We start from the raw sequence: 71,511 nt of genomic DNA, 5'->3' as shown, positions 1-71,511 counted from the left end.
CCGAAGGTTCTGGGATGGAAATGGTACTGCATTACATTGAATTGTTTTATTGTTTTACAAAACACATACATGGCTTTTCCACTTAGATAATGGGACTGAATCTCTCTAGTTATATTAAGGAAACATTAACATATCACTTACTGCTGCTGAGTGTCACATTTCTTGTTTGCACACCAAAAAAGTTGAGTTAGAGACCTTTTACCATCATTTCTAGCTCTTTAGGGATAACAGTTTTAAGATTAACATCCTCCAGGAAGTTGGTAGTGCCTAAAAGCAGCTTCCATCTGAGATATTTTTAAGATTTATTTATTTACTTGAAAGTCAGAGTTACACAGAGAGAGGAGAGGCAGAGAGAGAGAGAGGTCTTCAATCTGTTGGTTCACTTCCCCAGTTGACCACAATGGCTGGTGCTATACCCATCCAAAGTCAGGAGCCAGGAGTTTCTTCCGGGACTCCCACATGGATTCAGGAGCCCAAGGACTTGGGCCATCTTCCACTGCTTTCCCTGGATCGGAAGTGGAGCAGCTAGGACTCGAACCGGTGCCCATATGGGATGCCGGCACTGCAGGCAGTGGCTTTACCCACTACGCCACAGCACCGGCCCCCACCACTGAGATATTTAAGTTGGCCACGACACCCGCTGAGTGTCTGGCAGTGCCTGTGCTGCTGGTGGCCAAGCCAATGGAGATGTCATCCCTCCCATCCCTATCACTTGATGTGGCCAGAAGGGGGAGAGAGTGCCTCACTCCCAGTAGGTGAATCAGATGCCACAGATCTACTTTAAGAGTAAATGGGAATATTCATACACTTGTGAGCTGAACCAAAAACTGGGATTTAGGCCAATAGCTGAAGGAAGCCAGGAGACTGTTTGATCAGGATGTGTGGAGCTTTCTGAATCCCCCATCCATCCAATGGCTTTGTTTACAGGAACTCTCTTCCTGTGAAAGCCACTGTTGATGGCAGCTGGGCTCACTTTCTTCTGAAAACACTTCTGGACTGAAATATTTACATTTTACCGAAGGCAAGGAGCTTAAATAGATTGTCATTTCCTCTTTTGGCAGAAGGACTTAATGTGCTGGAGGTTGTTGTTAACATCCAGTTGAGGCAAACAGATGCCATGGAGTCTGCTCCGGAAGGGCTGTGCCTGGCCATGCTGCAGTGCCCCATGTCTATCATTATGCTTTGAAGGGCCCCAGGAAGAGGGAGTCAGTGCACCCAGGAGGGCCTGGCTGGTGATTCAGAAAAGACTTCACTTACCGCTGCTGCCTTTGTGAGTAAAGCCACTGGGGTCCTCAGACAGCTTTGAAATGAAGTCAGAAACTGAACGTTTCTAAAAGCATGATATTTTAATATAAGCAGACTTTAAAAAGTTAATGGAGGGGCAGGCCATTTGACCTGGAGGTTGAAATGCTGGTTCAATGACCCCCTCCAGCTCATTACAACAGCTTCCTGCTAGTTCAGATACTGGGAGGCAGAATGAGGGACCGACTGACTGGGTTCCTACAACTCATGGAGAAAACCTGGATTGAGTTCCCTTATTTAGTCCTAGCGCAGAACTGACTGTTGCAGTCATTTGTGGAGTGAACTGTCAAACAGGAGTCTCTGGGACCCGCGCTGTGGTGCAAGGTGTTAAAGCCCTGGCCTGCAGTGCCGGCATCCCATATGGGCACTGGTTCTAGTCCCAGCTGCTCCTCTTCCAATCCAGCTCTCTGCTATGGCCTGGGAAGCAGGAGAAGATGGCCCAAGTCCTTGGGCCCCTGCACCTAATGTGGGAGACCAGGAAGAAGCTCCTGGCTCCTAGCTTCCAATCGGCACAGCTCCAGCCGTTGCAGCCATCTGGGGAGTGAACTAGCAGGTGGAAGACCTTTCTCTCTGTCTCTACCTCTCTCTGTGATACTGTCTTTCAAATAAATAAAATAAATCTTTTAAAAATTAGGAGTTCTCTCTCTTTCTCTTTCTCTGAAATAAAAAGTTAGCAGAAAAATGGAATTAAAAGATATGCTTATTCTGGCACTAAAATCTTTGTGCCAAAAAAGTTCATGCAAAGTGCATACTTTGAAAAAATATGCAAGGGTTTTATTTTCTCACAAAAATAAACAACTTTTAATTCCATTTTTATGTAAACATTTTGAAGTAGCCTTTTAGATGTGCACAATGTGTAATGATCAGATCAGGGTAATTGGCATGTCCATCACCCAAACATTTATCATCTGTACTGGGAACCTTCAAATTCTTCTCTGCTAGTTCTCTGAACATACAATTAAACGTCGTCGACCACAGTTGACCCCACTGTGCCATCTATACAACATTAGAAGTTATTCCCCCTATTTGCTGCACCACTGTGTCTTTTTTCAAACTCAGGGTCGTTGGTGTTAGAGATGTTCAGGCTCCCAGGGGTAGGCTCATTCTAACCAAACCCAAGAGTTACTGAATTCCAGAGTGCCCATCTGTTAATTATGGTAGAGACGACTCTTCCCAGTGACTTATGGACAAAACGTCTGGGCAGAATTAGGAGTCTGAAAGCATCTTGGGGAGCATGAAATCAATGCCTGGGGGAATGCAGAGGCCTGGTGGAAGTTTACAGACAGAACAGTGTGGCCTGAGAGCACGATTTCTCAGGGCAAGCATCTGGCTCAGCAGGCAGGAGGCTCCATGTGACACCCACGTCCCGTATCAAAGTGCCTTGTTCAAATCCCACCTCCACCCCTGAGCCAGCTTCCTGCTAATGTACTTCTTAGGAAGCAGCAGGTATCTGAGTCCCTGCCGTCCACATGGGAGACCCAGTTCATGTCTGTGCTCCTGACTGTCCTGGCCCAGCCCTGAATGCTGTAGGCATTTGAAGAGTGAACCAGTGGGTGGAAGATCGGTATCTGTATCTGTATCTGTGTCTGTATCTGTATCTGTATCTGTATCTGTATGTATCTCTCCCACCGTCTCTTTCTCAATCTGTCTTTAAAATAAAGCAGAAATTTAAAAATTAGAAATGTTTAATAAACAAAAGCATAATTCCTGAACCCAGGGTGCCTTGAACTGAGTCCCAACCCCTGTTACGCTGGTTGGCAACGTTAGAGAAAAGTTCTTACTCTTTCTCTGTTTAGGTGTCCTTATCTATGAAATTAAAATAATTTCATTGGATAATTTCAGGGTCTGGTGTGAGGGTTAAATGAGATAAAAAGACACTTCAAAAAGTCTGTGGAAATAAATTTATTTGGGTACAAAACATTTTGAAACCCATGCATATGAGTTCATGAAAAATGCATATTATGGGAAAAAATTGCAGGGATTTCAAGATATTTTTAAACCAAAATAAATGTATCCTTGAATTCTATTTTTAATGAACTTCTGAAGTAACCTTAAATTGCACACTAAGCATCGAGAACAATGCTGCACTCGGAGCTGCCCTTTCCCTCATCTAGCACGGGGCTCTGGGCATTGCTGGCCACCGACAACCTATCACAACCACTCATTGTGGCCATTAAAGCAGCCGTAGGCAATATGTCAACAGATGTGCAGGACTGTGTACCCATAAAGCTTTATTCATAAGAACAGGAGGTGTGCATAACCGTGTCCTACAGTGGAGGTGAGCTGACCTCCCATCTATAGAATCTGTGAGACACTGGAACACTGCCCGGAACTACTCAGGAAGAGCGAGGGGCTAAACAAGCAATGTTTAGTCTTCTTCCCTAACCTTACAACTGCCTCAGCCTTCTACGGAATGGAGGGCAAACAGGGAGACTGAGGCACCTATTCTGCTATGCGAAGTCCCACCGTTCCTGACACTTAGATTTCAATACCTAGTCCCTAATGCAGGGCAGCCCACTACTGATGTGAGTAGAAAGGATCCAGTGTGATCATTGAGGAGGAGTTAGGGACATAAATTCCCAACCAAGGACTAGCCATCAGTGAGGGAGTGAGGGGTATTAAAGAATCCTAAAGGATGAACTGTCCCTAAAAGGAGGTCGTAGCGGTCAGCGGTCAGATGCTTCTGCTCCTCGACGGCATCCCATCCAGGGTAACCGTCATGGACTCACAGCCAGCTTTGACCAAGAGCATCCTTCAGGGAAATGTGATGGCTGAATCAGCACTTCCCTCAGAACCACACCTGACAGAGATAAACAAACCCAGAGAATTCTTTTATATTTTATTTGTAGTCTGAAAAATTGAGCCAAAGATAATTATGGGCAAAGGTTGCATGAGCCAAACTGGGGTTCACAATCAGCTCCTTCTATGGACTGGGAAATCTTTTATTCCAGGGCCATATGATTTTCTTAGTGCATCTCCCAAACACAGGACCCCTTGATGCGGTACTGATAGCAATTTGGCTTTAGTCAAAGATATTCTTCTGGAGATACATTGTGTATGTGTATATGTACCTAGATATAGACATAGATATATAGATATAATAGATATAGATATAGATATAGATGTAGATGATATAGATATAGATGGTTTTTTGTTTTCAAAAATTGTCTAATTATGAGCAGAAGTGGGGTAATAAATGTATAAGGGTAAAAAGAAATAAAGTATTAAAAGTTCCCCAAAAAAACTCAAGGAAGAAGAACTCTGTCATGTGTATCCCAAGGTCTTCACCCTTCTAATCTCTTCAAGCCACCTGAACATCATTTTCCAAAAGGAAGAGGAAAACACCACAGAGTTATGTTTGGTTCACAGATAGGAAACTGAGGCAGGAAATTTAAAGCAGCAAATTCTCAGCATTATAAAACCAGTAGCTGAGCTGAAACTTGCACCCAGGTGTTTGGCTTGTTGTTCATTATCTGGGGTAGTTAAATATTCCTTGACCTCATAATCTCTTTTTTTTTCTTTCTCTCTCTCTCTCTTACTTAAAATTTTACACTCTGGAGTGTCAATAACCAACCATCTGCTTATGCATAAATCATTTATTTGCATCTTTCAACTATTCAGAATGGAATTAAGGGTTTGGAATTACCCTCTAAACAGCTATCATACAGAGTACATCAAAAAGTTCATGAAAAATGAAATTAAAAGATAAATTCATTCTGGAGTGATCAATTTGGAAATCCATGTACAGTTTTTACATAATACACACTGCTGATAAATTTTTGGAAGATTCCTCATGAATGTTGTGTTAATGATTTATTGCTGTTTAGCAAATTTCCCTAAGATTTAGTTGCTTGGACAATGGCAATCACTGAAGAGCTCTCAGTTTTTGAAGATCAGAAATTCTGGAGGTGGATTGGCCAGGTGGTTCTGGCTCAGGTCTCTAATCAAGCTGCAGTCAAGACGTCAGTCAAGGCTGCCATCATCCAAAGGCTTGACCGGGGTGGGTGATTGGCTTCCAAGATATTTCAGAGCTGGCAAGTTGGTGCTGGCTGTCAAAGGGGACCTTGGTTTCTCCCCATTTCACTGTCCCCAGGGCAGCTTGAGTGCCTTTGTGAGGGAGCAGTTGGCTTTCTTTAGAATGTGTGCTCCCTTAAGCCATGGTGGAAACTTCAATGCTTGTGTGACCCAGCCTTGTGAGTCGTCTACTATCATTCCTGCAGTTCAGTCCTGATGGAATAGCTTAATACACAGGGCATGAACACTAGAAAGTAAAAACGCTGGGATGGGGGCCCATTGGAGCCTGGCCACTGCAAATGTCAGAACACCCCTGTGTAAGATGTGCTGTTTGCAGACAAAATGGGCCATTCTCAAGCCCCATTTCTGAGGCTGCTGTTTCTGTGGCCTGCCCTCTATGTCCCTGAGTATGCAGCTATTATCAGCTATATCTCCACACTAATACTTGAGGAAGACCTTGACTCAGGACTTCATAATAACCATAAAGAGATTGTTCGAAAGTCAGATCCAGATGGTTCCAAGTTCACACAATGATGCACACACTGTGTTCTTCAGGCACTAACTACTGATATCTTCTCCCTGGACAATCGGTGGCATCTGCTGCTCTGGAGAGCTAAAGCAAGCAGTCTGTCCTACCCCTGCTTCTTTTCCTTGGCTGACTCTCGATGGGCTCCTGTGACCCATTCTGTTTCATCTTTTTTTTTTTTTTAATTCAGCTGACACAGTAGTGAAAAAGATCCTGCCCCTCTTCCTCAAAAGTTGTCTTCGAGGAACTGAATCTTATCTACAGAGTCCCACAAGCTCCATTAGCTGTACTTAGCAATTTTCTAGATTCTTATGTTCTCATTTGTTCACCCACACACGCTTGCATTCACTCAACCATGACTGTGTGCATACTCTGTTGCCAGGACTGTGTCGAGCTCTTTGTTCTCCGATTGGCTATTGCATAATGTGCCAAATATGGAGAAACTTCAGAAAGTTTGTGGGGAAAAAATGTAATGAAAAGAAACGCTTATTTTGTTACAAAAACCTAAATCTATGCATAGGTTTTTCATAATAAGTACTGCCATGAATGTTTTAAAGATCCCCTTGTACTGTAGGGTTACAGCCAGGTCCTCCTCCAATGCTTATGCAAAGTGTCTTTCTACAGAATGCAAGCAAAAGTTTCTTGTTCTCTTGAGATTTGAAAGGCAGCTGTTGGTGCAGGTGGAGAATGGGCTTTCTTGGCTGAACATCTCGAAGGACCCCTGGATGGATTTTTCTTACTGTTATACAGCTCTCTCCTCTGTTGTTTTCCAATATCCAATGTCTTCTCAGTTGCAACTGTTCAAAAGGTTTTGGTTGTTGCACATTGCTTGCGCCTTTCCTGATTATTCTGGTCTTTCACAGAAGACAGCCCAGTAGTCTTCAACCAAGAGTTTCGGTATGCTCTAACACTTGTGTATCTTGCTTCCCAGTGCACAGAAGATTAATAAGTCAGCTCTTTCGAAAGAGTGAGTGGCTGCTGGGAGCAGGTACAGTGAAAGTAATTTGAAAAGGAGCACACAAAGAAGAAGTAAATACTCAGGCAGGGTGACCCTCAGGGGGAGCCCTCAGAGGCAGGATGGGCTGTCCTGCATAGCTCAGTTAGAGAAGCAATAGATCCTGCCCGGTCCTGGAAGGTTCACCACCCTTTATTTGAGGCTAGTCACAGAACTTCTGTGTCCACCATGGCCCATGGGCCACTAGAGAATGAACCCACACTTGTAAAGCCCCACGCAGGGTCTGAAGATAGAGACCATGTGCTTATACAAGAATGGGTGTTCTCCAGTGGGAAGTGACTTTGATACAGAGGGAGCAGTCACCTGAATTTGGGGGTGACAGCTGCTTGTTCTAACAAACAAACTCAGTCTGTCAGAAAAGCTACCAAAGAATGGGGGCAAGTATGAGTCTCCAGGAACATCTAGATTTGTCTTTCAACAGTGCTATCTTCCATGGGTTCTTTGTTTTCCCAGTAGGTCTGCTCTGATGTAAGCTCCGGGGAGTCACATTGGATAGAGAAGAAGCTGTGCAGTCTCCTTCCTTGAGGGGGTGACTTACTGAGAGAGTGGGAAGGGAGCCATTATCTGCAGGTCACTAGGTTCCTCCCAACTATGAACCTGATGAAGGTGTGAGGACAACACCTGAGCACTCACCTGGCTTCTCCTCCCCTCCCCAGTGGAGGGAGACTTTTCTGGACTTGCCATCAGGCCTCTGAGGGCTTTAGGCTGAGCCCTAGAGCCATTTTTCAAAAGTTCCAATGACCAAGGATTGCACCTGAAAATGGAAAACAAATGAATTATCAGAATCACACATCTAATTCCATATTTATGATAGGCCACAGGGTTTCCCTGTTACCTGGGGGCTCCAATGCATAGGATTGCTAACAACCACAAACCACCTTGCAACACCTTTTCTTTTCAGCCTTTCAGGTCATGGGACCTGCTTGATCCTCATAGGCTCTCATGTGCACTTTACAATGGACACAAAAAAATCTAGCATTTAGGGGGTACCTACTGTGGTGACACAGACACCTAATGCAGTCGCTGCTCAGGGCAGTGAGGCTTTCGAGCCTCCCCACAAGCTTCATGTCAATATTCTTATTTTAATAAGAGGAGTAGCCAGTCCAATGCAGAGCTCTGAGAATCCTCTGCTATGTGTTAGAGAGCTGGGTGAGGAAAGATGTCTGAACCCTATAGGAATGGGTCTCACATAGGCCCCAAACCTTCAGGTTGGCTTCTCCCCTCTTCATCAAATACTAGAAACAAGTCCCCATGACCCCTTCAGAATGAAGACCCCTTAGTTCTTCCTCCTGGGTGCTGGACAAGGACAGCCACGGTGCCTGGACTTTTCCTTCTGTTCCACGAGAAGGGGAAGATGGAGTCTTGTTTGCCAGTTGGGTCCTCCAATCCTAACCCTTCTAATTTTACACCTAGATATTCCATGTGATCTTTGGTTGTCCTTCTTATTCATCCCCAATTTATTATACAGCTTGTCCCTTGCACAAGTTCAGCTGGTGAGCAGAAAGCTTGGAGTGATTTGTGCCGGGTTGGTTGGCTGAGGCTTAGCAGCCAAAGGCTAGCGTTTCTACCTCTTCCTCGGGTGCTTTGAGGAGAGTCACACCGAGCAAAGGGTGCCGCCTCTTCAATATAAGTCATAAAGGGGCATGAGCAAAACTGGGAAGGCGAGCTGGAACTGGGGGAGAGCTGAGAAGGGGTACAGGAAGGGGGAGCATTGAACCGCCATTTTAAGAGCCTTGGTCCGGTTTGTTTCTCCATCCTTTCTGGCATAGGTGGGCACCAGGCTGAAGGAAGGTAGAATAGTTCAAGAAGTAATGTGGTCTGGCAGGTGAGCTAGACCAGGGTTTGAGTCTAACCTTAGTCACTAGATAGTGCACACAACACAACACTTCCACTCTCTGTGCCTCAGTTCTTCTCCTTGTATATAAGATGAGGGTATCCTTAAGGGATGCACACACTCCTTACAAAGTCAACGTTCCATGACATATAGTGATTGGGCAACAGGATCTCAGTGGAGGAGGAGGATATGGCTTCTATTCTCATAGTACAGAGATGAAAGTGGCAATGATTTGGGAACTAATACATTTTTTGTATGGATTTTCTTCACAAATTCCTAATAAGATCCATAGTAAATGGGGCTGAGAACACACCACTAGGAGCTGTAATTCCAGTTCCTTCACTGAACAGCTTTGTGGTCTCAGGAACAGAGCTATTACACTCACCTTCCTGGCTTTCTCTAGCAAGATATTTACCTCGCAAGACTATAGTTAGGACTGTGCCTTCAACAATGGCTGGCACGCATTGCCATTCAGTAACAAGTAATCCGTGCTTACAATCACTCCTAACATGCTCCACGGTGAGTTGAGGACAGGACAAGAATCCTGGCCAACAGTAACAAGCAGATCAGAACTCAGAACTATGGCTCCTGAACTCTTAATAAATAAAACATCTTGAGAGCACAGAGCTGTAGTTAGATTTTCCGGAAAACATTTACCTCAGTTTCTTGCAAGGCTTTTAATAGCTTTTCTAAGTCACAGTCATAAAATATTTCTCTTCTTCAAGGGCAGAGTGGGATCAGATGAGCATGTTCTTCTTTGGGAGTATTTCTTTTGGATAGCATTCAAGGTGGCAGAATCCTATTACACTGCCAAATGTGGAAAACCCTTATTTTGACTAACTTGAAGTGAGGATTAATGTCAAATTTAGACCCAATGAGCAGGCAACTTCTAATATTTCAAAACTTCTAATTTACAGGGTTTTCACTTAGGTCACTTTATCTTCTTACTTTCCTGAATTGTGGTCAAAATACACAGAGGAATAAACATCTTAAACTTTCATGTATAATAATTCCACTCCTTATAACTAAGTGACTAATAAATGTTTGCAGATGACAAGTTATCATACAGAAGAGAGAGAATATATCTATTGGTTCATGAATCAAGAAAGTTAAGATGGATCCAGGAACAGAGCAGAAGATTTCAGACATGGCTGGATACAGGGTATCCAGAGTATCTCATGAGATACAACAGAGTATCTTATCTTGTTGTCTCTTGGCCAGAGTCTCTTCTTGTGGTAGACACCGTAGCCACTGGTAGCTCAAGGTGTACCTTATATTTGCACAGTAACCCACACGAGAAGAGACCATCTGATCCAATATTTCTGGCTGAAAAAAAATCCAGATCAGAGTACAGTGTGTCCAACTGGTGTCCCGTGCACCTCCCCAGAGCAGTCATGCTATTAGGAAGCTTTGATACATTTCATGAGGCTTGAGTAATAACCTCGCCCAATCTACAACTCAAAGAGTGTGAGTCAGTCTTTGCATCATTGTTTTCTCCTATCGAAAACCAATGAGAAGAAAGTTCTTCTGGTTTATTTCTTAAGGTTGTCGTGCCAGGAAACGGAGGATGACTTCCCATGATGTGGCTGCTTTTCTGAAAGCACAGTGTGGTGTGACAAAGACAGGCACAGACCCATACAGTGTGCATAAGTTCCAGTCGCTCATAAACATATGGGGTTATCAGAATGCAGGCCCTCTGCCCTTCTCCTCTTGTAATTTATAAAAAACACTCTCGGTTTTTGAGGTTTTTGTTTTGTCTAGAGGCAAAAAAAAAGAGAGAGTGACGGAGAGATCCCATATGCTGTCTCATTCCCCAAGAGCCCACAGTGGTCAAGATTGGGCTAAACCAAAAATCAGGAAGCAGGATCTTAATCCAGACTTTCTCTTTTTTTTAAAGATTTATTTATTATTTATTTGAAAGTCAGAGTTACACAGAGAGAAGGAGAGGGAGAGAGAGAGAGAGAGAGAGAGAGAGAGAGAGAGAGAGAGAGAAAGTCTTTTATCCGCTGGTTCACTCCCCAGTTGGCCACAACGGCTGGAGCTGTGTCTATCCAAAGCCAGGAGCCAGGAGCTTCTTCTGGGTCTCCCACATGGGTGCAGGGGCCCAAGGACTAGGGCCATCTTCCACTGCTTTCCCAGGCCATAGCAGAGAGCTGGATTGGAAGAGGAGCAGCCAGGATTTGAACCGGCACCCATATGGGATGCCAGCACTGCAGGTGGCAGCTTTACCCGCTACACCACAACACCGGCCCAAATCCAGATTTTCTACATGGGTGGTGGTGACCTAGTCCCTTGAGCCATCCCTGCTGCTTCCCAGGAGCCACATTATCATGAAGCTGGAGCCAGGAGCTGGCCGTGGGACTTGAACCCAGGCACTCCAAGGTAGGATATAAAGGACTTTACCACGAGATCAAACACCAAATGCACTCTTGAGTTTTCAGGTCTCTGCTACTATGTCTGGAGCCAAAATTTAGCAAGTAGGTTGAAATGAAAAGCCTGAAGTGTAGTAAGGGGAAAAACATCCCAAAGACTTAGCAGCATCTTTCATGGGTCAAAATCAAAGGCTACCCACCATTTGCATTCCTTGAATGAATTCCATGTCTCACTGCTTCTGATGAACAGTTTGCCTAATACAGAAGCTGCGGTGCCAAGCGGTGTTTTTTCTTTCACAGAAACAAGGAGGTGGAATCGGCAGGGGCACCTCCCTTTTCAGGAAAGCCCCCTGAGAACCGGACAAGTCATCGCTTTCCCAGGACTCTGTTGACTGAGAGCTTCATGACTTAGTGTTCACTGAAATCCCCTGTTGTGAGATTTTCCTTAGAGACACAGGGAAAATAGGATCAAGGGAAAATGAACAATACGATACCTTAGCTACCAAAAGGCTTCAAATCATTTTGTGTGTATCGTCTCACTTTGAAAAGCAGGTGGGTTTCTGGGATCTACAAAAATTTCATGAAAATATGTATCATTAAAAAGCTATGCAGAGGGGCCAGTGCTGGGGCATACCGGGTAAAGCTGCCACCTGCAGTGCCAGTATCCCATATGGGCACTGGTTCGAGTCCCTGCTGCTCCACTTCCTATTCAGCTCTCTGCAATGACCCGAGAAAGCAGTGGAAGATGGCCCTAGTCCTTGGGCCCCTGCACCCGCGTGGGAGACCCAGAAGAAGCTCCTGGCTCCTGGCTTCGGATCGGCACAGCTCCGGCCATTGAGGCCAATTGGGGAGTGAACCAGCAGATGGAAGACCTCTCTCTCTCTCTCTCTCTCTCTCTCTGCCTCTCCTTCTCTTTCTGTGTAATGTGTAACTCTGACTTTCAAATAAATAAATCTTTAAAAAAAAAAAAAAAAGAAAAGAAAAGAAGGAAAAAAAAAAAAAAACACGCAGAGACAAACTTTCCAAACCAACCACGGAAGATCTCACAGTTTTGCTCCCTTGAACAGGCTGCACGCCCCTTCTCCAGAAATTCCGAGGCGTATTTCCCTGCATGCCTGTAAACAAGTTGTCATTCCCGTACTTTCAAGTGTTCTTTGATCCCTTTTCAAGTGGCACTTGTCAGCTTGCCCTTCCAAAAGGCCCTTTGAAGTTTGGTACCTTGGGAGGGCAGCTCCTCCCTCCCCTGTGCCTGCGTCACAGCAGTTACTGGGAGGCTGGGGGAGGGAGAGAGGGGTTCCTGTCTTTGTGTCCATGTGAATGCTTACCTGTCAACAGGTGAGCTGAGAACCAGAGAGTGAGAGTCCCAGGCTTGTACCTGAAGGTAGCTCGTGAATTTTTTCCTACATGAAGATCCTTAAGAAACGATTAAAACCATATTTTGAAATTCCGAGTCTACCGTGTTTTTCCACTACCAACCCCAGCATCTCCTTTCTTGGAGTTGAATGTCACTCGGAACCCCCCGATCAGCTCCCTCTCCCCAGGTGTGCACCAGGGACCTGCTCCACGCCCGCTGAAGTGGTAAGGACTTGGGCACTCTGCTTCCAGCATTTTCCAGCTCAAGGTCAGAGTGTGGAGCTTTTCCTGACAAGGCACTGCCTGTCTGCCCCATGTTTCATCATTTTCACCAAACTTCCTGTTCCTTGTCTGTAGACAGGGACAGGAGGGGGCTTCAAAAAGTCTGTGGAAAATGAAATCCAAAGTTTATATTTTGGTGCAAAAAAAGTTTTGAAACGTATACAAGGCAGAAGCCTTTCAAAAGTTCATGGAGAATGCATGTGATGAAAAAACCACGCATGGATTTCAAAATTGTTGCATCCAAGTAAACTTATCCTTTCATTCCATTTTCCATGAACTTTTTGAAGTACCCTGGTGTGTCACATTCATCCATGGGTTGTCTCGCGAATCAGATGAGTGAATCCCCTAGAATTCGAAGAGCCCCACCTCCCATGCCAACCTGTTCATTAGGCAAGGAGGGAAGAGCGTCCCACCTCCAAGTTAATGGATGCCTGCGGCTGCCTGGGGCATAAACCCAGGTAACTCTCAGGCAGGAACCGACCCCATACAAACTCCTCACTTCATGGCTCATCATACCTACCCAATGTGGAACTGACAGCTGTTATCTTCTTCTTCTTCTTCTTCTTCTTCTTCTTCTTCTTCTTCTTCTTCTTCTTCTTCTTCTTTTTTTTTTTGTTTTTGTTTTTTTGGTCAAAGATTTATTTATTTATTTGAAAGACAGAGTTACACAGAGAGAGAGAAAGAAAGGTCTTCCATCCGCTGGTTCACTCCCCAGATGACTGCAACTGCCGGAGCTGGGCTGATCCAAAGCCAAGAGCCAGGAGCTTCATCTGGGTCTCCCACATGGGTGCAGGCATGCAAGGATTTGCGCCATCTTCTACTGATTTCCCAGGCCATAGCAGAGAGCTGGATTGGAAGTATAACAACGGGGACTTGAACCTGTGCCCATTTGGGTTGCCAGTGCCACAGGCGGAGGCTTAGCCTACTACACCACAGAGCCAGCCCCCTGCTATCTCATTTGACAATGAAGAATCCAAAATCAAGAGCTAGAGAGACTTCTCATGCCCAAACCTGTCCTTTTCCCACTGTGGTGGAACCACTCAGAAATAACCTCATTCATAAGATGTTAGAGTTCCACAAGAAAACAATTGAAAGGCAAGCAAAGATGGGCCCATGCTTCACCAAGCAGGTAAAGCCGCCACCTGCAGTGCCGGCATCCTACATGGGCATTGGTTTGAGTTCAGGCTGCTCCTCTTCCAAGCCAGCTCCTTGTTGCTGTGCCTGGGAAAGCAGCGGAAGATGGACCACATGCTTGGGCCCTACACTCACAGGGGAGACCAGAGAGAAGCTCCTGGCTCCCGGCTTCGGATCATCCAGCTCTGGTGTTGCAGCCATTTGGGAGTGAACCAGCAAATGGAAGACCTCTATTTCTAAATCTCTCTCTCTCTCTCTCTCTCTCTCTCTCTCTCTCTCTCCCTCTGCCTCTACATCTCTGTAACTCCATCTTTCAAATAAATAAATAGACCTTTGAAAAAGAAGAAAAGTAAGTCATACAAAGAGCCTGTGAGAGTATATGAGGTCTGTTTGTGTTGTTTGGCTGAGTGAGCAAGGAGCTAAGGCTGGGAGGAGGGGGTTCAGTCACAGCCTGTCCCCTGGGTTTCCCTCTAGGGGAGACCAGACTCTTCAGGATCCGTTGCTAGGACACTGGAGGGCGGGGTTAGAGGGGCTCCAGGTAGGGCCTCCTCACCTGGGGCAGTGACTGTCCGGCTGAGACAGGGCATCTGCTCCTCTCATGCCACGTTTTCACCTTCAGTGTTGAAGACCAGGTCCTCTTCCTCTTTCCTGTCCTTGCACAACATCGGATGGGGAATATTCCTGGCACAGGAGCAAGCCTCAGCCCTGGGCGGGGACAAGAGAGTGGGAAGACTGGGGAAAACAAGACAGTCTGCAAATGGTGACTGACATCTCCCTCCGTGTCTCAGTGTCAAGTTCTCTCCCTCTCTCTGTCTCTCTCACACAAAGTGGGCCCCCCACCCCCACCCCCACTATGCCCATTACACCGCCATGTTATCTCCTGGAGGCTGAGGCTCTCAACCTTAACAGAAAAGCAGTAGAGATGCTTGAACAGCCAGGACAACTGAATTCCAGCACGCGCCCCTCCAGGTATAAACCGAATTGGACAAAATGAATGCTTTCCACGCCTTTTCACGGTTCACTGTTCTCAAACTGGATCTCTTGGATCAGAATAAAAATGGCCGGCGCCATGGCTTAACAGGCTAATCCTCCGCCTTGCGGCGCCGGCACACCAGGTTCTAGTCCCGGTTGGGGCGCCAGATTCTATTCCGGTTGCCCGGGAAGGCAGTGGAGGATGGCCCAAGTGCTTGGGCCCTGCACCCGCATGGGAGACCAGGAGAAGCACCTGGCTCCTGGCTTCGGATCAGCACAATGCACCGGCCGCAGCGGCCATTGGAGGATGAACCAACGGCAAAAAGGAAGACCTTTCTCTCTGTGTCTCTCTCTCACTATCCACTCTGCCTGTCAAAAAAAAAAAAAAAAAAGAATAAATTGACACCTTCACTTCCAAATATAAAGAGGAAAGTGAAGCGCCTCCCCAGGGAGGAAAGGCTTCTCCCCCTGGGCACCCCAAAAGCAAATCACAGGACTCTCAGGGCCACAAGAGCCCAGTCTGAAAACCACAAGCCTGGAGACACTCCAAGGCGTCCTGGTTAGGACAGATGCACAGGAGAGCTGCGGAAGGCCTGCCCCTCCCAAGTTCCTCCCCGCCGGGTCAGGCGTTTACTCCCTTTATTTCCTATCCCTGTGCTGAGTTGGCAGGTTTCAGGATAAAGAAAAGATAAGGACTTGATCCATTCCCTTGGGCAGTTCATCCTTAAAATTTCACAGTGCTCCATGGATATTTGTAGAACAGATGAAAAGACCTCTTTTGAGGTATAGAGAAGCCTAAAGGTATACCTAGCACCCAATCCTCAATGCAACATTCATTTTGCACGGCCCCCCAAGACACTGTACATACGGTTGCAATGGGCCACTGGAAATGTTCCATTCTCTGTGTTTATAAAAGGTACTGGTAGTGGGCCACTGGAATATTTCTTTAGCTCATGCTCTGTGAGAATGCAGACAAAAGGGAGTTCACTGCTCATTCCCCAGCCCACGCTGGGATTACTTCTAAGCCTCTCCTGTTACATCATTGGTTAGCAAACTGCAGCCTCCAAGCCTATTTGGTATGGGCACTGGGCAAACACTGTGAACCTTGGAATGGAAGCTGAGGCATTTCCATCTGCCTCTACCTCCACTGGGCGTCCAGGGCCCACGAGGGTCGCCGCTGACACTGGGAGGACTCGGCTGGTACAACTGCCAGACACTCCGCTGCAGAGTCTCCGTCCGGAAATTGGCCTCTCCATGGCTTCACTTCCTGCCAGCTGTTCAACGAGAGGGTTCCATGGACTTGGGCCATCTTCTACTGCTTTCCCAGGCCATAGCAGAGAGCTGGATTGGAAGAGGAGCAGTCAGGATTCTAAATGGCACCCATATGGAATGCTGGCACTGCAAGCAGCAGCTCTACCCGCCATGCCACAGTGCCAGCCACAATTATAGATTTTATATATGGCCCACAGTGTCTAAAATATTGACTTCATGATTTGATTTTTTTTTATAGCAAAACATTTGCCACCCTGACATTCCACACTCATAGCTGTGCATTCTTGACTCTGTAAAGACTCAGCCGCAGTAATGACAATGAGCAGTTACAGCAGCCGCCTTTTATGGAGGTGCAGGGAGCTACAGGACTTGCAGAGGTCACACAGCTGGTAAGCGGCAGAGTGGGATTGTGCAGTGGTGGTCTGGGGGGTCGAGATAATAAACAATGGACTTGAGTCTTGGCCCTGAGCCTTCAGTTTCTCCAGGGGCCGCCCTCGTTCTAGAAGTGCTGGGCAGCACCATGACCCCATCCCTCGGCGTGAGCGTGTGCTGGGATGGCTGCCAAGGCTTCTTGTTAATTACTGGGTGCTGTGTGAGAACCCTCTGGCCATGTGACCTCCCAGATTCAGCAATTTCTTTGTAACTTGGAAGGTTCCCCTCTGGAAACTCGTGTTTCCTCTTAAACTTCACCTTGTGGGGGCAGAGAGGAGCCCACGCTGTTACGCTCCACTGAGCCCCACTGGCTGGTGTGTCAAAGCTGACCAACCACAGCCCCTGCCTGCTCCTGCTGCAGACTTAAAGAGTCCTGGCCATCAGGAGGAATATGCTGTTGTGTGCATTTTCCCGGAATCAAGTTCACTGCTCTTGAACCCCCAATTTTGGAAGCTTGCACAATTTTGCACAGTCATCTTTATAAAATAAACTATACCATGCACAGAGCTCATCGCCTGCATCTAATCTTTGCTAATAGGTTAACAACATTAGTTATTACGTGTGCAGTGACAGGAGGTGGTGACCTGTGCAAGCTTGAGAGATCAACTTGAAATCTCGAGGTTTCTTGGTCCTCCTCTGAGCCTGGGCAGAATCCTAATGTGGTCATCCCTTGGTATCTGAGGACGATGGGACTTAGGACACCCCAACCCTCCACCAAGAATACCAAAGCCGTCCCATATGCAAATCTGTTGTTTAAATGGCATGGTATTTGCATATAACCTAAACACATCCTCCCACATGCTTTATTTATTTTTAAATTTTTATTTATTTATTCGAGAGGTACACAAACAGACAAAGAGCTCCCATTTGCTGGTTCACTCCCCAAGTGCCTGCAGCTGCCAGCACTGGGCCTGGCTAACACCAGGAGCCGGGGACTCAATGCAGGTCTCCCACATAGGTGACAGGAACCCAATTACTTGATCCATCATTGAGCCAGGGTCTGTATCAGCAGGAAGCCAGAACTGGGATGGGAGCCAGGATTCAAACCAAGACACTCTGTGTGGGATGCAGGTGTCATGTGGCTAGACTAACCTCCCGCCCACTCTTACATACTTTAGATCATTTCTGGATTACTTCTGATGCCCCATGCAATGCAAATGCTATGTAAATTATTGCTCTCCTGCATTGTTTTAGGAGTACTGACAGGGCTGGGAAAATCAACGTGGGTTTAGTAAGGTTTAATAGCTTCGTTCCATGGTTGGTTTGAATTCTTGGATGCTGAACCCATGGATAGGAAGGGCAAACTGAATTGAGCTTGTGGCATGGGGGATGGGAAATGAGGTCATTCTCCTGGATGCAAGGATTGGCACATAGTGTGCCCTCCAGAGGGATGGCTTGTTATGAATCAAGTGTTGTCCTGACTGTGTCCGAGTACCCTGCTAGGAGGGCTCAACCCAAGGCCAACTGAATCAATCAATGCCCCTGGGGCTGCTGTGCCTGCAGATTCATGTCTGGGGTTTGATTGGTTTTATTCACCTTTTTATTGTTATGTTTTCATGTTTTTATTTATGTGACAGGCAGAGAGACAGACAGAGAGCTTGCCAGCTGATGGTTCACTCCCCAAATGGCCACAATGGCCAGAGCTGAGCTGATCTAAAGCCAGGAGCCAGAAGCTTCTTTCAGGTCTCCCAAATAGGTGCAGGGGCCCCAGGACCTGGGCCATCTTCTTTTGCTTCCCAGGCCATTGCAGAGAGCTGTATCGGAAGTGGAGCAGCTAGGACTCAAAACAGCCCCTATAAAGGATGCCGGCGCCACAGGCCAGGTCTTTAACCTGCTGCACCACAGTGCCAACCCCAAGCCCATCTATTATTTTCCAACCATAAAAACTATTAATTCAAAAGGTGGAAGTCTCCTTTTTCTTCTCCGAATTCTCAACCCAGTTCCTGTCCCCCACCAGCACAGCAGAGGAAGTGGTTCTCTGGCCTCCGAGGAGCCCACGCTGGTTGCCTCAGGTTGGTTCTGCAGCCACGGACAAAAGTAAAGAAAAGCAAAACCTGTCTAAAGGAGCAACAGACCTCAGGGAATGGGGTGGCTGCCCCTACCGGCTCACAGGTGTGGGGACACTGCCCAGCTGTGGTCATGCTCCCCAACCAGTGGTCTGTCTCCCTTGGCGTGGGGGAGACTCCCGGTAGGGCTAATGGCCTCCCCCAGCAGCCTGGCAAGCTAGCACAGGTGATGGCCGAAGATGTCTGGGGACAGCAGTGAGGGCCCCACGATGTGTCAGCTTCCCCTGGGGCCAGGGCCTTGAGTGGCTGCAGCTGTAGAGGGGAAGTGCTGGGTCCAGGGAGTGGACAGCAGCTTCTTGTTGGGAAGCCAAAGTAAACCCTGAGTCACGCCCTGCTCCCAAGCCGTCTGCCATCTGTCCCGCCAGCACTGGGCTTCGGGGTGAGGATAACCAGCCCAGCTTCTGGCTTCTCACTCCCAATCCTGGTTCTTCCTCAGGAAGTATTTGCTGGGTCTGTAGGTTGCATATCATTCCTCCAAAGCAACCTAAGCCCAGGGCTTAGACAGCAACTTTGAACTGTGTGCTTCGGTGGCTGCCTTGCTAGCTCCCTGCTCTCAGGCACATTCGAGTCACACAGGGTCAGTGTCTTGGGATTTTCTATTGGTTCTTAACATCTCCCATGAGGTGGGCTGGCTAATCACATTGCAGGAACAGAGATAGGACTGTCCAGTGGCGAGGCCAAGGCAACTTAGGCTGGCTGACAGGGTCACAGCAGAAGGTCTGTCTCAGCAAGGCATGAGACAGCAAGGTGGTTTTAGGTTTGTTGGGAACTGCACTCGGCATAAGAAAGCTGGAGCTTCCTGGTGGTCCCGCTAATGATTGCTGTATTCCTAATTTTAGGGAAAACGCTTAGTCTCATTATCCCCAAATTATCCATTGCTTTGCAGAATTCTAATCAAATCAAATGAATAAAGATAAATGTTATTAAAGTTTTAACTCAATATATGCTACAAATACAACAATGGTTAGGATATCAAAACTGTAGAATAGATCTAAGTGAACTTTTAAATAAGTACAATAAAGAAATTAGAGTTATAGAAAGAACTGCAAAGAGGGGTTACATTTAAAAAAGGGCCTGCTTTGAACTTGGGGCTTCTAGTAAAGATTAGATTAGGAAGGTAATACTCTAGCTTGTGTAGCCAATTTCTGCATAGCACGCTAGGCCTTGGCTTGTGTGGGCAACTGTTACCTTGCCCCTGTCTATAATTGTAACCCATGCTCTGAATATGCCCTTGAAAATTGTTGTCTGGGCCGGCGCCGTGGCTTAACAGGCTAATCCTCCGCCTTGCAGCGACAGCACACCGGGTTCTAGTCCCGGTTGGGGTGCCGGATTCTATCCTGGTTGCCCCTCTTCCAGGCCAGCTCTCTGCTATGGCCTGGGAAGGCAGTGGAGGATGGCCCAAGTGCTTGGGCCCTGCACCCGCATGGGAGACCAGGAGAAGCACCTGGCTCCTGGCTTCGGATCAGCGAGATGTGCCGGCCGCAGCGGCCATTGGAGGGTGAACCAACAGCAAAAAAGGAAGACCTTTCTCTCTGTCTCTCTCTCTCACTATCCACTCTGCCTGTCAAAAAAAAAAAAAAAAATTGTTGTCTGGCACCTGTCCATGATTGTAACCCATGCTTTGTATATGCCCTTGAAAGTCAAAGAAATGGTAACTAGATGTAGACATAGAGTCTAGAGGCAGCATAAAATACAAGGTCAATGGTTCTGAGAAAATGGACAATAAACTTCTCATTGTAAGAAGAAAGAATCATTATGTGACATGATATAAAAATAAAGTCTGGTGCTTGAGAGCCAGAGCCATGCCATCAGCCTTGCTGTGAGTGTGTCTCTCATTTCTTTGAGCACTGACACCTCTCACACCTTGGGGCCCCTGGACTGGCTGGAGCTGGTCTCTGGCAGTCCACGACCCTGAACTTGCTTCCAGAAAACTCTGAGTGAGTGCAGACACACCAAGGTGCATCAGACAGGTACTGCTCCACGCGTAAAAATAAGTCTGTGTATTAAAAAATTCTGAAATCCATGCATACGGGAGTTTCAAAAAGTTTGTGGAAATGTATATTACAAAAACACTATGTATGGATTTCTAAAAACTTTCACACCAAAATAAACTTATCTTTTAAATCCATTTTCCACTGACTTTCTGAGTTTCCCTTAAACCTTCTAGTGTGCCAGGCTTTGTTTACACAAACCCGAAGCAAGAGTCACTGGTATAGGTAGCACCCTACAGAGCTGCTCCTGTTAGGAGCCATTGCCGGTCACTGAGGGTGGACCTCTTGTTGGATTTTTGAAAGAGGCATTAGGCTGGATCTAAGCAGCACAAAGCGAGTGCAGTAATGTGGAGTCAGCCACCAGTGTACAAGCAGAGTAAGGGATCTGGTCACAGGGCAGGGAGAAACCATCTTGCCCCATGCAGTGCTCTGTCAGCTGGTCTCGTCCTCTCATTTCCTGGCCTGGGAAGAAAGGAAGCAATGGGGGGAATAAGCGGGGTGGGGGAAGTTGGGGGTAGGAAGGAATTGTGGCTCCAAGGAGCCTGATATAATGCAAGTGTGCGATGCAGAGGGCCCCGAGGAAGGTCATTCTGGCTTGGGTAAAGAGCAGAGAGCATGATTTCATGACCATGGGACACTGTTGGTGGTGTCCCCGGACACCAGCCCAGCTGCTCCCCACTGCCCTCCATCTCCATCTTGTCTCCAATGGTAGTCTGGCCCCTCAACACTTCCTGGCTGGTTTCAGAGTGCATGGTCCCTGTCTGCTTCTTAAAACTCCATCAAATCTACCTTCTTCCTGTCTCCACTGCTTTAACTTAGAACCCTGCCATGCCTCCTATATGGCCTCTCTATTTCCACTTCCTATGCCCCAGTCTTCCCTCAACTCAATAGTTAGGACATTCGTTTTTATATTTTTTAAGGTTTATTTATTTATTTGAAAGGCAGAGTGACAGAAAGACAGAGAGAAAATGAGCCAGGCTGAAGCCAAGATCTCCATCTTGGTCTCCCACATGAATGGCAGGGACCTACATACTTGGGCTGTCATTCAGTGCCTTCCCAGGAACAATGGAAAGCAGAACATCTGGGACTGGAACCAGCGCTGACATGGGATGCTGGCATCACAAGCAGCTGTTAACCTGCTGCACCACAAGGCTGGCCCCTGTGGAGCATTCTGAAGCACAGCTGTCCTGCAGGCAGGCTCCTATGGGGTGGGGTGGGGGGTGATAATCTACCTTCAGCACCGAGTTTCTGACCCTTTCTTACCCTACCATACAGGGCAAGCCCCGCTCTGAGGGCAACACCCTGCCCTGGGCACTCCTGCTTCCCTAAGCCTCCCCTTGAGAAAACACGCAGACCACACAGCTGGCAGGTGATAGACAGGGCCCTTGCCTTAGTCAAGTCCTCATCGGTAACGCCTCACCTGTGCCACACCACCCAACTGTTGTCACATGAGTCAACAGGTCGTGGTTGAGCCATGCTAGCCCGGAGGTAGAGTCCAATGTCCTTGGCAGGACACACGGAGCCTTTTCCAAATGTGCTCAGCCCTACCTTTCAATTCTCACCTTGCTGTGGCACCCTCCACCCTCCGCTTTGGTCAGACTTTGCCTGGAGCCCCCAGTCACGTCCCCTACACCTCTTGCTCATGCTGTTGGTTGCTGCCACCCCACGTGTCCTCTGCTTCTCCATCTGCACCAATTCCTCCTCACTTTTCAACCTTAACACGGCAGGGAAGGCTTCCTTCACCTGCAGGACACTTAATATGTTTGCTTGTTATAGTGTTTATCACTTTGAATTATATTTTCTTCTTATCATTTTTAAAACATCAAGTTCTGAGGCTGGCATTGTGGTCAGCAGGTTGAGCAGTTGTCTGCTGGCATCCCATGTGGGTACTGGTTTGAATCCCAGCTATTCTACTTATGATCCAGCTCCCTGCTAATGCACCCAGGAAAGCAGTGCAAGGTGCCCCAAGTACTTGGGCCTCTGCCACCCATATGGGAGACATGGATGGAGTTCCAGGCTCCTGGCTCAGCCTGGCCCCTCCCTGGGCATTGAGGCCATTTGGGAAGTGAACCAGTGGATGGAAGATTCTCTCTGTGTGTGTCTCCCTCTCTCTCTGTAACTCTGCCTTTCAAATTCAATCAATCTTTTTAAAAAGTTAAAATTAAAACATCAACTTCTTTAGGTATAATTTACAAGACATGAAAATACACTTAAGAGTGTACTCTGGCAACTTTGGATAAGCGTATATACCCACGTAACAACCACCACAGAAATGATAGAGGAATTTCCAACAGCCAGATGATCCCTTGTGCCTCTTCCTGGTCAAACCCTTCATCCCAGCCCTGTAGAACTACTGATCCGATTTCTATCACTGTAGATGCTATCGTCTTTCCGAGGGTTTCATAGACATGGAGTATAGAGCATTGTTGTTGTGGATTCGTTTCTGAGAGGAGGAGCATGGTGGGGGCAAGAGGCACGGAGTCACCACACAGACTCCGGGAGTCGGGTGAAAGCAGGCCTGAAGCAAGCAGCCTGCAGAATCATTTATTTCAGTTGCTACAGCTGCTTATATAGCCAAGGCAGCCAATCCAGTCAAGAGGCGGTCTATGCCCTAACCAATCACAGCCTGTTGCCAGGCAGTTTCCAAAGGCATCCAATCACAGCCTGTTGCCAGTCAGGCTCTGTTGCCAGGCAGTTGCTGAAACCATCCAATCACAGCCTGTTGTCAGTCAGGCTCTGTTGTCATGTGGCTTGCGAAGCCATCCAATCACGGCCTGTTGCTAGGCAGTTTCTGTTGTCAGCGGCCATCTTGGCACAACCTTCTCACCTTCTCATTCCACCACAGAGCATGTACTCTTCTGTGTCTAGCTTCTGTCACTCAGCATGAGGATTTGGGGAAGTCACTCTTTTACTTCGTACAGACACAATTCCATGTGTGAATAAAACATAGTTGATTGACCAGCTTTCCTGCAGATGGGCATTTTCCAGTTTAGGGGCTTTTATGCCCAAGGCTGCAATGCAACACAGCTCTTGTGTAGACACATTTTTATTTCTTTCAGGTAAGTACCTAGGAGTGGAACTGCTGAGTCAAGGAGCAGGTGTATGTTTAGTTGTACATGAAAGTGCCAGCATTTTCCCCCAAGTGGCTGCACCTTTGCACCGTCCCACCAGCAGTGTATGAAAGTTCTAGTTATTCCACATCCCTGTCAACATTTATTATTATCTATCTTTTCAACTTTGGCCATCTTGGTAGATGGGAAGTACCTTCTTTTTTTAAGTTTTTTTTTTAAAGATTTTCAACTTTGGCCATCTTGGTAGATGGGAAGTACCTTCTTTTTTTAAGTTTTTTTTTTAAAGATTATATTTATTTATTTATTTGAGAGGTAGAGTTGCAGACAGTGAGAGGGAGAGACAGAGAGAAAGGTCTTCCTTCTGCTGGTTCCACTCACCAAATGGCTGCAGCAGCCCGAGTTGCACCAATCTGAAGTCAGGAGCCAGGAGCCAGGAGCTTCTTTCAGGTCTCCCATGTGGGTGCAGGGCTCAAGGACTTGGGCCATCTTCTACTGCTTTCCCAGGCCACAGCAGAGAGCGGGTTGGAAGAGGAGCTGCTGGGACTAGAACTGGCATCCAAGTGGGATGCTGGTGCCGCAGGTGGAGGATTAACCTAGTGCACCACGGCATTGGCCCCATGAAGTATTCTCTCACTGCATCGGTTTACTTTTCTCTTTATCACACTGTATTTTAATTATTTGTTTAAGATTTGCTCTCATCCATCAGAATTCAGCGCAAGTGCAACTGCATTCACTTCTGCTGGTTGAATGAGCAGAGTCTCAATGTCACATGGTCCCCACCCTCACTCCACTTAAAATAAAGCTGGGATGTCATAGAAACATGCTATATGAGGACCAGGCAGGGACACCACCATCCTGGTTGCCTGGGACTGGGAGATTTCTCAGGCTGCAGGACTCTCTGTGCTGAAACTAGGATAGTCATTGGCAACCTAGGGTGGTTGGTCATCCAGGAGCTGTGGGGACCAGCTTGAGGACAGCAATGACATTTAATCACAGTTACACCAAAGTAGAACTTGATTTCTCTGTACTTGACCTTAGCTCATGAATCCCACTTCTGCTCTGTGGATAAGGTCAGTCTTTCCAGTTCAAAACAACTTGGGTCCTTCCAATTTTACTTGTGGTTCAAGATTAAACTAGTTCAAGATTCTCCACTTGTCTCTCCCCTTTCCTCCTCTGGGCTGCCCACAGTGGGAGCTGCCCAGGGATAGGTGTTGACCTGGTTACTGCACATTGTGCTGTGGATGTCCAAGTGCCTGAGCTCACGAGGTACCTGCTCTTCAAGCGCAGCCTAGGAACGTTTCAGAGCTCCTCTATCACTCCCTGGGGTTGCTGAGGCTTATTCAAGCCTGTCTTCCTCCCATCCCGCTCACATCACCCATAGGCTCCAAAGGTTTTCATGTGAGGTTTGCAGTCTCTTTCACCTGCAACCAGAGATCAAGACACAGTTGACTTCCTGCCTCAGTCCACCCCACCTTCCACGGTAGCCCCAAACTCAGTCAAATTCCCTCAATACTCCTTTTATTGCTTCTTCTATTATCATCTGTGTTAATTCAAATAAGTACTTCTCTTGTGCAGAGATTCTTTGTTTTATTGCATAAATGCTATGCCCCAGATGTCTAGGCTTTTGGTTCCTGATGTGTAAGAATATGTTCTAGAATCCCAACAAGTACTAGAAAAACTAAAAACTACTCTATCTCCACTGGCAGACATATTTTTAAATTAATGTTTATTATTTGAATGGCAGATAGACAGTGAGAGGGGGAAAAAATAAAAAAACAGAGAGTCCAACCCATTGGTTTACTCCCCAAATGCCTACAGCAACTGGGGCTGGGTCAGGCTGGAACTCAGAGCTACGAACTCAGTCAAGGTCTTTCCACATGGGTAGCAGGGACCCTACTTGTTGAGCCGTCACCTGCTGCTTCCCAGGTGTGCATTAGTAGGAAGCTGGAATTGGAAATAGAGCTAGGGCTTGGACTCAAGCATTTCTATATGGAGTGTTGCTGAACTAAGACTCAACATAACCTCTGAACCAAACCCGGGCCTCCTGTCGTCATTGAGGAATCTGGACTCTGACATGCAGGCAACAGTCAGCCACTGAAAAGTTATTATGATGACTAAAAAATAATTGTAATCACACAGCATTGAAATGTTAGGAGACGGGAGATGCGGAAAGAAGTCAAACGGAACATCAGAAATTCAAAATGTGGGGAGGAATAGAGTACAAATGTAGCGTGCTCTAGTAAGATTTCTTATCTCTTGGGGTTTTGTCTCTGTTCCTGTTTTTATAATGAATGTGAAGTTGTTCTCATTGCAAAATAGCCTGTTGTAGTCAAGAGAAGCTTTTTTGTAAGCCTCCGTGTAATCACAAAACCAAATCTATAGATAGACTTACCAAAAATAGTAAGCACAGAATCAAAGTATACCACTTGGAGAGGATCACTTAACCACAGGAATTTAGGGACAAAGAAAGAAATGAACTACAATAAAAGCACGAAACAAGCATCATAATGACAGTGTCTGTCAATAGTTACCTCAAACGTCAATGGACTTTATTCTCCAATTAAAAGACATAAGGTGACCAATGGGATTTAAAAAAAGGGGGGGGGGAGATCAAATATATGCTGCTTAGAAGAAACTCATTTTACCTTTAAAAACACACAGAGACTGAAAGTGAAAGGACAGAACAAGATATTCCATGCAAATGGAACCCAAAGGAAAGGACAGGTAGCCATATCTCTGTCAAATAAAATACATTTCAAATTAAAAGCTATCAAAAGAGACAAGAAAGGAAATTATATATTAAAGAGCTCAATTCAGCAGGAGGAGATAGCAATTATAGATTTATATGCACCCAATGTTGGAGCACCCAAATACATAAAGCAAATATTAACAGACCTAAAGGGAGAGAGAGACTCCAATACAGTAACAGTAGGGGGCTTTAACACCTGATTATCAGAAATGGATATATCTTCTGAACAGAAAATCAACAAAGAAACAGAGGCTTAAATTGTATCCTAGATCAATTGACTGTAACAGGCACCTATATAACTTTCCATTCCACAACCAGAGAACACAACAGCACATGCAACATTTTCTGGTATGTATCTAATAGTAGTCAAAAGATGTCAACAAATTTAAAAGAATAGGAATCATATCAAGTATCTTTTCTTTTTATTTATTTATTTATTTGAAAGTCAGAGTTACACAGAGAGAGGAGGAGAGGCAGACAGACAGAGAAAGGTCTTCCATCTGATGGTTCACTCCCCAAATGGCTGCAATGGCAGGAGCTGTACCAATCTGAAGCCAGGAGCCAGGAGCTTCCTCCAGGTCTCCCACGTGGGACTTGGGCCATCCTCTACTGCTTTCCCAGGCCACAGCAGAGAGCTGGATCAGAAGTGGAGCAGCCAGGTCTCGAACCACAGAGCCCATATGGGATGCCGGCACTTCAGGCCAGGGCGTTAACCCATTGCGCCACAGCACCAGCCCCAGGTATCTTTTCTGATCAAATTCAATAAAGCTAGAAATCAACAAGTAAAAAACTATAGTAAATTTTGCAGCTACCTTGAAATCAAACAACTTACTCCTGAACAACCAGTGGATCAAGGAGGAAATTAAGGAAGAAATTTTAGTTTCTTGACATGAATAAAAAATAGAAATACAACATACCCAAACCCATGGAATAGAGCAAAAGCAATATAAGAAGGAAATTTATAACATTCAGAGCCTATATTAAAGAAGCTGAAAGATCTTAAACAAACAACTTATTGCTATACCTCAAGAAAGTAGGAAAACAAGAACAAGTCAAATCCAAAATTTGTAGAAGGAAAGAATGAAATTCAGCGCAGAAAAAAATGACACGGAGACAAAAAAAAAATACAAAAAAAAAATCAATGAATGAAGAGCTGGTTCTTTGAAAAGATTTAAAAAATTGATAGAACCTTGGATAGACTAACCAAGAAAAAAGTTTTAAATACATATGGTTGAAGAGGAAAATGGAGACATTACCACTGACACCACAGAAACATAAAGGATGTTTAGAGATTTCTACAAACAACTACATGCAACAAGTTCAATAACCTAGAAGAAATGGACAAATTCATGGACACATGCACCTTACTCAGATTATTATGAGGAAATAAAATACCTAAACAGACCAGCAATGACTACTGAGATTGAATCAATAATTAAAAAAAGAAAGCTCTCCCATCAGAGAAGCCCAGGATATTAGCAAGGCTACAACATACAGGACTGCAGCTTCTGCCAGTTTAAAAGAGCATAGCACAGAAGCCACCCTTGCTGTTGAGGCCATCTGGGGAGTGAACCAGTAGACAGAAGATCTCACTCTCCTTCTCTCTGTCATGCCACCTTTCAGAGGGACAAAAGGGAAATGAGTGGTATGGAGCTGCAGGTTTTCTGTTTGTGGACCCCATTCCAGTAGCACCAGTACCCTAGAAACCCATTAGAAATGGGCCAGGCTGAAGCCAAGAGCCCAGAGCTCCATCGCTCAGTGGCAAGGGCCCAAGTACTCACGCCATCTTACACGGCTTTCCCAGGCACATTAGCAGAGAGCGGGTATCAGAAGTGAGGCAGCAGAACTTGAATTGCTGCTCACATCAGATGCTGGCATCACCGAGAGGAAGCTTAACCTGCTGCACTACAATTCCAGCCCCACTACTGGGTTCTGGGAGCAACACCGGCCTGGGAAATTCGCTTCTGAGGCCAGGGAATGGCTGGTTTTGAGATTCAGTGCAGGTGGAATCAGAACTGTGCTAGTCTTTTATAAACACTTATTTAACCGGGGACATTTGAGAGCCAATTCCACACCCAGGGCCTGGAGAAGCCACACCATTCGCTGCAGAAGGTGGAAGCCGACCCAGCCTGCAGTCATCTCTCCCTAGACAGAGAAGATTTCTTACTGGGACAGAGCAACGCATCGTGGACAGGACAAAAGCATACTTTAGCTTCAGAATTTTGGAGGTCTGGGTTAAATTCTTTCTGGATTTTGGATTACCAAGGCTACAACATACAACAGTGCATTTCTATGTAACACTAACCTTTTGCTGCTTATCTTTGCAAGATTTTTATGATTTTATAATGGTTGTTCTACTGTGCTTAATGGAGATTTGGTATGCTTGGTTTTAAAAAAAATGAAATTGGGAGCTTATCTATTTCGTTGGTTCCTTACTTTTGGCTATTTCATTTCCCTGTAGAACTCCTGATGAGCTATGTCAGACAAGTATGGATCTAATTATACTTCCTATGGTTTTCTGAGTTCCTTTCTTTGACACCTGAGTCCTTCCTTGTCCTGCAAGATACCTATCCCAGATTCAGCCAATTCCTACAAATCCTAAAAGACTCATCCCATGAGTGAGATCAGATGCATACCAAGCAATCCATTGCTTCCATCCCCCTTGCCTTCTTAGTGGAGTTCTCAAGGTATGAACCACGATCCACTTGCCCAGCTCGGGACAAACCCTACATCCCAGAGCCCTCGGTATTATTCCAACCAGCCAATCCCAAGCATGCCGCTCCTGCCTTGATCACCTCTTCTCTTCCTGGCAGCCAGACTGCTCTCCCCACCAAGGAAAGCAAATATTGGTTCTGCTCCTTCCTGCTGTGACCCTGACATGGACCAGCCCTGCCTGGGGCCAGCTGTTCTCCAGCTACACTGAGGTCTGGGATTTGGATTGGAAAACACATTGTTGCACATCTAAGCCAGAAATAACACTTCGTATTTAAACCATGGGATAGCTGTGTGATAGTTTAAGTAGGTAACTATATACCCCCTTTTTCCTCTAAAATGTGGGTTGCAATAATTCTAGATTTCGAGGACTGATTTGAGCAAAACATGTAAAATCTTGCACGTTGTAGACACTTGCATATGGGATTCCCCTTCTTTGTGCTTCCTTCTTTTTCCCCCCAGGTTTTTTTTTTTTTTTTTGTATATATATTTTCATCTGACGTTTTCTTTCCCCTAATCTTTGCCTCTAGCTGAGTAGCTCCCTCCTACCCACAGCCCCAGACTCCCTTAGGGCCTGGGCCATTTCCGAAGAACCAGGAGGCAGTAGGCTCTGGGATTTTCCTTTTTTTTTTTTTTTTTTTTTTTGAGATTTAATTATTTATATGAAAGTCAGAGTTACACAGAGAGAGGAGGAGAGGCAGAGAGAGAGAGAGGTCTTCCATCCGCTGGTTCACTCCCCAGCTGGCCAAAACGGCTGGAGCTAAGCCAATCCGAACCCAGGAGCCAGGAGCTTCCTCTGGGTCTCCCACGTGTGTGCAGGAGCCCAAGGACTTGCACCATCCTCTACTGCTTTCCCAGGCCACAGCAGAGAGCTGGGTCAGAAGTGGAGCAGCCGGGACTCAAACCAGCACCCATATGGGATGCTGGCATTGCAGGTGGCAGCTTTACCTGCTATGCCACAGCGCCAGCCCCTCTGGGATTTTGTTTACAGAAGGCTTTATTTTGCTCAACTTTGGCTGAAGGAGAATGAGGAAGAGGGTTTGCAGGCATGCCAAGGACAAGGTGCACACTGGCGCCTGAGCCCCCGGGTCAGGCGGTTATAACCTAGACTCCTGCTTTACGGAGCTTCTGTGGGTGCACAGGGAGGCTCTGGATGCTGAATCTGGCAGAAACTGCATCCCGGGGTAGCAGGTGGACAGCTTGTCCCCTGGACAGCCCATCCACAGGCGATGGCCTCTGTGAGGTGACAGTGCCTTTTTGGTGCCCAGTAGCAATAACAAAATGGTCCCTAAAAAGGTGTGGCACGGTTGGCAGATGCCCAAAGGTGGGGGCCACAAGAACAAGAAAACAATCACAAAACACAACATGTGCTTGTATGTCCGGTGCAGTATTGGCAGGAGGCCATGGCAAGAACTGGCACGAGTTTGAGAGTAGAGGAAGAAGCAGGAACACTTACCTGACTCCTACAGATAGATCCCATTTGTTCACACAGACTGGGAAGCTCAAGTAGCACACACTTTGTCTCTCCGTTCAGCAGACGCTGTAAATGTTTACTGCATGGCAAGACACCACACCAGGTGCCAGGAACACAGACACAAGCAAGAATGCTCCTGTCTGGAGAACCTTACAGTAAATATACATTCTGCCCTTACTTTATAAGAGCCCTGCTATATAGAGAAACTTCAAGACACTTATGGAGGGGCCAGCGCTGTGGCACAGCAAGTTAACACCCTAGCCTGAAGCGCCAGCATCCTATATGGGCATCGGTTCAAGTCTCAGCTGCTCCACTTCCAATCCAGCTCTCTGCTATGGCCTGAAAAAGCAGTAGAAGATGGCCCAAGTCCTTGGCCCCTGCACCCACATGGGAGACCTGGAAGAAGCTCCTGGTCTCTGGCTTCAGATTGGCACAGCTCCAGCCATTGCAGCCATCTAGAGAGTGAACCAGCGGATGGAAGACTTCTCTCTCTCTCTGCCTCTCCTTCTCTCTCTGTGTAACTCTGACTCTCAAATAAATAAATAAATCTTTTTTTTAAAAAAAAAAGAGAGTAAACATTTAAAAAAAAACACGGAAAATGTAGTTAAAAGGTAAGTTTATCTTGGTGCCAAAAATATGTGCATGTTTTCTCATAATATTCATTTTCCACAAACTTTCTAAAAACCCTTTATATGCAAGAGTGTCAAAATGTTTGCACCCAAAGTGTCAAAATGTTTGTTTTTTGAAAAATGTTGTCATTATTTAAGAGGTAGAGAAACGGAGGGAAACAAGACAGAGCTCCTGTCCTTTGGCTCACTCCCCAGATACCTACTTCTTTTAAGAGTGGGCCACGTTGAGTCTAGAAGTCAGGTAATCAATGCCAGTTCTCCACATGGGTGGTAGGGACCCAAATACTGGAGCCCTCAATGCTGCCTCCCAGGGTCTGCATTAGCAGGAGGCTGGAGTCAGGAGCTGGAGCAGAGAATCAAACCCAAATACTCCACCGTTGGATGCAGACATTTTAACGGGCATCTTAACCAGTTGGCCAAACACCAACCCTAAACTTATCTTGTAATTCCATTTTTCCATGAACTTTTTTAGAGTCTGCTCATATTCCCCTAAGCATTTGAAATATCTGAGATATCCAACATATTTTTCATGCATTAACTATTTTTGGTGGCTTTGGTTGATAGCCGTTGTCATCTTTAGTTCTTCGAGGGTATCATCTTATTACACAAGATTGGTGCTTTTCCTATAAGAAGTGCATAGAAGAAAGAGGTTTCATAACGCTATCTACTGGCTCCTTCCTCAAGACTCTGTAGAGGTGTGAAGAAAACACCCACCTTCAGAAAGTTAAAACAATGGTACTGACGTAAGATAGATGGGATCAGCTAGGGAAAGAAAGCACCTCACCTCGTTTGGTTATGTCTCTGTGTGTTTAATTTGGACTGAGAGGTGCAGGATTGAATGAGTCATAATCCTTTACTCAAGACACACATTGTTCGTTGGTCCATAATCTGCCTTTTGATAATAAATGACAATAATCCATTAACACAACATACGCTCAAGAATTTGGTCAAACGGACATCTTCCCTCACTTGTCACCTGACATAACCATATCCATACACACATATACATTTATATGTCAGAACATATGCATGAAAAGTCTATATTTTAACTAAAGGTCTATGTACATACACTTGTGTATCTACTGATAAATACTTGTGTGTGTGTATATGTACATACATAGAGACGGAGAATGTTTAGTTTTAACTGTCACTTTATATAAAAGGAAATCATGCTAAAAGTAGACATTTCTAGAACTTATTTGCTAAATAATATATTTCTAAGATTCACTCATATTGCTACCTGTAGCTTACTTACTCATTGTAGTGGTTTATGTTTTTCTACCTATTTCCAGTCTAGTGGGTATTTGGGTTGTTTTTACTATGTAAAATGAAAAACATTCTATTTTACCTTTATTGTGGAAATTTATTTTACCCTTTATTGTGGAAATGTGAAAAATGTCATAAGAAAGCACTGTGTAGCCATCACCAGCATGAGCAGTCACCAAGACATGACCAGTCTTGCTCCATCTTTTCGCAATAAGTTTGAAACACACCTTAGATATCATCCATAAATAATTCAGTAGATTCTTTGCCAAGACAACAACAACAACTCATCATAAAAAAAAGAGTTGCAATCCCAATAGCACACTTATCCCTTGACATGTGCACGAAGCCAGCATCCAAAATTCCCCAACCACCTTGCCCTTTTTCTAGAACTACAGCTCCCCGCTCCAAAATGGGGAACGAGAGGAAATGTGTAGCCCCAGGCAGTCGAGATGGGCTCTGGGAAGCCACTGGCGGTTCTCTTCCGCCTGCAGTCAGTCAGCTTCTTTTCTGGGTCATTGCTGAAGCTGCAGGAATCAGCAGGTGGGTTACACCACGGAGCCCTGGCAAGTCCCAGGAGGGAAGACAGATGAGGGCCTGGGGCGCGCAATCCTCGAGTTGCAGGAAAGAAAGAGGCACCCAGAGCAGCAGTGTGCCGTGTCCTCGGCCAGTCCGTCATCTCCAACCTTGTTCCCCCTCCTGTCGTGCTGACACTGCCGACCCAGGGCGCTCAAAGTCCTCTGCCTGTCCCTGCTTACTTCTGCCTCCTTCCAACAGGTGAAGACAGGAGGTAAACACGGGGGAACAAGAAAGTGAAGGTCAAAAACAGCCCGTGGTCTTGGTCTGAACCAGAGGTTGGTCTGTAAAGGGTCAGATACTAAATACTTTAGGTTTTTCCTGTCTTAATGGCTCAGTCGTTTTCAAAGGGCAAACGCAGCCAAAGGTGATGTGTAAACAGGCATGACTACGTTCTAATAAAACTTAAGTTACATAAACAGAGGGCGGATGGATTTGGCCCATGTGTAGATTGTCAGGGCTTGTTCTAAACAACGTGTTTGCTTTTATTCCTGTTTATTCCTTCTAGGTTTTTGATTACTAAATAGTTACTATAGTTAGAAAAATAGAACGTAATGGGGCCAGCAATGTGGCGTAGTGGGCTAAACCCAGGACTGCAGTGTCAGCATCCCACATGGGTGCCGGTTCCAATCCCAGCTGCTCCACTTCCTATCCAGCTGCCTGCTAATGGCCTGGGAAAAGCAGCAGAGGATGACCCGTGTGTCTGGGCCCCTGCACGGACATAGGAGATCCAAAAGAAGTTCCTGGCTCCTGGCTCAGCCCTGGCCATTTTGGCCATTTGGAGAGTAAACCAGTAAGTGGAAGACCTCTCTCTCTCTCTCCCTCTCTGCCTTTCTAACAAATACAGTATATCTTAAAAAAAAAAACCATAAAATACAAAGCTATAAATTATGACTAAACAGTTACTGCCATTATCCCCAATTCTCAAATTAGAAGATGGACATACTATGAGAGGAAAGGATTTGCCCAGGATCACGGAGGCACCCCTTGGCATTGCTTGAACTTCAGCCCAAGAAATCAGTCTGCAAAGTCTGTTTTTAATTTTCCTGTTTGTCCAAATGTTTGAATATTGCTGTTACCATGCAAATCGTACAAAAGAATTCAATTTTCCCTTAACATTGTGTTTGTCTAATGATGTTGTTAATTATAATTGATAATTGGCTACATAATTTTTTATAAGCCATTAATAAACTTCACCAGATTTCATCAGATTTTCATAATACCATTTTCTTTTGTTGAATTAGTTCCTAAGACAATCTCCCCTAAGTAGCACTACCGGGTATCTCTCTGATCCTTGACTGACTTTGCATGCTAGGGAAGGGACTGCTGATCTGTGGCATCTGCCAATTTCTCTGGTGTAAATATTCCCACAGTGGCTGGTTTGAAGTTGCCAATATAACATCGTTGAGCTGAGTTGGGAAGGGATGCACCTGTTTGGCTCTTGCAAGAAGGGACAAGATGACCCCAGCACCCCAATGGCATGGTACACAGTACTGCTGCACTTCCCCTTACCAAGTTAAAAATGGAATTCCAGTGTGTGAGAGTGACTGCTGCAGAGCAACCTTGATCTTGCTGAAGTGTCTGAAGGCACTGGTATCACAGGTGATTACTGACTCATTTTCCCAGGTGTTCCTCTAGGAGTCTCTTCTGCAAATCCCCTACTTGCGTTCTTCTGTCTGCAAGGGGGATGATGCTGTCAGAGTCTGAATGGGTCCTCCCCAGACTCATCTCCTGAAACCTGACCTCCTTTATGAGAGTGTTAGGAAGTGGGGCCCTGAGAGGCAATTAAGTCCCGAGGGGCGTTGTCTATGATCCAGGAAGCAGGCCCTTGCCAGACGTTAAATCTGCCAGTGCCTTCACCTTGGACTTCTCAACACCCAGAAACGTGAAAAATAAATTAATTATATTTTGATCTAGCAGCCCAAATGGACTAGGACAGATGCCTTTCTTACAACATTGAATAACTCTGTCTGTGGCCATTATAATCCTTCAACTTGACACAATTTCCTTTAAATCATGTTTTTATGACTTTATTGTGCAAAAATTGCAACAGAATCCCATCAATCCTTATTCTTGCAATCCTTCAGTGAACACTCAACAGTCTAATTTTCCTCTATTCTACTAAGAGATATAAAATGCCTGCTTCAAGATACGGGACCAGTTCTGTGATCTTCCATTCAGGGGGCCAACACAGATAGAAAATAAACAAGTGTCTGTCACAGAAGGTCTGGTGGTACTAGGAGCTACCATGGCACAAAGTGGGAATGAAGGAGATGTGACCTTACTTTTTTGAAAGATTTATTTTATTGATTTGAAAGAGCGAGAGAGAAAACTGGAGAGAGAGAGAGAATCTTCCATCCTCTGGTTTACTCCCCAGTTTGGCACAGCATCCGTCCAGAGTTGGGTCAGGCCAAAGCAAGGAGCCGGGAACTCCCAGGGCCATCATCTTCTGCTTTCCCAGCCACATTAGCAGGGAGCTGGATTGGAAATGGAGCAGCTGGGACTCAAATCTGAGATTGGGTATGGGATGTTGGCATTGCAAGCAGTGGTTTAGCCCACTGTGCCACAATGCCAGCCCTAGGAGGTATTTGTCTAGAAAGGTCTCTGAGAAGGTCCCATTTGAACACAGACCCAAGTAAGTGGAGGAGAGAGCCAAGCTAGTTTTCTTGCCATTCAATGTTTTTTCCTAAACCCATTTGCCCATGTAGAAGTCTTTTGATGCATGAGACCAAGCAGGCCCTGATTATATTTGTTCCAATTTGTAGACAGTTGCGTCAATGTGCTTCCTTTCTCTTCATTTTCAGAAGAATGCTTACAAAGTTGGGTCTATTTCTCAGCACACCAGTACGGTCCATGGTGTGTATTGACAATTCACACTGCTGTTTCTTAATCTATTTATTTATTTACTTATTTGAGAGGGAGAGGACAGATAGAGAAAGCTCCCATCTGCTCTTCATTCCCCCAAATGCCCACAAGAGCTGGGGCTCTGTTGGGGTAGTTTCAAGGAGCTTCAAACTCCATCTGGTTCTCCCTCATGGGCAGCAGGGGCCCAGTCACTTGAACCATCGCTGCTGCCTCCCAGGTGTGCCTCAGAAGTAAGCTGAAGTCAGGAACAAGCGTCGAGAAGGAAGTCCAGGCATCTCAACAAGCCTCTTAACCATCAGGCTAACTGCCCAATCCATTCTATATTAATTATTATCCTTCGGATCACCATTCCAAAAAAATATCAGCAACTCTCATTGCTTCTTACACTTTGGCATTTCTAAATCATCTTTTCCGGGCTCAGAATGAAAGTCTGTCTTCCTGAAAGGCAAGCTACATCTTACCCTTCTCCCTATCTACAACATCTCCTAGAGCCTAGCCAAAATAAATTTGAATGCATGAATGAATTTCAAAACTCATTTCAGATGTTTGCCACGGGGAGTCAGGCCCAAGGGTATCTCATTCTTTTCAAGAGATCTCAAGTGGTAGAGAATTCCTCAGGCTCACTCACGTGCACATTTGCTCCTGCTGTTGATGGCAAGAAAAATAATGGAACCTAAGACTTCAGCCACCTACTCACACCCACCGGTGACAGTGGCTGCTCTGTTAAACAGCTGAGGAAAAGCAGGAGCCATCAGAAAGGCACAGCACTTCCATAAGACAGGATATGGTTCCTGTTGGCATTAAATCATTTCCTTTCTTGTACTTGGGTAGGCTGGAAAGTCTTGGCGGCCAGTCCTCAGTGTGGTCAGACCATATGCTTTTCCAGCTCTGCGTTTGCACCGCCTGTGCATCCATAGTCCCCCCAACACCAAGAAGACCAGCGTCAGGGGGGCCAGTGCAATCTCCCAGGAGAACGAGGAAGAGGCTGTCGAGAGAAGAAAGGCAGGTCAGCACGGGACAGGCCCTGGCTGTAAAACAGGACACGCCAGTGTAGATTCACAGAAATGAAAGAATTAGAGTTTGTTTGTCCTGATAAATGTGCATTGATATCCAGGAAGTATGTTCCTGACACCAAGGTCGTGGTCTCTTGTAAGCGTCATTGCCTTTCGAGGTTGCCTGCAGCCACCTCCCCAGCAAAGTGGGAGGTGTGGGTCGAATTCTGGTCCTTTGATCCCAGTGAGCCTGCCCTGGGAATCCCTTTGGTGCCTCTGCTTTATCTGCCTGGCTGTCAGCAGAAACTGCATACAGGCACCTCCCTTTCCTGTTCAAGATTAAACATCAAGAAGAAATCAATTTGGACAAAACTGATAATGGCTGTTTTTCATTTTATCTTTTAGAAATGGACACTGGGTTAATTGGGCTATTGCCTTGTACTTATTTCCTGTTGTCTAAAGACGCTGACCTTAAAGTTGCCCTCAACCCTGGGTATGTCCCAGTCCTCAGCTCTTGCTGATGAAGTTTTGAACTTCAAGATTAAGAGCGATCCACCTCTTCTAGAGGCCATGTGAGGGGGAGAAAATCCCAGTGAGCTAAGACAGAACCACATGAGGACACAGAGTATGTAAACGTTTATTGCATAACTATTTTATCTGGTTTCCAAAACTCACATTGCCTTGAAATTTTTGAGTAGGATTTGCCAAAGTCCAGCTCTACCCTAGCCAAAAAAAAAAAAAAAAATCTTACAAATGAAAATGAGAATGTTGCTTTCAGCTGCCCACTGATGGACAAAGCTGTATGATTTCTAGAGTTACTGTCTAGAGAACGAGAAGCTTTATCTAGCATCCATAGAATTTTCAACATTTTGTTTTTCCCTTCAGTGTGCCCAAAATACATACCTTCTCTGACTGTGGCGTGTAGCGTCTGAATACTCAACGTATTCCGGACCACACACTTAAAATCCGTGTTCAAATCTTCTCTGGTGACTGGATCGAAAATCAATGGAACTTCGATGTAGTTCTCATTATTTTCGGAATATTCCCTGAGTGAAGAAGCAGTCCCTTACTTTCAGTTTGTCAAAGGCAAGCTTGTCTTTTACAACATAGACAGCTAGTCCTGTGCAGTTGGAAGTGCCCATTGTGATTTCCAATTTCCCGAGGGTAGGAGCTCGAGCCACTGTATTCATTACTCATTTGGGAGAATTTCTAAGTCTGCTGCCAAAGGTCAGAGAATCACTGAAGATACTGGTCTCCGTCATAGGGACATTTGTTACAATGGGAACCTACAGGAGCCAGCTTGGTCTGCATAATGGCAAATGTCATCGAATACAGCCCTTGATGACCTAAGATCCAGCCTTGGAGACAGAAATGTCTAGCCTGGGGAAATTTGACTCCCTCATTGATAAATTATTTGCATATTGAAGAGTAGGGGGTTTCCAGGACTCCAGCCCTGCACTGTGTCTCCTCCTCTCTTCTCTGTTCTCTTTCTGGCTGCTCAAGGCCATCACGGATGGGGAGAACAGCTCTAGGTGAGGGAGAGGCCATTTGTGATGTTAGAGGAAGCTGAAGCTACTTTACCACTATCTAAACATCACTGAGGGGCCCCGCTAGGACTATTTTTGTTCCATCTATAAGGAAAAAGTATGCAGCTTTAAGTAAATAGATGGTGTGAGTAAGCTGACATGGGACATTTGGTTGTGGCCAAGTCTTTCGCAACAAGGGCTTGGGAGCAGAGCTAACCACACACAATTTGTATCCAGTAAATTGCACACAGAAAGAATTTTTTTTTTTTTGATAAGCCTTCCAAAAAGGACAAAAATGTGTCAAGCAAAAGGTCAGGTAAATTCAGAGTATCAAAACTGATTTAAAAACTATACTGTGCAATGTTGAATCATCTCTCTTTGCATGTGCAAATGCTTCCCCTTGACAGGGTCTAATTGTACTAGTTTCACAGAGTGAAAACATTGTCTAGAGATGAATGCTATGGGAATGGAATTTGTTCTTGTATAATCAATCTCTCTCAGAGACGGCAACAGTCCTCAGTTGCCCAAGAAACAGAAGGGACGCTACAGACACTGTAGCTATGTCACAGACTTTGGTGGACTTTATGGAAATAGGCAATAATAGTGCTGCAAAGAGGGAATAGAGATGCGTTAGTTCTAAAACATGTCTTTAAACTGCAAAAGTCAAGAGATGTTTTATTAAGCAGCCACCAACCGCGACATCATTATCAGCTAGAGATCTGTAAGTCCACTCTCGAAGAGTGATACAGAAAGTTTGACTCTCAACACAATTTTCAGCAAAGCTCAACTTTTAAAATTCTGACAGTTCAACAGTTTGCAAGCAACAAGAGCTGTTTTCCGCCTGGTCCGTGTGGGTCACACTGAGGAGCAGGATATGACAATGTCTCCAGGAGGAAGAGTGAAGTCTACAAGGATCTCAGAACAGAACCCTCTTGCCCACTTACTGGCGTGGTCCCTCAGTCACACGGCCCCCCTGGTAGGCGATGTCCACATGGGTGTTGTTGGCCTTCCACCACAGCATGGTGCTTAAGGGTGTGCCAGCTCCCAGAAACACCTTACATGGGATTGTCAGTCTTGACCCTGTGAACAGCAAGACACAGCATGTCAATCACCAGGAAGCACCCAGCTGCTCACAACCATCAGCCAACTTGGTTAGTAGGTCCCTCCCTGTCTTCTCAAACACCCTTCAGCTTCCAGGCTTTTCTTGGGAGGACATTTAGTTTCCTCAGATGATTCTGACCACCTAGAGCTTGAACAGTCACCCAATGCCTCCAGTTCCTCCAGCTGGTCTTCATGGCTGGTGCAAATGCCAGGCACAGGAAGAGCAATGGCTTTGCCAGGGCTACTTAACTCCTACAGGGTATTCTGAATTTAAGGGCTGTCTTCTTCTACAATATATTCTAGCAACTTCAAAACAGCCAGATCAATGTGCGAATCTGTTCTTTTTGCCCATTGTTGTCTTAGTTACAGCACTCCGCTGGAAACTCTCCATCCCTGGTGGTTCTCATTTGGAATTAACCTTCTAACAAGCCACTGCATTTTCTAAGGATAGCACCCCCTGCAGTTGTGCAGTGTGATGCACAACTGGATCCTCTATCACAATTGGAATTAAGTTATTTTTCTGTTTTAAGTCACCAAAGAAGAGGAGCAAGAAGCAAGCACAACTCCCCCCATTCGCTTCTTCCTCTTGGGTGACAGGGCACTCTGTAGCATATGACCCCACCTCTGGCTCAGAATTCCAGTTCCTCTACTTCTGTCAGCTCAGCAGGCCAGTGAATCCAGGCCCACATGACCCCACTATGCAGCGAAGGGCTTTCAAAGCAACAGATTGGGTATTAGGAGCACTAAGGAGTGAGGGCATCAGGAGCCAACCAATGGTCTTGCTACCCTGCATTTCCAGAGCACAGGCAGCCAAGTGGGCTGCAGTTCACTGCCAGCTGCAGTGTCTACACAAAAGGTCCACTCCTCTATGTTCTCCAAGTAAAATTTAAAATTGAAATCCAACACCAAATGGAAGCTAAACATGTTTGAATGATCCTGCAGCCAGGGTTTAATAAGCAAACATGTTGGTTACATGAGGGATTCACTAATCTCATTACTGTTCACAATCGTCACCGCCATGTTCATTTTGTTGCACTCAGTTTTTTTTTTTTTTTTTTGGTTTGGTTTTTTTTGTTGTTGTTTTTGTTTTTTTGTTTTTTTTGTTTCTTTTTTTTTGTTTTTTTGTTTTTTTGTTTTTTGACAGGCAGAGTGGACAGTGAGAGAGAGAGACAGAGAGAAAGGTCTTCCTTTTTGCCGTTGGTTCACCCTCCAATGGCTGCCATGGCCGGTACGCTGCAGCCAGCGCACCGCACTGATCCGAAGCCAGGAGCCAGGTGCTTCTCCTGGTCTCCCATGGGGTGCAGGGCCCAAGCACTTGGGCCATCCTCCACTGCACTCCCTGGCCACAGCAGAGAGCTGGCCTGGTCTCCCATGGGGTGCAGGGCCCAAGCACTTGGGCCATCCTCCACTGCACTCCCTGGCCACAGCAGAGAGCTGGCCTGGTCTCCCATGGGGTGCAGGGCCCAAGCACTCGGGCCATCCTCCACTGTACTCCCTGGCCACAGAAGAGAGCTGGCCTGGAAGAGGGGCAACCGGGACAGAATCCGGCGCCCTGGCCGGGACTAGAACCCAGTGTGCCAGCGCCACAAGGTGGAGGATTAGCCTATTGAGCCGCAGCGCCGGCCACATTCAGTTTTATAGGTAGGATTTGCACAAAACAAAGTATAAGGGTGTTTAAAAAGTTCATGGGAAATGTGTATCATGCAAAACTATCCATAGAATTCAAAAACGCTTTGTACAAAAATCAACTCATCTTGTAACTCCACTTTTCCATGAACTTTTTGAAGTATCTTCTTGGGTTTTTTTTTTTTTTTCAAAAAATGTTATTTCTAACAACATTTTACAGAGCGGAGTGTTTGCATTTGTTATGCCAGCCTCACACTTCACAGGTGCACTACACTTCAAAGGGCATCACCACACAGAGGTCCTAAGACCCTAGCGTTGGGATTTCAGAAATTCCTGCAGGTGTACGGGTTCCAGAGCCCTGGAAGGTCTTACCCAAAGAAGCTGATATGGTCTGGAGCGGGGAGATAATCACGGGAATGGTCTCTTCTGTTCTTTCTGAAAAAGACGTAAGGAAAAGAGATTCCATTAGGAAAGCCTTTATTTTGTGCTGATGCTCAAGTTCCGTTATTTGGCTAATTAACTAAATTATCCTTTACAGTATGAGCAGTCATTGTGAGAATCAGTCTCCATCTGGCAAGGAAACAGGCTCTCCACGAAACTGAGCATTTTTGGCCAACACCATTCCCAGAAGAGAGATTACTGGAAGAGGCTACAGTGAACACACATTCCACAGACAGTCTTTGTTCTTCGCTCTGAGATAAACAACCATTCCCCTCCCAGGCTTCCTGAAGGCATTTTTTTTTTTTAATTCTACCTATCCATCTATCCACCTATCTAGTTATCTAGCTAGCTATCTGTCTATCTACCTATTTGAGAGACAGAGAATCCCACCAGCTAGTTAACTCTGTAAATGTCCCAAACGCCCAGGGCTAGCCTAGGACCAACGCTAGGAGCCAGGAGTGCTGTTCAGGTCTGCCACGTGGGTGACAGGAACCCAATAACTTGAGTTATCACCACTGCCTCCTGGGAGCTGATGTTCTCATATGGGGGCATCTGATCTGTTAAGCTAAACAATTGCTCCCTGAATGCATTTTTAAAGATGTATTTATTTATTTGAAAGGCAGAATTACAGACAGAAAAGGAGAGAGAGAGAGAGAGAGAGAGAGAGAGAGAGAATCTTCCATCTGCTAGTTCAGTCCTCAAATGGCCTCAATGGTTGGAGATGGGTCGATCTGAAGCCAGGAGCTTCTTCTGAGTCTCCCATGTGGGTGCAGGGGCCCAAGGACTCAGGACATCTTCCACTCTTTTCCCAGGCCACAAGCAGAAAGCTGGATGGGAAGAGGAGCAGCCAGGACTTGAATCAGCACTCATGGGATGCTGGCACCACAGGCGGAGACTTAACCTACTACGCCATAGCACCATCCCCCACCAGTGCATTTTTTAATACGTATGTGATGATGTCCACATGATAGGTTTAGCCCAAAGGCCTCATTGTGCTAAGATACATCCTCAAACCTCTCTGAAGTTCCTGACCCAGAAGGTGAAGATTCTTTTCCGAAAAAGGCACAGGGGCTAGAGAGCCATCTGTTTATAAGGCTAATTCCACACTGGGTGATAAATATGAGGGTATCTCAGAATTAAAACAAGTTTGGGGGTGGGTGTTTGGCTTAGCAATGAAGATGCCAGTTAAAATATCCATGTCCCACATGAGAGTAGCAAGGTTCAATCCCCAGCTCCAGTTCCCAAGTCTAGCTTGCTACTGGTGCAAATTCTGGAAGGTAGTGATAATGGCTCAAGTAATTGGGTTCCTGCCACCCACATGGGAGAGTTGGTTCTGAGTTCCTGGCTCTCAGCTTTGGCCACAACTGGGACTATTGCAGGCATTTGGGGAGTGAGCCAGCAGGTGCGAACTCTGTCTCTGTGCCTATCTATGTCTCTCATGACCCCCTCAAGTAAATTTTAAAAAAACATTTTGGTTCCAAAAACATTTCAAAATTCAGACTTTTTTCATAATACACATTTTTCATGAACTTCTTAAAGGTCCCTCAAATGTATTGAGTTCAAAAAAAATTATTGCCCTAAAATAAATTTATCTTCCAATTCCTTTTTCCATGGACTTTTTCAAGTATCCTCATACAGTAACCCAGCCTTGGCCACTCATGTCCTTTTAGTTGAGGCAGAAGTGGAATGGAACCAAAAAGACAGCATGGAGGGAGGCGGCTAAGAGTTGCCTCCACAATTAGCCTCATCATCCTCACTCCTTCCACTGACAAAGGTTTTGAAATCCTAATGTTGAGTAAGCCCTAGGCAACGTGACAGCATAGTTAAGGACCAAAACCCTTCTCAGCTGCGGCCAGAAGCCTCTTCCACCCCTCCAAGACATCATTGTCATTTGGTGTTGGGCAATGAAGAGGAGATAAGAACCAGACTTCTCAGTGGTTCTCAAACTTAGGGGAGCACCAGTGTTATCTGGAGGATTGTGAAACAGATTGCCGTCCCCTGACCCCCACTGTCCAAGGTGGCAGGTCTGCTTGGCACCTTAGATTTGCATGTCTAGCTAGTATGTCTGATCAAGCAGCTGCTGGTGGCCCAGAGCCACGCTTTGAGAACCGTGAGATAAGGAAAGCCCACCACACAAGAAAATAAGTCGATCGCTCCCTAGCATTCCTGTGCAGTAGTGAATGAACAGGATGAATCTCTGGCCCTCTGGAAGGCATTGGAAGTTTCATCCATGCACCATGAACAGGCAGTTGACATGAATGCGTCCTCACAGGACAGCAAAGGAGATAAAATCTAGAAACGTTGCTTCTCGGAAGAGGTGCTGTCTTTGTAGTGAAACTGAATTATTGTGTAACCTTAGTACGGTCTCCTTAAAAGACTCCAACTCATTGTCCAGCATATGAAACAAAGAAGGGTGGCACAGTCTCCAGGTGTTTGCCCAGGACTGGCATACTTGCACACCCCTGGCACCTAGCTCCACGTCCGGCATGTAAAAGGTGCAGAGTAAAAGTTGAACAACTATTAAATGTTACTCAACTCTGTTCACGACATGGTGAGGGAGTTCAAAAAGTTCATGAGAAAATGGATGTAAAATATCGGTTTCTTTTGATTTAAAAAACATTGAAATCCATGCCTATATGAGAGTTTCGCAAAAAAATGCTCACAGAGAGTTCCCTTTAATGAAAAATTACAGGGGCTTCCATCTTTTTGCACAACAGTAATCTTATCATCAATTCTATTTTCTATAAACTACTTAAAGGACCCCCATATTCTCAAGTCCAAGTACAATTCATTTAAGTCAATGCAACTCTCAAAAGCAGCTAGACACATCTTAAAGAAGACCACAAAAGGATGATTTTCACTAGATATGCCAATGCATTGTGTTCTAGCTGAAAAATTCAATAAAAGCCCAGTATCGCAGAATTAGACACAAAGATAGGGCAGCCATGTTCTACCACAGAGCCTGTAGGTGGAAATTTTTTGCAGAGATCTTTCAGGCAAACCGTTGTTTGGCTCCCTCTAGTGGTGCCTTTTAGATTCATCCTCCAACTCCATCAACTCCCCAGGGATTCATTTTCCCTCCCTGCTCAACACCTTTCAAAGTGTCACACACCTGTCATTAGCCTGCTGTTTTAGGTGAGTTCACACGTCCGTTTTCCACCGCCTTTCATAGCGAAGACGTGCCAAGAATTCTACATGAACCCAAGTGTGTTGATATTGTTCTTGTTACTGAGCCAGGATGCACAAGGCCCTCAAGTACTTACGCTTGATACGCAGTTCAATATTCCTAGTGACGTTGTACTGCTTTCCTCCGTGGGAAAGCGTGAAGGCACACATGTAATAGCCCGCATCCTCCATGGACACATCCTGGATGACTAAGTGAGATGTCCCTGTCACACTTATAAATTTCTTATTGTCTTGATCCAAAAGGGCAGAATCCTTAAGAAAAAAATGGTTTTTCATATTACATTATCTACTAATATACATCTCAAAAGCTACGAATCGCACTATCACTGTGAACCAATGTTGAATTTGCAACCGAAAATTTGCCCTGGCATTGATTTGGCCAATTTTGTACTTTGGGTATATTTTTAACTGTGTTTTTAGGAAAAGGAATTTATTAACATATACAAGAAATAAAATTGCTAAATTTTTACCCCAAAATTTAAAGCATTTTTTAAGCACATGAGAAGAAACAAACCAACTCTTCTTGACAATGTCGGCCATTTTAAAATACATATTTATGGCCTGACTGCTTCTGCTAGGCCTCAGGAAATGTCTGGGAAGAGCACTATTAGTCATGATGACTTGGATGACAGCGCTCAGAGGAGAAGATACTGTGGTAATTACTTTAAAATCAATTTTTGGAGTCAGCAAGGTGGAGAAAAATTCATAAGAAAAGACTACATGGAAGAAATGAGTCCACATTTCTCATATGGTACAAGGTTCCATGGGTTCTCTGTAGAGTACAAGCACAAGGCCTGCAGTAAACAGGAAACAGCGAATGGGGTTTAGGAGAACATCCCAATGGGCACACCGTGTTCTCAGGAATGTGTCTTTCAAAATCTCAATGGTTGAAAGCTGACAATGGTCTGATATACCCTTGAGTCATTTCAGAATCTTACTCGGAATAGGATCACAGACAAAACTGAAATAGTCAGCCACACGGCTCATGAAGTTCTTCCTCAGAGTTTATTTAATTAAAAAGACAGCTCTTATTGTTCCTGGCATGAATGGTCAAATATGAAGAAGCCAACAGGGCCCAGCAGTAAGATTACTCCAGGGTTAGCGTTTGAACTTTAGCACCTACCAGCCGTGTGACTTGGGGTAAGCTCCTTACATTTCCTTATCTGTAAAATGGTTGCACATTGAGGAGTTTGGAACAGGCTTGGATATAGTACATGCTCAGGAACACATGGCAGTATTTTCTTAAGATTATTTATTTATTTGAAAGGCAGAGTTACAGAGAGAGAGAGACAGACAGAGACAGAGAGATCGTCCATCTGCTGGTTCACTCCCTAAATGGCCACAATGGCCAGGGCTAGGCCAGGCTGAAGCCAGGAGCCAGGAGCTTCTTCCAGGTCTCCCACCTGGGTGCAGGGGCCCAAGCAGTTGGGCCACTTTCCATTGTTTTCCCAGGCACATTAGCAGAGAGCTGAACTAGAAGTGGAGCAGCCAGGACTCAAACTGGTACCCATATAGGATGCCAGCATTGCAGGCAGCAGCTTAATCCACTATGCCACAGCACCAGCCCCACATATGGCATTATTATGGAGGGAAAAAAACAAAGCATTTCCATGATATCCTTTTCCACACACATATGCTGAGCCCTATCTCCCTGTCAGTCCCTGCACTAGGTACTTCATGCACACCATTCCATTTAATCTTCAAAACCATCCTGGACAGTGGGAATTACTGAGTGCCATTCTAAAGAGTACACAGATCTGAGAGGGGAAATAAGTTAGCCAAGGCTGCTGTACAATTAAATGAAGGATGGGGCCAGCGCTGTGTCATAGCGGGTAAAGCCGCTGCCTGCAGTGCCAGCATCCCATATGGGTTTGAGTTCCGGCTGCTCCTCTTCCCATCCAGCTCTCTGCTATGGCCTGGGAAAGCAGTGAAAGATAGTCCAACTCCTTGGGCCCCTGCACCCGCGTGAGAGATCCAGAAGAGCTCCTGGCTCCTGGCTTCAGATCAGCTCAGCTCCAGCCATTGCAGCCATCTGAGAAGTAAACCATTGGATAGAAGACTGACTCTCTCACTCTTTCTTTCTCTCTCTCTCTCTCTCTCTCTCTCTCTCTCTCTGACTCTCCTTCTCTCTGTGTGTGTAATTCTGACTTTCAAATCAATAAATAAATCTAAAAAAACTCCTTTAATGTGTGTGTATAAAGTTATTACATATACAAGTTTTCTAATATTCACAAATGACAGAGTAAAAACCTGTTTATTTCAGCTATTACTTGCAATGGATTCATTTTATATTATGTCTTCTCAAGTCACCATTCCCAAGATGAATGGGACAGATTAATCATGGTCCTTTCTATTTGCCGAACACATATTTATAATATGGAAATATATGTGAATGTACTACCTTCAGAAATGGGTATTTGATATCTTTTCAATGGCTAGTGAGACACATTTTAATGAAATGGAATTTTTAAGAGATATACCTTGTACCATTGAATCTTCACATCAGTTTTGTTCCGGGCAAATTCCCCTAAATCTGGGCACACTAATCTCCCAGAAGTTGACAAGGTTAGAATCTGTGGGTATGAGATGAACGGCAGGGATGCTTCTGTATTCTCAAAAACCCTGAGCTCAATGGACATTTCATCACAGTAGGAGGCATTTCTGATTCAAAAGAGAGAAAAAAGAACAGTAAGTGGAAAAGCAAAATAAAATGTTCAACTAAATGAATGACGAAGAATTTCCCCAACCACATAAAATTCTGCAGCCGCATTTTCTTGATCTGGCCTGTGCTTCCGTGACCTTGTAGAATCACGGGCGACGAGCAGCATCTCACAGTAAGTGTTGCATGGAATCAGTGACACATCCTGTCTTCTTCACGAAGAACCTGGCACAAGCCTGGCCCCAGTGCCCTCAAGGGCTGCTAAGAAATCCCGAAGCCCTCTTCAAAAGCCCGGGGCTGAAGCTCCTTGAACCCCACCCAGACATGCTCCAACTCCAAGGAACCAAAAGCAAAGACAGAGGTGGTTTCACAAGAGCCACTGTTTCTGTAAATAGAAAATGTCCTTTGCTTCCCTGGGGAATCACTCACCCACTGGAACCCAGCTGCGTGAAACTGCTGGGAACTTAGTGTGAGGCGCATAAAAAAATTCTTGCAAAACATCATGGGGAAGATGAACTTGGTAAGTTTGTGGGGTATTTATTTGGTTAGTGGTTGGTTGGCTGGTTGGCTATTAGCCAATCGTAACCTCAATACCATAATTCTATCAAGACCTTAGAAAGGGGAAAGAAATAGAGGCAAAACTATTGGGAACCTGCGGGAAATGGATGCAAAGGCAGAATTTTGTAAACCAAAACACTTTTTTTAAGTAAAAAAAAAAATTAAGATTTAATTATCTCAGCTAAGTCGCAGACCTAAGACACATAAGGCATGAATGAGAAAATGATGATGGGTTTTAGGTTTTACATATAAAGGTAAAAACTACTTACACAGCAAAATATTTAACAATCTGTATCCTAAGAAGCACACAGTGTGAAAATTGTGTGTGAAAAAATAAATGATAAAAGATCACTACCTGAAAGTTAAAAGAATGAATTCAAACAAGAGGGTACTCAAAATGTTCTTGGAAAAAGAAATTAAAAAATAAACTGATTGGGGCTGGCATGTGGCGTAGCTGAGATACTGTGACACTGGCATCCCATGTGGGCACCAGTTCCCGTCCTGGCTGCTCCACTTCCAATCCATCTCCCTGCTAAGGTACATGGAGAAGCAGCAGAGGATGCTCCAAGTGCCTGAGCCCCTGAATGCACATGGGAAACCCAGATGAGCTCCTGGCTCCTGGCTTTGGCCTGGCCTAGCCCCAGCCTTTGTGGCCATTTCGGGATTGAACCAGCAGATAGAAAATCTTTCTCTCTCTCTCTCTAACCCACCCTCTCTCCTGCCCTGTCTCTCCCTCTCTCTCTCTGAAACTCTGCAATTCAAATAAATAAATATTTTTTTAAAAAAAGATAAATTTATTTTGCCATCAAAAATATTGAAATCCCTGCATAGTTTTTCATAATATGCATTTTCCTTGAACTGTTTAAAAGCTTCTCATAGCATAAAGAAATACAGAGAGGTAACTCTTATCTTGAACAATACATAATCTCACTGGGAGCTGAGAAACACACATGAAGACTGTCTACAGAACAGTGCACACTTGAAAAACAGTCATGAGAACAACAGGTGGGCCCTCCCAAGAAAGTGTGTGCTAGGTAGGCCCTGTGCTGAGGGCTTGACATACAGTATTTTATTCCCCAACTCTATGAGGTAGGAATTCTTATATGAGTTTCGGATGAGGAAAACAGGTATACGAAAACTGAGTAATTAGTAATTTCCTAAGCTAGTATAGTTACAGTAAGAGGTCAGATTGAGGGTGGAGGCCCAGCAGGGCTCGGGGAAAACCTGTAGATGAGGACTTTGTCTCTGGAAACCAAACTGCCCAGGTATTCGAGAGTGGTCTGGAAACTTCCCTTGGGCAAGACATTCCATGAAAATAACTCAAAAGAAAGAGAGCGGTGGGAGGTAATTTGATAATTGGACCACAGCCACTCACGTTCCCTGTGTGATGTGGCATCCCTGTAGCACAGAGGAGGCCATCACTCACGCTGGTCACCAAAAATGCTCAGTGGGCCCCGTTCTGAGCTCAGGGAGTGCTGCAAGTCCTCGCCTTCCTGTGGGTGGGTACAGTTTAAGACTTTCTAGATAATGAGCTGTGTGCATGTGTGTGTGTGTGTGTGTATGAGAGAGAGAGAGATTTCTATAGCAAAGTTTTCATAGCTATGAAAGACTCTGCAATGTATATTTCCTTCTAGGACAGCACCCAGTACCATTTGAAATAATGACTGTCCCTTCAGGTGGGTCCCTGGGTGTCTGCCAACCCTGATGGACTTGGGGAATGTGTGAGAAACAAGCTTCTGCTATTTCCAGCCACTGAGACTGGGGAGGGAGCTGTTTGTCATGTCACAGCAGCACAACCTTGCCTGCTATGGTTCTAGACAGAGGGCCACGCAGGATCTAGATCACAAGATCCCAAAGCTCACCAGAACAGGAAAGTCTCATGGCCTCTGATTATAAATGCTAAAGGGCTTCAGGGCCACGCCTGAGGATTCTCACTCTATTCAACCCTGATGTTATAGCTGAGATAGCCTCAGAGACTGCCCAGGGAAACCCTCCACTGTGCAAAGAAAGTGGAACACTGCTGTTGCGTAGAATCAGTCCAGTAGTCATAAGGACCATCACTGGGGAAGTAGAAGGCATCTCCATTTGCATACTGACCACCTCCCACAGCACTGCCCAGGCTAGATCCTTCACATGCTGTGATTCCTAGTAACCCACTCAATAAACCTCACAGGGAGAACACTGAGGTCCATAGAAGTCAAGTTATAGGACCAAAGTCCTGCCAGGTAGAATGTTAGTGAGCTAAGAGTCCCATCCATGACATTCTGCTTTCAAATTCCATTTCTTCCTACCACGCTATTCAGTTTCCCTAGCAGTGCTCCTCAAAGAGAATTAGAATTTGGGGGCTGAAAAAGAAAGCAAGACATGAGGTTATGGTGTTGTAAAATCACACATCCATATTTCGCTGTTTCAGAAATAGGAGATTGTCTACCTGCTTCCTAGATGAGTTCACTGGCAGAGTTAAACCTGTCCCTAAGGGCCAGCATTGTGGTGAAGCCAATTAAGCCAGGACTTCCAACGCCAGCATCCCATATTGGAGTGCTGATCCGAGTCCTGGCTGCTCAACTTCTAACCCAACTTCCTGCTAATATACCTGGGAAAGCAGTGGAGGATGGCTCAACCTGGATGGGGTTCCAGGCTCCTGACTTCGGCCTAGATCAGGCCCAGTCATTGCAGATGGCAGAAAATAACAAGTGTTGGTGAAGATGTGGAGAAACTGAGCCCTGGTACACTGTTCGTGGGAATGTAAAATAGTGTAGCACCTGGGAAAAGAGTATGGCAGTTCCTCAAAAATTAAACCTAGAACTACCACATGACCCAAAAATCCCTCTTTTGTGTGTAGAGCCAAAAGGATTGAAACAGGGACTCAAAGAGTTATTTGTATCACTGGGCTCCCATTAGCATTGCTCACAATAACCTAAAGGTGGAAGTGGGGCAAGTGGCCATGGATGGGTAAGGCAGACACAAAGAGTAGTTTCTACATACATTGGAATAAGAAAAGCAAGAGGATATTCTAGCACTGCTATCCATGGGTGAGCCTTGATGACACGATATGGAATGAAATGAGCCAGTCACCAAGGGACAAAAAGTGTACGATTCCACTTAGATATGGTACCTAGGAGAGTCAAATTCATGGTGACACAAGACAGAAAGGTGGTTACTAGGGGCCGGGGAGAGGGCAGCCTGGGGAGTTAGTTTAAGGAGAACTAAGTTTTAGTTTGGGAAGATGAAAAAGTCCTAGAGATGGATGGTGGCAGTGTTGCACAGAGTGCGAATGTACTTGATACCACTGATCCGTGCACTTAAAAAGGTTAAGATGGCAAAATTTGTGTCATGTGTATTTTACCACCATTAAAGAAAGAAAAAAAAAAAAAAAGCTACACGACAGAGGGAGAAGAGGACTGGCCGAAAAGTCAGGTTCAGGTTCAGCTCCAATACCACCACCATCTTGTAGATTCTGCAAGCAAACTTGGTTCCCTCCTCTGCACAGTCAGTGGTTGTAGTCATCTATCCAAAGGTCACATCCAGCTCTAAAGTCCTATCCAGGGTTCTACATTTCTTGTGTCCCTGACATGTGCATTCATCAGTGAACAGAATAGACCAGGTCCATGCCCTCCTGGAGTGTCCGCTCTGGTAGGGTGGACAAGCATTAACACACAAACACAGAGAGATGTGTCGGGTGGGGAAAATCGCAGCAGAGGAAGGGGAACAATGAATAGCAGAGTGCTGTGTCGAATTAAGTGGCTTAGGAGAGTTCCCTCCAAAAAGGTGACGTTTGAGCAAAGACCAAATGGTGAGAGGGAGGAGCCATGAGAGCATGCAGCAGGGGACATTAAGGAACAGTGAAGAGGACGGCGGAGTCTCACCTGCGCACTGGATGTGAAATCCAGGCCAACTCTGTGCAAGGAGACCCAGTCCCCAGCCCCAACCCCCAGGGCCTACCTGACAGTGCAGATGTAGGTTCCAGAGTCACTCCGCAAGGCGGGCAGGAGCCAGAGCTTGCCATCCTCCACCCGCATCCGCGCCTCTTCTGCCGGAACCAGCTGAGCAGAACTGTTTCTATGCCAGGTTAGGTTGACGTGGGGGTCGACAGAAACCCACACCCAGGACCACGTCTGGGGGCACCTTAGGACCACCGGCTCCCCTTCCACCCTGAATTCCACTTTGAAATGCTTGCCGCGATATGGGCAGTGACCTGTAGCCACAGAAGGACAGAGACCACCGTCAGTCTTTGCATCCAAAAACCTGCTCCGATCACAGAAGTGCCCCAGACCTCAGACAGCAGCTGGCTTTGGCAGTGACACAGGTGCCACCTGTCCTGAAACAAAGTGACCTATCATGTTGTGAGTTGGGAGCCTGTGAACCTCCCATTGTTATGATTTTAAAATTCCCAAATAACAAGTTCAGGGCTACCATCAATTCCAACTTAGATTCCATGGTGAAAGTTAAATCAACTTAACAGGTTGAAAAAATTGCTAAAGATTTAAAAACTTGAACAGAATTTTCACTTGTTGAGCCCTCTTCATTAAATGCCCCGAGAGCTTCGTTGTAAAAGCCCATGTGGTTCAAACCCAAAGGACCAATTCCCCACCATGGTTCACTTCTTAGCAGGAATGACCCAATCCAGGGCACAGCAAAGAGGCAGAACCTCCACTTAGCAAGGCACAAATATTTACACTTTTGCTTTTAGATAACAACAAAATCTTTAGATGACTGCTTTGCCCACGGAAGCTGCAGCAAGCTCCTTTGCAGCTAAAGGAGATACTTCTTACCTGTGTGCACCTCTGGCTGAATGGCAAAGGCAGAAACACCCATCATGAACGTGTACAAGATGAACATGGTTCCTGGCAGCCCCCAGGGGACACAGGAAGTAGAGCGCTTAGGTCCAACCCACCGTTGCCTAGGAGAAGACACAGGGGGTCACCAGGAGCCACAAACTCCCAAAGGGATGACTGCTTATTGATGATGGTCCTAGGAGAAGGACCTAGAGGCTCCATCTGATGATAGAAATCTGTTAGATTTCGAGAGGCAGATAGATAGGGATGGAGAGACAGGGAGAGCTCCCATCCTCTGGTTCATGCTCCCAAATGCCCGCAGCGGTCAGGACTGAGCCTGGCCAAAATCAGGATGCAAAAATGCAATGGAAGGCTTCCACGTGGGTGGCAAGAATCCAACTACTTGAGTCATCACTGCGGCCTCCCAAGGTCAGCTGGAGTGAGGAGCGGGAGCCAGGAATTGAACCCAGTTACTCCAATGCGGGATGCAGGCATGTGAACCGGTGTCTGAAGTGCTAAGCCAAATGCCCGCCATACCTACCTGTTCTTATGGAAAACCATAAGAAAACGCCAAAGTTTTCAGATTTGCTTCTCCATGGCTTTCTCCATTGAACATTCATCAAGTCCAATCCTGGAGCATCTATGCAGACCCTCTTGGAATAGGGACTCCATGCCCAAAGTTTCTATGCCTCCAGAAGCATAACTCAGCCACCCCCGCCCTCTGCCTGAGATACCCCTCCTCAGCCGAGGCCACTGCCGGTGCTGTTCCCACAGGCCTGTGCTCACACATGCTGATCTTGGCCAGATTTTCCCTCACCTCCCATGCTGAAATTACACCATCCTTCTACCCTACTGCTCTGTATTTTCTTTCCTCTCCATAGTTCTCGGCAGCACTCAGCATCAACCAGGTCTCTTCTCTCCAGAATGTAAGTTCCATGTGTGTAAAGACCCTGCCTTATTTTATTCACAGATCTATCCCCAGTTGCCATTTGTTGAATGAATGGATGGGCCGGCGCTGCGGCTCAATAGGCTAATCCTCCACCTGCGGCGCTGGCACACCGGGTTCTAGTCCCGGTTGGGGCACCGGATTCTGTCCCGGTTGCCCCTCTTCCAGGCCAGCTCTCTGCTGTGGCCCGGGAAGGCAGTGGAGGATGGCCCAAGTGCTTGGGCCCTGCACTCCATGGGAGAGCAGGAGAAGCACCTGGCTCCTGGCTTTGAATCAGCGCAGTGCGCCGGCCTCAGCGGCCATTGGGAGGTGAACCAACGGAAAAGGCAGACCTTTCTCTCTGTCTCTCTCTCACTGTCCACTCTGCCTGTCAAAAAAAAAAAAATGATTAAAAAAAAACCGAATGAATGGATGAATGGAAAGTCCCTCATATTTCACTTCTTGGAGAGCTTTTCCTACACAGCCAGCCTTCCGTATCCCTGGGTTCTGTGCCATAGATTCAACCTCCCACAGACAGAAAGCCACTTGTGAAAGGATTGCATCTGACCTGAACACATACAGAATTCTTCTTGTCATCATTTCCTACATGATACAGTGTAACAACCATTTGCACAGCATCTACATTTAGCAAGTGTCATAAGTTATCTAGAGATGATCACAAGTAATATGGGGAGATACGGGTGGGTTATATGCAAATGATTTTTATATCATCCACAATTCTATATCCCAGGGGATCCTGGAACAAATCTGCAGATGCCACGGGATGGCTATAGTCACCATGGATAAGCTTGTGTTTTACATACAATTCTGACATACAGTGGAGGATTCTATATACTACTAACTGGTCCAGAGCAACCCACGGGAAAAAAATAGAATGGGTTCTGAAAAGTGATCAACTTACACAAGTTCGGGAAGCGGTCCCCCGGCAAACCTCCCCAGAACTGGAGTTCCAGAAGCCCCTTGATGTCTTGCTGTGGTCCCACTCACACTCAATCACAACTGTCTGTTTTATCAGCCAACCTTTGCCACAGTGGAGCCGCTTAACAAACACCGCACAACTGAACAATGTAAAACAACCATCCTTTGCTTTCCTGAGTGGGTCAGGCGGAGTTTGGCTAACCTAACCAGGCCAGGTTAGGCTTGGTTCCAAGCCACAGTAGCATCTGAGTCAGCTCCTTGTGTCTGTTGTGCTCCTTGGACCAGTAAGCTTCCTGGACATGATCTGTCCACGAGAGGACAGAACACAAACCATGGGGCAAAAACACACAAGGCTCTGCTCAGAGTCAGCTCACTCCTGTCTTCCTGCATTCCACTGTTCTCAGTAAGTCTCACGGCCCAACCTACTATGCATGGGGCGGGGGGAATCATTGCACCAAGTAGAATAAAGAAATGGGAGTGATCGAATCATCTACCACACCTGATGCTTGTCTGATTTCCTGTGGGTGGTGACAGCCTTGAAGGCAGAGCCTGGGTCTTGCTCAGAGCCCTCATGGCCTACATACTGCCCCGTCCCAGAAAGTACCGAGGAATATTTATGACTGAAAGTCTCCCAGATACCTGGGAGTGGTAAGTGACTTGAATCCAGAAAAAAAAAAAAAAAACTCAACTACCATCCCTGCCCCCCTTCCCATGAGTCACTGCTCCTGGTAGAGATATCACAGTGAATGGCCTGCAGCAAGCCCAGTTGGTTTATCATTGGGCTGGCATTCAGGAAGTGACCCTTGAATGCCAGAAACCCTCCCTTGGGAGTAGGGAACCATCAGAATCCTCAGGCTCATAACTGTACTCTCAGCCCCTCCCCTCCTAGTGATGAGGAGCCAGTGCCCTGAGATGCGGCCCCGTAGCTGGGTATCTGGGCTGGAGCTGTCTCCCCTAAGCTCTTTCTGCTTCTACACACACCAGCTTTGACCTGTTTCTGAAACACAAACATTTCCTGCAGCTTCCCCGCTCACTCTCAGGTTTGCCAAAATGAAGATCACCTACTCAAGGACCAAGTGGCTGTGTCCTCTCTGAATACACATGGATAAACATGAGCTTATGTTGTCCCCAGCTGTCCTGGCCCCAGTTCTCAAGAAAGGATCTGAAAACAAAACAAAACAAAACTGGGGATTGAATTCACCATGTATAACCAACACTACATGTCAGACTAAGTAAATGAAGTCCAAGATACTGATTAGTACGACAGTAACAGCTACTGTGCCAAACAGTGAACATGCATTTTGTCATTTTGTCCCCATGACGGGGGTCTCATGACCATTTTATAGAGGATGTGTTTGAAGAGATGAAAGGTAACCAAGGTCTTACTGTTACTAAGCAGGGGTTGACATGTGAACCCAGGACTGGGGAGTGCATAGCCCCCTTCTTCAAAAATACTTTCCATGGCAGAGTCTGCTAATTCCTCCCTCACCTTCTGAATTCCCTGCCTGCCCAGTGATAGAAGCCCCGGCTCTCCACTGGCACACGACTGCCCCACACAAAGAGGACCCTTCCTGTCTGCCTGTGACAAAATGGTGGCCAATGGAACCTAAGTGGACACATTTTGTGACCCTCCTGGAAAGTGTTCTTAAAGGGGACTTACAAGTCTCCACCACTCTTCCCTCCAGCTGACTTGATGAGACTATGGGGCCTGGATTGCAGCCACCATCTTGGACTACAAATTGCAACCAACTTGCTGAAAGAGGAGGTGTAATAAGAAGAGAGGCTGCTAAGAGTAGGCATTTAGCACAGCAGTGAAGATGCCCCAGTGCACATCAGAGTTTGAGTGCCGGCTCTGGCTCCTGACTCAAGTTTCCTGCCAAAGCAAACTCTCACCTGCAACAGTAATGGCGAACCCAGGGAGGCCTGGATTGAGTTCCCAGCTCTCCTGCTTTCAGCCAGGCTAAGTAACCTGGCTGTGACAGGCCTTTGGGGAGTGAACCACCAGATGGGAGAGCTCTCTCTCTCTCTCTCTCTAATTAGTTAATTAATTCATTTAAAACATATTGCTGTAAGCTATTTAGCAAGTATTTAAAAAGGAAGGAAGGGAGAGTGAACCCTCTGTGGCTTTGTGAAGCTTCCCACTTCCCTGAACTATCTTCTATTTGTTCTGTTTTTTGTCATGCACAACCAACCCTAACCCCAGTCCCTTGTCTTTTCTGAGTTTATAGAAAAGAACCCAGAGGAAGGGACCATGCTGGGCACCAGTACTGGTGTTCCTGGTTCTTTTTCTGTTATTCAGCTATGTAAAATAAAGACTTTTTGGGGTAGGCATTGTGGAGCAGTGGGTTAAACTACTGTTTGCTGGGCTGGCATCCCATATTAGAAAGCTTGTTCTAGTCCCATTTCCTTTGCTTCCAATCTAGCTTCCTGCTAAGAGGTAGAAGATGATGGCCCAAGTACGTAGGTCCCTGCACCTTGCTGGAGTTCCTGTCTCCTGGCTTTGGCTTTGCCCAGCCTCTGCTACTGTAGCAGAGTGAACCAGTGCATGGGAGATCTCTCTGTCTTTCTCTCTCTGTCTCTCTGACACTCTGCCTTTCAAATAAATAAATATCTAAACAACAACAACAAAATAATAGGAGCTTCTGCTGATGGACTCCAAAAGTCTTTGACACTGGAGGGGCAGTCACTAGCTTCAGCTTCCCAGAGCAAAGGAGCTGAAGAGCCTTCTAGAAACCTAGTCAGATGGGGTCCTTTGACAAGGTGATGAAAGTGAGTTTGACGTTAACCCTCCGCTCTGAATCACACAGGTGCTTGGGTGCAAAGACATGAAATGAAATCCCCAAATTCTATCCTCCCCAAGCGACTGCCTTCCCTCATCCCCCCCTATCCCCTGCAGCCCAGGGAATTCTCTGTATCTCTCTCCCTCGACTTTGGCAAAACAGCTGCTTTACTGCTGTTTCTCCAGGAAGTGGCCTCAGACAAGCAAACCACAAACACGTAGCAGTGAGAGTTTTCAGTAATCAAAAGCTCCGACAAGGGCTGGAACCCAAATCGCTGTAGTGTGGGAAATAGTCAGTCTTGGCAAGCACAGAGCAAGAACAAAATGAGGTTTGCAGAGCGTTGCAGCAGCATCCTATCCCCTGGCCCACTTTCTTGACATGCATTTTCAAATCACAGCTAACTTGGCATTTCTGCTGGAATCTGAGCTGACCTTCTTACCGGAAAAATGAAATTTCACAGGCAGCTTGCACTAAGTATTGGAATTGCAATTTGTTCCTGTATTTTTTGTCGTATAATCATGTTGCATCACCATTCAGTGTAAGAAAACAGAGAAAAGAATGACTAGCAGGGGACAGCCATAAGAAAATGCCCAAAATATGTGTGAAGACTTAGAGCAAGGAGAAAGAATTCAGTGAGATAGAAAGAGCTGATGGAGTGTCCGGCATTCGGGTGCAGGCTAAGCCACCAGCTGTGACACTGGCATCTTGTATCACAGTACCAGTTTGAGTGCCAGTTGCTCTTCTTCCAATCCAGCTCCCTGTTAATGCACCTGGGAAAGCAACAGAAGATGACCAAAGTATCTCTACCACCCACAAGAGAGACCTGGATGGAATTCTAGACTCCTGGGTTACACCTGGCCCAACCCCATCTGTTGTGGACACTGGGGAGTATACCAGAGGATGGAAGATCTCTCTCTTTTGTGTGTGCGTGTGTGTCATTCTGCCATTCAAATAAAATGCAATGAATCTAAAGAAGAAAAAAGAGAAAGCTGTTGGTAGAGCACTGAGCCAGGCAGGGGGTGCACAGAAGCCTGCAGCCTGCATAGACACCCTAACAAGCAGTTACCCACCTTGAATCCACAGGTATCCGCCTCCTAGCACCAGGCTTCTGCTCACAAAGTGGACATACAGCCCAAGTCTGTATGTGTGTATCCCTCCTTCTCATTTAATTTTGAAAAATTACAGACTTAAAAATGGGAAGAATAGTAAGATGAACATTAGTGTATAACTCACCAAGATGCACCAAATGTTCACATTTTGTCAAATTTGCTTTTCCTCACCCTCCCCTCTCTCATCCCTTTATAAACATATGCGTATCCTCAGAAATATGCATGGACATCGACAGTCGTCCCTCTGTACTCACAGAGTGGGGGGATTCCAGAGTTCCAGGACTCCGGGCAGATCCCAAAATCCAAAGATGCTCCCATCGCTTACAGGAAATGCCATCGTGTTTGTAGAGAACCTAAACATATCCTTGGGTAGACTCCAGATCATCTCTAGATGACTTATAATGCCTAACACAGTGTAAACCATGGAAGTAGTTCTTAGGTAAGTGCTATGTAAATCATTGGAACTTCATACTGTTTAGAGAATGACAAGAAAAGGAAGTGAGCACATGCTTGATACAGAAGCAATGTTTGTGGCAGATAGTTTTGATGTGCAGTGGGCTCATTCCATGGCTGCAGAAGTGTGGATACGAAGAGGTCAAGAGTACCTGCACCTGTACCTGTCCATTTACAGACATCCCCCCAACACTTGGAAGTCGTAGACATCACGAGCTTTGTGCTACACACGTATGCATGCATTCTTAATAGATTGGGAGAAAAACCACGCTAAATGCTTGCTCCAGAAATGAATCTCCAAACACTGAAAAGAAGTACAGATTTTATTGTAGTGTATGTTTGGATACTTGGGGACTGGATTCTCCCAGAAGAGATTAAGCCATTTCTTCTTGCTATTCTCACCTTGTTCCCAGAAGCCTTTAGGCAATTGTCTCAGTTCTGAGTCAGGCAGCACAGCCATCAGATGAACAAAAACAAGGTGGCAGGTGTTGAATATTAATGAAGCCAAATAGTTACACCTTCCACTGAGTCACCTCCAGTGTCTAAAGTGAATTCCTAAAAACCCACACATGTTTTAGGGCATCATATAAAACAAAGTCATGGGAAAATAAATATTTACATCAAAATTAAGGTAGAGAATATTTTAAATTCAAAATTAAAGCAATATTTTTTAAAAAAAGCTTTTTTGAGCTGGTACTGTGGCTCAGCAGGTTAAGCCACAGCCTGCAGCACCAGCATCCCATATGGGCACCAGTTCATGTCCTGGCTGCTCCACTTCCAACCCAGCTCCCTGCTAATAATGCACCTGGGAATGTAGCAAAGGATGGCCCAAGTGCTTGGGCCCATGCACCCACATGGGAGACCTGGATGAGGCTCCTGGCTCCTGGCTTTGGCCTGGTCCAACCCTGGCTGTTATAGCCATTTGGGGAGTAAACCAGCAGATGGAATCTCTCTCTCTCTCCCCCTCCCTCTCCCCCTCCCTCTCTCCCTCCCTCTCCCTCTCCCTCTCTTTCTCCCTCTCCCCCTCCCTCTCCCTCTCTCCCTCCCTCTCTCCCTCCCTCCCTCTCTCTCTCTTTATAACTCTACCCTTCAAATAAATCTTTTTAAAAAAAAAAAACCTGTTTAAACTAAGTCTCAGGAAATCACAGAATTTTAAGAGCTTGGGCAATAGGGAAGATCAGATACAGAGAAGTAGATGAGTAGGTGTGAAAGCAGCTTTTGCTGATTAAAAACTACAGGTTCAAAGCAGAGCCCTTGATAGGCTACCCACAAATGACTGTTATATAAACAAGAGAGACGCTCATCCTCCCTAGCCAGAATTAAGGAAAGTCTGCCTCTGAGCGACATGGCGGGGCTGTTTCTGTCTGCATGGCTGGGTCATGACCACTGGTGGTGCCATTGGCACTGGTCTCCTGATCCCTCAGGGGACCTGAGGAGACAGAATCACTTGCTGGAGGCCATGGCCCAGGAAGTCCTTCCTTGCAGGACTAGGGATTGGTCCACACTGGACTGAACCGAGAGGGGCAGAGGGGAGAGCTAAGCTACAGCTGCCCTGAGGGTCATCCACTCTCTCTCTTTTACTCTCTGCCAACAAATATCCTTTCTCTTTAAAACTAGCCTTTCCCTTGCCAAGCTTTCTGGACTTGACCAACTTCTGACCCAAGAACCATCAACACAGAGACACTTCAATAAATCAACCCAGCCCTAGGGCCTTCACTCAAATTCTCTCTTCACACTGCCCATCTGCAGTCAGCCTGGGTCACACACACACATGCATACACACACACCCATAGTCTGAACCACAGCTTCCTTCACTTTCCTCTCACACCAGCCCCTCCCCAGGCTGACCCCCAACAAGACCACTCCCCAAGCCCAGAAGAGTCACCATCCTCCCCAAAAGCAAATGATGAAGAAGCTCTGGGTGTCTACAGGGGCAAATCACTAGGGTTCACACTCTCCCAGCCTCATATCTGTGCACCAGCGACTGCCACCCTATGCAACTCCCAAGGACAGAACTCAGGCGTCTGGCAGAGCACAGTGGCATCTCCATTACAAACATGAGCAATAGAGCCAGATACAGAGAGGAAGTTGCCCAAGGCCACAAAGATGGCGGGATGATAATGTGGGATGCATGACGAGTCTGTGCAATCCCCAGACCCAATACTCATTGTCTGTTTGGTAGAATGATCAAAACCTGCAGCTAGAAGGGGCTCCGGAAGCCATTAGCTTTGGCTGCCCATCCAGTCTTCCCAAGCCCAGTGTCCCGTATTGATGGTCAAGGTTATCCCCTCACAATATGGCCACTTCTAGTCTTGGGAAGTGTCCGTGATCTGAAACTCTTCTGTCATTTTGGAGCCCAAATTTGCCTGCCCTCAAAGCTGTGCTGATTAGTCCAATTCCACCTTCCAGGGCAGCTCACCTGTGTGCACCTGTGTGCACCTGCCAGGGCCTTGAAAGTCAATCTACATGGAGGAGCAGAGTGGAAAGTACAACAGAATAAATGTGCTTCCTGCCATGCCGGGAAGCTGGCATGCTGGCTGTGGGTAGGCTATAAACCTGTCTGAGGATTGGTCTGCTCATCTGAAAAATGGACACAACTTCATATATGTTCCAGGAGGATCGGATGGCGTATGATGTGTAAACAGCCCAGCACAGTGCTAGCAGGGACAATGTGCTGACCAAGCAGTAGCTCTTCTCAGCTGTGTACAGGAGCAGAGCCAGGCACCCGGGTACCCAGGGAGGTAAGTAACTTGCTGAAGCACACACAGCCAGAAGATCTGAGTGACAAGTCAGGGCTTCTACTCTCCACATTCGCAGTTCTTGCTAAGGGTCCACTGCAGTCTAAGAACTTTCTAGCATCGTAGTCAATGACTTGTTTAACACCACTCAGTCTACGAGAAATGTGTGCAACTTGATCCAGTGGAACCAGTAAATTCAAGTATATATACACATGTTATAGAAATATGTTTAGGGGGGCCGGTGCTATGGTACAGTGGGTTAAAGCCCTGGCCTGAAGTGCTGGCATCCCATGTGGGCTCCGGTTCTAGTCCCGGCTGCTCTACTTCTAATCCAGCTCTCTGCTATGGCCTGGGAAAGCAGTAGAAGATGGCCCAAGCCCATGGGCCCCTGCACCTGCCTGGGAGACCCAGAAGAAGCTCCTGGCTCTTTGGATTGGCACATTTCCAGTTGTTGTGGACAATTGGGAGTGAACTAGCGGATGGAAGACCTTTCTCTCTCTCTCTCTCTCTCTCTCTCTCTCTCTCTTTCTGCTTCTCCTCTCTATGTGTAACTCTGACTCTCAAGTAAAAAATTAAAAAAAGAAATATGTTTAGCATAGCACACACAATCATAAGTATACACTCACACATACTGTACAGGAATTCGAAGGCTTCTCATACTGTCATTGAGACTGACCTTAGTAACAAAGTCTCTAAGCACAAAACTAAAGGATGGAGTTAGGTTGTGCTTCTTCTCCACCTTTGAAGAGTTTTGTAGCCACAGACTCTGTGTGCAACCAAAGGGCCACTTACTCAAACTGGCCATAGTTTTTTTCGTGTCTAAAATACAAAGGTTGGGATGGTGAGAGCTCCTGAGTCCCTTCCAGGGGTAAAAGCCCCCAGATTCTAAGTCAATCTGAATTTGAGTTTAGGCCTCCATCCTGGGCACATTTCAATTTCTAAGGCATCAAGTCAGGGGCTTAACCTGACAACACTGATTCAAATAAGCTCACTTGTTGGAGGTCCCATGGCCAGCAAACAGCAGAGACAAGACTACATTCCCGGGTTCTCCTGAGTATTGGAGATCTAGCTACGCTGGGCTGCCCACTGGACAATGTATACCCAGTGGACACTCTGCTGGCAAATGTTGCTTTCCACCTCCTGTAATCCAATGCAGGAAACAACCCAAATGTTGGCATCATCAACCATCCGGAATGTCTGCTCATCTCAAATATAATGCAGAGAGAAGAAACAAGGACAGGCAGAGTTGGCACAAGGCCTGGCACAAGGGCTTGTCTCTTACTCACCAAAGAAGTTTGGAGGCTTCCTTCCAAAGATCTTTCTCTTTTTGTCTGAATGTGGCTAGTTTTTCGGAGTGCTAGGCTGTATTCTGCAAAGATGGCCACAGCCCTATCTCTTATCCCACATGGCCTCCTATATCATGGCTGTGACACTCTGCCAATAAGAGGTGGAGTCCAACTCACCTCCCTTGAACGTGGGCTGGCCTACAGTCAACAGCAGGCAGCAGAAGTGATGTCGTCTGAATTCTGAAGCTGGGTCAGACGAACCCATGCAGCTGTCCCCTGGTTTCTTTGCGATGCTCAACCTGCTGGGGCCAGCCACCGTGGAAAGTGGCCAACTATGCTGAGACCACCTTCTGGGGAGGCCACAGGCAGGGGGCTCTGGCCAGTGGAGCCAGCTACACCCAGCCTCTGATAAGACCCCTCCAAAGCAGCACGCACATGCTTACTGGGCTCTTCTACCACTGTACCCCCAGGACCGGGGAGAACAATCCCTTCTCAGAAAAGAGGGAAGGAAGTGGACATAATGTGGAAGACGTTCCTTCCCAGTACAAAGGGAAGTGGCAAAAAAAAAAAAAAAAAAGGCATTTTGAGCTCCAGGGTTAACGGAGAGAAAGCTGCAAGAGGGAGACAGCTAGTTCTGCTTCCGATCGTGGGTTCAAAACCTGAGAGCAAAGGGACAAAAGGTAAAAGAGAGGGAAGCTAAGAGCAGGGGAACGTTTGCTCTGTTTCCAAAATGGATCTCTAGAGGGATCCCACCTCGGTAAGGCAAGAGTTCTCACGTGGATGGGGAATCCCGGCAAGGACGGAAGTGATGGGGGCAAGTAAGGTAGAAGAGATGCTAGTTTGTTCCCTGGGAGTCTCCCTGATGTGGCCAGGTGCAGGTTTCCCCTGCAGGGGAGAGTGGGAGGCCACTTGGGATCTGGGCTGAGATGGGAGCGCCATGATCAGTGACAATGACCTAGAGCCGAAGCCGTAGGGTGTCCGATCGTAAGAAACAGCGTGGTCAAATGAGGAAGTGCTGCCTTATTTGTAAGTAAATGATCAGTCTGCGAAGGCCCTGAGCTCTCCACCCTCTGTTCCCTTGGTGCTCCCTAGAGCTCCTCAGGATCCAGCAAGAGATGCTGCTGCATCCATTCTGGCTGCTTGGTGCTCCTGTCCTACTGGCTTGAGTACCACCTGGACCATTCGGCCCTGGGAAGAAGCAAGGTCATGGTCAAGAGGCAGAGGACCTGTGGAGCCAGCCAGAGGCACAGTGAGGCCAAGTCGACCAGAGCACTGGTGCTGGTGCAGCGGACACAGCAGGCCACAGGCTTCCCCAGTCATGGGAGATTCAGCAGAGCAGCCTATGACCAGGCAGGCGCACAATCATCTCCACGGAATCTAACAAGGCCCCCAAAGGTCAGCACCTATGGCTTAGCCACCCTCTCCACTATTCCCTGGGTGCACAGCACCCGCTCCCTGGCTCAGACATCCTCCTGGCTAAAAGAATGGGCCAGATAAGAAACTGGAAGCCTGAGCACCTACCCAGAACAAACCAGATGAATCCAAGGGAGGTAGATTGGAGCCAACAAAGACGGAATTATATGCAGTGGCAGGGTTAATTCCTTTCCCTTAGCCAAAAGGGGCCTCGGGAACCAAAGGAGATTCCTAGCAGAAAAGTTTGTAAAGGTACCTGTTTTGGCATTGATGTGTAGTAACTACAAATTTTCACCATGCTCTATATTAGAAATAACTCTTCACACAACTGTTAGGATATCTGGACAGATGAGACTTTCACTGGATGCTTTGAAAGACCATTTTCCACCTCTGGAGGTCACCAAGGGCAGTAGCCATGCCAAGCTCTGTGTCCAGGGTATCCATGAGAAAAGGCAGAAGCCAACCACAACCACACACACACACACACACACGCACAATCCAAGCAATTCTTGATAGTATGTGGGGAAGTCCCTGACCACAAGAAAAGCCTACCCTTACCCTGAAGACATTTACCGGGTTTTTCACAAGCCTAGCCACTCCACCCCACCCCACCCTCAACCCCTGCCGGGAGCTCAACCCTGGAGCTGTGGGCAAGGCTTCCCGTCACACACTCAGCCCCTGTGGCTCCTCTGGGCTTTCAGATACCTCAGTAGCTGTTCTTGGTGGGGGAGAACAGCTTCATGAAGATGGTGATCTGAAACCCTGAACGCCTTCCACCCCCACCCATCTAACTGAGCAACCCTGTGTGGCAGGGACAGCACACATAGCCCCCCCACACACACACCTGTCACTTCACTTTTCTACATTGGGGGACACAAAGGGTTTCGCTTCCCAGCACCCTTTAAGGCAGGCATGTCCCGTGCCTAGAAGGGACAAGCGTCTTTTCCACACCAACCCATTTGTTGCCAGTGCTTTGTTTAAGGAAACTGCTGGTACAGCAATGCTCCAGCCACCCCCAACAGTTCACTCTGTGCCTCCACTCACTTCCTCCTGTTAACATCTGTTTCTCCTGTTAAACAGGAAGAAGCCCCCCTCCCAGCACTCACGTCAAAACAGCATGGGTCTCGCAGATGGACCCTGTAAACTCTGTTCTGAAAAACTCGCAGGGCCCTAGAGTGGCTATGAGAAACCGTCAGAGTCTAACTCAGTTGACTAATGATGACAATGGAGGGTGAGCAAGAAATAAGCCGGTGAGGTCTTGTGCTAGGGAGCTGCTCCAGGATATTGCTGCGGTGAGACCTGCACTGGGATGCGCAGCCATCAGAGAGAATGATGAGGCTCTCATGCTGGTTTTCTACCACACCCTCAGCAACTTAAAATGACCCCCCTCTTGTTAGCTTGCATTGCTGCAGATCAGATGTCTGGGCTCAGCTTAGCTGGAGTCTCTGCTCGTGGTCCCACAAGGCTGGGGTCAAAGTGCTTTCTAGAGCCTGGGATCCTGTCCCAAGCTAACATGGATGTGGTCCCCACTTTTCATGCTGACCATCAGCTCCTAGAAGCCACTCATTGTGTTCCTGGGCAGGAAAGGTCCTCGCCACAACAGCACAGTCTCTCTCGTCAAAGCACACAGGACACCATCTGCTCCACATCTCCCTGATCCCTTGACACTAACCTCCACACCCTCTTATCAAGAGCCAGGCCGCCTATGGCAGAGCCATGCTCCATGGGCCTGGAGTGCGTGATATTCCATTTTGCTAACTGCCAGACATTTTTGTGGGGTTTCATCAGTATCCACGTCTTCCTCCTAACCATGTGAGTCACATTAGTGTCTTGTCCCTTCCATAGCTTCTCCGATTGCTATCACTGGGACACTTACAGAGTCATGTTTCACAGTTCCAATTTGAAATATTCTGGTTTGGGGGTTTAGCATTTTTAAGTTTTATTTTCTTTTTATTGACATAACACTGGTACCTTTGTATAGGGTACAGTGTGAAGTTTCAATACCAATAGACACTGCCTAGTGATCAAATCAGCATAATTTCCAGATCCATCACTACAAACATCTAGCGTTTCTGGGTGATGAGAACATTCAAAATTCTCTCTTCTTTTTTAAATATTTATTGATTGATTTGAAATAGTTATGGGGAGAGAGAGAGAGAGACAGCTAGAGGTAGAGCTAGAGCTAGAGCTAGAGAAAGAAATCTTCCATCCACTGGTTCACTCCCCAGATGGCCACAATAGCCAGGGCTGAGCCAGGCTGAAGCCAGGAACCAGGTGCTTCTTCCAGGTCTCCCATGTGGGCTGCAGGGGCCCAAGTGGTTCGGTCATCCTCCGCTGCTTTTCCCAGGCCATTAACAGGAGTTAGATTAGAAATGGAGAAACCATGGCCGGCACCGCAGCTCAATAGGCTGATCCTCTGCCTGCAGCCCCGGCACACCGGGTTCTAGTCCCGGTCGGGGCACCGATCCTGTCCCGGTTGCCCCTCTTCCAGGCCAGCTCTCTGCTATGGCCCGGGAAGGCAGTGGAGGATGGTCCAAGTGTTTGGGCCCTGCACCCGCATGGGAGACCAAGAGAAGCACCTGGCTCCTGGCTTCGGATCAGTGCGGTGTGCCAGCCTCAGTGCGCCAGCCGCAGGGGCCATTGGAACCAACAGAAAAGGAAGACCTTTCTCTCTGTCTCTCTCACTGTCTACTCTGCCTGTCAAAAATTAAAAAAAAAAAAAAGGAAGTGGAGAAGCCAGGACACAAATCAGCTCCCATATGGGACACCAGTATCTCAGGCAGCAGTTTTAGCCTCTACGCCACAATGCCAGGCCCCCAAAATTCACTCTTCTGTTTTAAAGTATATGAGGGTACTCCAAAACATTCATAGAAAAATGGAATTAAGGGGCCAGTGTTGTGGCTCAATGGGCTAAGCCTCCTCCTGCAACATTGGTATCCTATATGAGAGCAGGTTCAAGTTCCAGCTGCTCCACTTCTGATCCAGCTCCCTGCTAATGTGCCTAACCTCTGCTACCTACATGGGAGACCCAATGGAGTTTCAGTCTCCTGGCTTCAGCCTGGCCCTGCCCAGCCCAGCCATTGCACCATTGCGACTATTTAGGGAATGAACCTGCAAATGGAATCTCTCTTTCTCTCTCTCTCTCTCTCTCTCTCTCTGACACTCTGCCTTTCAAATAAATAAATTATCTTTAGAGAAATGGAATTAAAGCATAAGTTTAGTGCAAACAATCTTGATATCCATGCATAGTTTTTGATAATATGCACTTCCATTAACTCTTGGAAACCCTTCATACAGTATTGTTAGCTATAGTCATTCTACCATGCAATAGAACACCAGGACGTGTTCCTCCTCTATAACAATAACTTTGTGCCCATTGATTAACATTTCCTCGTTAAATTGCATGCATTTCCCTCTGATTGTTGTATTTCATAACACTTTTTTTTTTAATTAACTTCAAGTCAATCATCTGGGGACCTAAATGATACCTGCAAAGTCCCCTCATCTTAGCCATATTAGGAAATGCAACCATGGGTGTGATATCACATCTATTCACACAACACAGCCTCATTCAAGGGAAAGGGATTATACAAGGGCGTGAATCAGTGGGAGTCACCTCAGAATTCTGCTTACCACAGACATTTAAGAAAACATTGTAATGAATATTAGCTCCTGAAAACTTGGGACTCACCCAAGTATTACATTTGCTTTCTTGCTCCCGCATAAGACCTTTTTCCCAAATGTTCTAAAGCCTGGCTACTCAAAGCTGGTCCCCAGACCAACTATCATGACCATCTGCTTACTGACAAGACTCCTAGGTGATGTGAGAAACGCTGATCTCAAAGTTTCTTTCCCTGAGACACCCACCCCCACCCCCACCGGAAGCTTGCCACTGGGCACAGCACCTCCTCCTAGCTCCAAAGGAAGTGGTTCTCCCAGTGTGCCCTCCAGACCAGCAACATCAGCACCTCCTGGGAGTGCGTTAGAAAGGCGTGTCTTCTGCCACCCTCTCCACAGCTACTGAATCAGAAACTCTGGGTGGGCCCAGCCCTCTAGGTTTGTCTAAGCCCACCAGGGAATTCTGATGCGGGCTCAAGGTTGAGAACCACTGGCCAGAGGCACTGTCAAGTTCACGTGTCCCCCCATTGGAAAGCAGGTGAGGACAGCAGAAAGAGGCAACCCAAGTCTCAATTACTCTCGGCCCTACACCTGTGTCGACTTCACCTGTGCTGGTTTCTTTTTTTTTTTCTTCTTTTTTTTTTTTTTTTTTTTTGTTTTTGTTTTTGTTTGTTTTGACAGGCAGAGTGGACAGAGAGAGAGAGACAGAGATAAAGGTCTTCTTTTGCTGTTGGTTCACCCTCCAATGGCCGCCAAGGCCGGCGCATCTCGCTGATCCGAAGCCAGGAGCCAGGTGCTTCTCCTGGTCTCCCATGGGGTGCAGGGCCCAAGCACTTGGGCCATCCTCCACTGCACTCCCGGGCCACAGCAGAGAGCTGGCCTGGAAGAGGGGCAACCGGGACAGAATCTGGCGCCCAGATCGGGACTAGAACCCGGTGTGCCAGCGCTGCAAGGCGGAGGATTAGCCTATTGAGCCCGGCGCCGGCCCCTGTGCTGGTTTCAAAGCAGCACTGCTCTGCTGGCTGGGGGTGGGGGACAGGTTGTTGGGGTTCACTTAAGCTCCAGGTGCCAAACACTAGGCTTTGGAGACTGAGGCAGAAATGGGGGCACTGAGGGGAAGGGCTGCTGGCGGGGCTGGGCAGAGGGCTCCCAGGCCGAGATCACATGGGTCAGAGACTATCCTCATAGATCCCTTGACTGTTATGATGAGAATTAGCGAGGCTAAAACGGAAAAAGCAAACAGCCAAGACTTTCCATGAGGTTTGCGGGAAGGCGCCCCCTGCTGCTTGTGCAGGGGAGAGCCGCCCACTGAGCTGTGGAAAGGAAGCCCCCCTACCCCACCCCCGACCTCCCGAGGGGGCCAGGCAAAGGGGCAGTTTGGTGGATGAGCCATGAAGCACATCCTACCACAGACATTTAGCTCCGAGAAGTCAGGGCACCCGACTGCCTCAGTTTACACAAAAGGGAACTCAGAGACAAGGATGAGTTTTAACCCAGATCGTACTACGTCAGGAGGAGCTGGCAGGCAGGGGTAGCGGAATCCCGAGAGAGCTGAGGCTCTAGGAAAGTGGAAAATCCTCCAAAGGGGAATGGGACTCAGGAGACCGGTCTTCAAACGCCAAGCACACGTGCGCGGCACCTGCTTTGTATCTGGCGCTCTTCTAGGCTGCTGCTTCTGTGTTACCCAGATTCCCCAGTTACAAAGATCATCTCCATCAAGACCGATATTTGCAGACAGGGAAACTGAGGCACGGAGCAGATGAATTGTGTAACATCAGACAGCTACTGAGAGCCCAAGCTGGACCTTGACCCCAGGTCATTGCTCCCCAGGGACACACGCTCCTCCAGTTCTCTACCTTCTGCCACCTCGCAGGTGAGCACTCACTGAGGACTCAGGTGTCTGAGCATTTAAAAAAAAAAAAAAAAACAAAAAACAAAAAACACCCTACACCAGAAAGCCCCTGAGTCTTCTAAGAGAGAAAGCTTCAACGTTTGGCAGCCTCTTGGGAGAGGGAGACTGGCCAATCACCACTCGGATTCACCTGCAATCCTAGGCGGTCCTTAGGAACCTTCTCACCCAGCACCTTGTTAACAGTTAGAGACACTGAAACCCAGAAAGGTCAAGGTACCCCCGAGGTCGCCTTCCCCCAGGGGAAGAAGGTCACAGGCTTGATAGGTGTGGCACCTGAGGTCTAGAGAAATGAGAGTTGCCTGAGGATCCATCTGAAACTGACTCCGGTGTCCTGGCTACCCAATCTCTCCACCCCTTCAAAAGCCTCTTACCTGCAGCTCTGCATTCTTTCACCTTGTTGCTTCTCACCTGGGGAAGGCTGCCAGCCCAAACTTTCCCCTTCAGTGGGAGCTCGGCGGTCAGGGAAGGGATTTATATCCTCACGGGCAGGCTGTGTCACCCGCTCCTCTCCAACTGGGTGGCTGTGGACACACCTTTTTCCTGCTCACAGCGAAGAAGCGCCCTGGGGCTGGTACGTGATCACCAAAGGGGAAGTGCAGGAGGCAACTCTTTGTAAGTTTCCCTATTTTTTTGTGACTCGTTCAAAATCTCATGCATCCAGCTGAGAGGTGGTTTTCAAGGGTTGGGTATTAACACCCAACTGATGAGAGAAAGAGTCGGTTTTCCTCCCAAAATGAAGCTGAGACATAAGAAAAGAAAGGTTAAAGGTTAAACCTTTTTATGTTGTTTGGCTTGGATTTCAGTCTTGTGGGCTCTTTCTACGTGCCAAAGGAAGGAAAGGGCTGAGTTTCTAATTCTTTCACTTTGTGGGGGCTGCCTTTGTGTTATAAAGGTAGAAACGGGGCACTCAGTTATTTGTACATAATCCTACGTCTCCCCCAGCTCCCCTGCCAGCCCCCATGCTGCTGTTGGTGGCTCCTTGCTTCTAAAGTTAGAGAGCAGAGCCCAGACAGGCAAGCCAGACCTAGAGGAGCCTCAGAGGCTTCCCAGAGCTGGCCTGGTGCCTGCAAGCCGGGTTGTGCACAAGGCCAGCTTTGGTCCTGTGTCTCAACACTCCCCACCTCGCTAATTCACATCCACACTGGCCTGGATGAGAGTTCAAAGGTCCAGAGCTCTGCTTTGAATGAGCAAGATAAGGACTTGGTCACCACCTTCCCTAGAAGGCAAGTCCTTAGGGCTTGAATCCTCTGGGCTGATAAGTACTGCAGGGCTTCTGCAGTCTCCCTGTGTGTTGCGCCCCGACGCAAGGTTTAGCCAGAAACGGGATTTGATTTGGTTAGGTTTGTGGATGGAAAAGAAGAATGTTTTCCCAAATGTAATTTACAATTTGTCGTTGATCTTTTTTTCAGATTTATTTTTATTTATTTGAAAGACAAAGTTACCCAGAGAGAGAGAGAGAGAGAGAGGCAGAAACAGAGAGAGAAAAAGACCTTCCATCTGCTGGCTTACTCTCACAATGGCCTAGACCGGGCCAGGAAGAAGCCAGGGAGGGGCTAGGAATTCCATCCAG

General features: G+C 46.5%; 1 protein-coding gene across 5 annotated transcripts; it reads right to left on the bottom strand.

Annotated features, from left to right (window-relative positions):
- Nucleotides 1–35,697: 35,697 nt before the first annotated feature.
- Nucleotides 35,698–70,451, bottom strand: IL1R2 (interleukin 1 receptor type 2). Of its 5 annotated transcripts, none has more exons than XM_062210013.1 (9): nt 70,313–70,451; nt 52,766–52,893; nt 51,936–52,188; nt 47,257–47,437; nt 44,854–45,028; nt 41,522–41,584; nt 39,367–39,502; nt 37,800–37,942; nt 35,698–36,889 (listed from the first exon to the last, which is right to left on the bottom strand). In XM_062210013.1, the coding sequence occupies exons 1-9, from the start codon at nt 70,324–70,326 to the stop codon at nt 36,705–36,707; spliced, it is 1,278 nt and encodes a 425-aa protein (XP_062065997.1). In that variant the 5' UTR covers nt 70,327–70,451; the 3' UTR covers nt 35,698–36,704. The 5 variants fall into 5 exon arrangements, with proteins under 5 accessions (XP_062065997.1, XP_062065999.1, XP_062066000.1 ...); XM_062210015.1 differs by lacking the exon at nt 70,313–70,451 and adding an exon at nt 62,999–63,025; XM_062210016.1 differs by lacking the exon at nt 70,313–70,451 and adding an exon at nt 58,483–58,526.
- Nucleotides 70,452–71,511: the final 1,060 nt, after the last annotated feature.

This window comes from Lepus europaeus, chromosome 13, assembly GCF_033115175.1.
Source record: "Lepus europaeus isolate LE1 chromosome 13, mLepTim1.pri, whole genome shotgun sequence".
In the NCBI taxonomy this organism is placed as follows: Eukaryota; Metazoa; Chordata; class Mammalia; order Lagomorpha; family Leporidae; genus Lepus; species Lepus europaeus.
The sequence above is the reverse complement of the archived record's forward strand: the minus strand, read 5'-3'. Positions and strand labels throughout refer to the sequence as shown.

Excerpts from the sequence above, each read along its gene's own strand:
- IL1R2 (XM_062210013.1), bottom strand. Across the intron at positions 45,029-47,256 it reads TGAAGATTCAATGGTACAAG|GATTCTGCCCTTTTGGATCA; the intron begins GTATATCTCTTA and ends TTTTTTCTTAAG. Across the intron at positions 39,503-41,521 it reads GACCATATCAGCTTCTTTGG|GGTCAAGACTGACAATCCCA; the intron begins GTAAGACCTTCC and ends TGCTGTTCACAG.